Here is a 72,089-nt window from a genome sequence, read left to right as displayed (position 1 = left end):
CGAACTCCCATCGAATCCTTCGCGCTTGACTCTGGCACTTTGTTTCACTTTATGTCTTCATCGTTATCGTAGTTAATCCTGCACACATAAGCCAAAACTCTACTCCGATCTAGACAATTATTACAACATGAATTGACATTCTGTTGCCCGGCACATCATTGGTTGGCGCTTCGTCCGATTCTTCAGCGCATCGTCCTCTCTTGCGGCTTGTTGCCCAATCGGCGGTTGACCTTCGTAACCCCGATATCCTTAGCATAATTCCGCTCTCCTTGGCCCGATGCCCGACGTCCGAAGCCTTCTACCGTCCAATATCCTGACGTGATCTCCTCCGACGCAACGTCAATTCCTCTTGCGTCAACTGTCTAATCCTAATCGTGTAGACCTGCATCACTCAAAATGCAATTAAACATCTAAACACAATCAATTAGTTTCATCATCAAAATCCGAGATTCAACATTGATGACTATGGGGCCATGCTTGGCATAGAATGGCTGGCAATGCTAGGTGTTGTGGTTTGAAACTTCTCTAAATTAATTGTGAAATTCTACTGCAAAGGCAAACATATCATCCTATGCGGGAAGCGTGGAAGCAATATAACCACCGTTTTAACCCAACGAATGGAGAAAGTTTTGTACAAGGTAAATGGTGGCTTTTTGATGCATCTCCAGTAGCAACTAGAGGGGAAGAAAATAGAAATTGTAGTTCAAAATCTTTCCTAATTACTTGTTGAATTTGTTGACATTTTTGTTGAGCCACGTGTCTTCCTCCTACTCAGCAACATGACTATCGAATTACAATCCTTCCGAGTAAGCCACTAGCGAACACTTAGCCGTACTAATATCCTCATCTCCAGAAGGATAAAATTGAAAATATCATAAAGGAGATACTTGAAATAGGGGTGATTCGGCCAAGTTGCAGCCCCTATTCCTCACCGGTGCTACTTGTACGCAAGAAGGACGAAACTTAACGGATGTGCATCGACTTTCGAGCTTTAAATGACATCACTATCAAGGACAAGTACCCAATACCAGTAGTGGATGGACTTCTTGATGAGTTAAAAGGAGCTCAAGTCTCCACAAAGTTGGAGCTCCGATCCGGTTACCATCAAATTCGAGTATGTGAAGACGACATTCTAAAAACTACATTCTGCACATATAACGACCATTATGAATTCTTGGTAATGGCTTTTGGACTCACTAATGTTTCTTCAACCTTCCAAAGTTTCATGAACAATATTTTTTGGAGCTTTCTTCACAAATTTGTGCTGGTATTTTTCGATGATATTCTGATTTACATCCATTCTCTTAAGACTCACTTTCAGCATTTACGAGTTGTTTTGACGATCCTTCGGAACAATACTCTTTTTGTTAAGCAACTAAAGTATAGTTTTCTCTAGCAAAAAGTAAAGTACCTTGGGCACATAATATCAAAATAAGGAGTGGTAGTAGACCCAACAAAAATTGAAGCAATGCAAGGATGACTAAAACCTACAAACATGAAATTATTACGTCGGTTCCTTGGACTAACGGGCTACTACCAAAAATTTGTTAAGGACTATGGGAAGATCAGTGCACCCCTCACTTCTCTACTGAAAAAAGATGCATTCCAATGGTCAGACAAAGCCTCCATTGCTTTTAATAAACTTAAGGCAGCCATGATGACGATGCCAGTGCTAGTGCTACCAGATTTCAACCGACCCTTCATCATTGAGGCCGACGCATCTGGAGTCAGAATTGGAGTCATTCTCATGCAAGATGGTCGACCACTCTCATACACCAGTAAGACATTATCTCTCTCCTATCAAAATATGTCAATATATGATAAGGAGATGCTCGCTATTGTGCATGCAGTAACGAGGTGAAGACCCTACTTAATCGGTCGGCGATTTCAAATTAAAACTGACCATAGAAGCCTCAAGTACTTTTTGGAGCAAAATATATCATCCCCTGAGTAGCAAACATGGGTATCCAAACTTCTTGGATTTGATTATGAAATTATTTACAAAAAGAGAATGTTGTTGTAAATACGCTTTTACGACTACCCGAGAAAGCTAAATTTTTGGCCATTTCACTTTCGACCAACGACTTTCTTGAAGATATTAAGAGGGAATAGCAGGAAGATCTAGAGGCCAGTAAGATCATAAAAAAATTGGAGGAAGCACCAAGCTCCGTGGGTCATTACAATTGGGACTTAAAAGGATTGTGCTATAAGGGACGCATTATGCTTGTGCCAAATTCTACTTGCATCTTCACGAGTAGATTTTGGACAGAGTTATTCAAGATGTATGGCAATAAATTGAAAAAGGAGTATGATGTATCACCCACAAACCGACAGCTAGATAAAAGTGGTGAATAGGTGCTTGGAGACAGCCCAAAGCCATCCACCAAATATGATTACCCAAGGGGAACTCCAGACCCAACCGAGTGACATTATTGATCGATAGATCGTGACTCGACGATGACGACCCACTATTGAAGTGCTAATACAGTGGCCGAACTTGCTAGCAGAAGGTGCCACTTAGGAGAACTATGACGACTTGAATATCAAATTCCAAGAATTCATGAATCCTTAGCCTCGAGGACAAGGCTGATTTGAAGAGGACGGGTCTATTAGGACTCTAGCTAGGAGAGTCCTAATTGAGAGGGGCATTCATGTTAACCGACCTAGTCGACCCCTATTAAAGAGGTGAAGACCGACTAGGGTTCGGAGGTTATTTCTTAGAGAAGCATTAGGAAGTGTAAAAGAATATGAGTCTTGAGTAGGAGTTCTATTAGGAGTTAGGGTTTAGAAGCCCTATAAATAACCATATATTCATCCTCTTTTAACAAGCAATAGATGAATCTTTTCTGTAGCCTTTGAGTAGTAATATGGAGGAAGGAACCCCAATAGAGTTCCAATGAGGCTGATCCCCTAAAGAGATTAACCCTAAGCTTAGAATCTGCAAGGGTTCTATAATACCCTTGCGGGCAAGCTGCCCGCACATAGCTTGCCCTTGCGGGAAGGTCACCCTCGGGCAGTGCCGCCCTTGCGAGTGTTGTGCCCCCAGGCTACACCCGCGGGTGGGGCACTCGGGGGCTGCCAACCCCCACCAGCCGCAAGCCTATAGCAAGTAGGTCGTCGATCGGCTGTTGCAAGCACAGCGCCTGTGCGTGCACCGACGATGAGCTGCCTGCACATGACCACAGCCCTTGCGGCTACTGCTGAAGGTGGCTGCACGCACGCAAATGGCAGCAAACTGCCATATACGAGGGCAGCAAAGGCAGCAACAATTGCTACCCTTTCTTGCTTTTGCGTCAACAAGTTTGATATCAAAAGATTCTTCAAAGCACAACACATACAGTTCAAAACTAATCTTTTGTACGAACAACCTGGCTCCAATACCATTATAGAGAAATCGAGGGGTAACATCACATGCCCAACGAAGGAACATAAAACAAAAACCCCAAATTTCCCAATATGTGTTCATCGTCATACGTAGATTGGTGCGCAAAACTCGTGAAATAGAAAACTACATATGAGATAGTTGTGTTACCTAGGGAGATCGTATATCCTTGAATCCCTACAAATCTATAGGAGAGGATGAAGGAGGTCAAGCATCCTCTATTGAATCTCGTATTTTGATGATGAAACTCCTTGATATATGTTTATGATTTAATCTGCGTTTTGAGTGATGCAGGATGCTTCGATTAGGATGAGACAATTAAAGCAGGAACATCATGTTGTGCCGGAGGAACATGTCAGAAGATTGGACGTCGGGCCGGTGGATCGGTCGACGTATCGACAGAAGGCTTCGGGCTGTGGACTCGGGCATCGGGCCAAGAAGAGCGGTTATTGTGCCAAGGATATCGGAGTTGCGGAGTCAACTGGCCGATTGGGCAATAGGCCGCAGGAGAGGACGATGCGCCGAAGAATCAGACGAAGCGTCGAGGGACCAATGACATGCCAGACAACTTGGTTAATTGCTTAGGATTAATTATCTCGATCAAAGTTTTGTTTTAAGTGTGCAGGATTAACTACAATGAAAGTTAGACAAGCAGCAGGAGTTGCGCCGGAGTCAAGTTCATGATCACGTTGGGAGTTCGAGAGTTCGACGGAAGTTCGGACGGTCGTCGGAGGTTCTGCGAGAACAGATCCGAGAAGTCCAGAAGCTTGCCAAGCGAAGCTCGTCGGAACTTGCCAAGTGGATCGTCGCAAAGTCCAGGAGTTTGCCGGAAGTCCGCAGGAGCATCACCGAGGGTTCATCGGATGATCGACGAAAGTTCGCCGGAAACTCGTCGAAAGAAGCGATTGACGCACCGAAGCAAAGCTGCAGAAATTGTCTTAGATCTAATCGTAGTTAGCACGTTGATTAAGTTGGAAAATGGGAGGTGATCCCATTAGCTTAATCTTGGGGCAATTGGGCCCCTGAAAGACTGAAATTGGGCCGAATGGAGCTAACCATTCGGACCCTGATTGCACCAGGAGGTGCAACCGCCTGGGCTAAGCCTCCCAGCGAGACTGGGCGGTGCAACCTCCCCAGCCGGGAGGTGGCACCGCCTGAGCTCAGTCTTCGAGCAAGACTGGACGGTGCAACCTCCCTGACAGAGAGGTGGCACCGCTTGAGCTCAGTCTTCGAGCAAGACTGGGCGGTGCAACCTCCCTGATAGAGAGGTGGCACCGCCTAAGCTCAGTCTTCGAGCAAGACTGGGCGGTGCAACCTCCCTGACAGAGAGGTGGCACCGCCTGAGCTCGGTCTTCGAGCTCTGCCAGGTGGTGCAACCTCTCCAATCAAGAGGTGCAACCGCCTGATCCCGAAATTCCGGGATTTGATCGTTTTGAGCTCCAAATTTGAACTGGGTTGGGGCCTATAAATACCCCACCCATTCAGCACTGAAAGTATAGAACACACACTCGAAATCTTGCTATCTTTCTGTGTTTCTTAGAGCTCAAAACTGCTAGTTCTCCTCTTTCTATTCTTCAAGTTTGAGTTGTAAAGAGAGGAGAGAAAACTTCTGTAAGGGTTGTCTCCTAAGCCCGTCAAAAGGAGTGAATCTGTAAGAGGGTAGTTGGCCTTCGCCTATTGAAGGAAGGCTTCTAGTTGACGTCGGTGACCTCGTCGGTGGAGGAAGCCAAAAGTGGAGTAGGTCAAGACTGACCGAACCACTCTAAATCTCTGGTTTGCTTTCATTTTGAGCACTTTATCATTACTGCAAACCTTCTACATAGCTACTGCTCTCTACGCTTTTACGAACAAGTTTCTAAGTTCTGTTCTTTTCAAATCTGCATTCAGACGTAAATCGGTGTTTTCGTACGATCTCTACATTACGGTTTACACTTACGTTTTGATTCTATTTATAACTGTAAACTGTCTTCTGCGCTTTTACGAACGAGTTTCTTTGCAGTTTACGTTTACGTCTTGATTCTGTTTATAATTGCAAACTGATTTCTGCGAACGAGTTTCTTTGCAGTTTACGTTTACGTCTTGATTCTGTTTATAACTGCAAACTGATTTCTGCGAACAAGTTTCTTTGCAGTTTACGTTTACGTCTTGATTCTGCTTAGACGTAAAACTGTGTTTTAGACGTAAACTACTTTTAAACGTAAAACTATGTTTAGACGTAAAACTATGTTTAGACGTAAAACTACGTTTAGACGCAAACTGCGTTTAGACGTAAAACTACGTTTAGACGTAAAACTGCGTTTAGACGTAAACTGCGTTTAGACGTAAAACTATGTTTAGACGTAAAACTGTGTTTAGACGTAAAACTACGTTTAGACGCAAACTGCACTGCGCTCAGACGCAATCTGATCTTAGACGTAAATTGCGCTTAGACGCAAACTGCGCTTAAACGTAATCTGCTCTTAGACGCAAACTGCGCTTAGACGCAATCTGAGTTTAGACGTAAACTGCGCTTAGACGCAAACTGCGCTTAAACGCAATCTGAGCTTCGACGCAAACTGCGCTTAGATGCAAACTGCGCTTAGACGCAATCTGCATTTAGACGCAAACTACAAACTGCATAAATTACGCTTAGACGCAAACTGTGTTTAGACATAAACTGCACTTAATCATAAGTAATCTTAGAATTGGCTTTTGCATTAAAATAGTTTTATCGAACGAACGCAGCTTTCGTTTTTAATCGCTGAAAGATTTTCGCTGCACTAATTCACCCCCCCCCCCTCTTAGTGCTCTCGATCCTAACATCCTCCTCTCTAGTGGTGATCTACACAACAGGGCTACGATGACGCTCCTTAAATCTCTAGGTCGGCTATCTGAGGAAGAGAATGGGAGAGGAGAATAGGAGATGACAACTAGGAAGCCCCAGCCTATGGGCCTTTAGTTCCCTCCTATTTATAGAGGCACCCTGTTAACCCTAATGGATCCTGCCTTATTAGGTACTAGATCTCTATCCAATTACCCAAGCCTCTTAGATTAGTGGGTCTCTACCCAATAATCTCTTATCAGCTCTTATTGGATCTCATCCATGGGATCCAATAACTCGAGGGCTTATTGGATATCCAATAAAATAGGGGCTCTAGCGGATATCTCATATCCGAACCTCTACTCGTCGCAACACCTATTATATGTGTGTGACCCTCTAGGCCTAATATCAATTGGCCGTGAGTCATACCTGTCACCACTCCTTCTAGCTCAGTGAATTATTATCAATAATAATTCACTTGACTCATCGACGACGGACGTACTAGGCCATTATGCTGTAGTCCCCAAACGATACAAGAGAATCCAATCTTTTGGACCTATATATCCTTAGTTACCATGTATCTATAGTCTATCATCCATCTAAAATCCCAAAGACCATATACCAGGCATGGTGTTGTCAGGCCCATATGGTTTCTCCTCGAGTCTCGCTCTAATCAGATTCTCCTGGAGAACTCTGTCTCTCTCAATTTAAATGACCATGGCCAAGGATTTGTTTGAGCAAGAATATACAAGATATTCCTCTCATAATACCGAGAGTAGATGATCCTCTATCGACACTTAATAGCCCTCGTAAGGTTGGCTATCTCTCCTAGTAACCGATTGTACTAGATTTGGAACTTCCAAAACTATAAGCCTAGTATCAAAGAGTGGAGTACTCAAACAAGATATCCTCGGTGTCTCAAGTCTAAGGACCAAATATACTTATGGGACTATGGAATCATTGTCTCATAATAAGGCATCATCAACCATCTAGTATTCTATGAGCAGATCAATCAGTGAACTTATTCTCTAATGAGCACATGCATTTTATCCTTAGTGTCCCCACATGAGCAACTATGAGACCAGCTGCTTCCATCATATGGATGGGTATACAACACACTAGTCTATCTGATTATCTCAATGTCCCTTTCGAGTAACCTATGACCAGGATTATTTAAGGTCTATGTTTAAAGGTGATTCACATGATCTCATCACGATCTGATTCCCATTGCACGAATCCATGGATATCACAATATATATATGCATATATACAACAAGTAATATAAAGTGATAAAATACCAAAATATAATAAGCAAAAAGAATGTGTATTATGTCACATGTGCCATCACTCACGTGATTGGCTTGTAGGGCACCTATGACTAACAATCTCCCACTTGACCTAAAGTCAATCATATGTGTCTGATCCTCATTAGACCCTTGTGAAGCTTAAAGACAATTCACAACAATGGCTTTGTCAATGGATCCGCGATGTTATCTTCAGTTGGAACTCTTTCCACTACTATATCTCCTCGGGCCACGATCTCTCCAATAAGCTAAAACCTCCTTAGAACACTTTTGATGAGACTTAGGTTCCATCATTTGAGCAATCGCCCTATAGTTGTTGCAATATAAGGGAATCATCTCCTTGCTGTCCAACACGACTCCCAAAATTTGTGATGAACTTCTTCATCCATACTCTCTCCTTTGCTGCCTCTACTACAGTAATATACTCCACCTCTATGGTCTAGTCAGTAGTAGTATCTTGCTTGAAACTCTTCCAGCTTATTGCTCCTCCATTCATGGTGAACACATATCCTAAATTATGTTGAATCTCAGATTTTGATGATGAAATCAATTGGTAAATTTTTTGATCTAATCTATATGTTGAGATAAGTATGTAGAATTAACTATGATAGCGATAAGATATGAAGCAGTGTTAGGACTCTAGCTAGTAGAGTCTTAATTGAATTTTATTGAAAGAGGCATTCATGTAAAATCTACTTAGCCGACCCCTATTAAAGAGGTAAAGAGGTCAGCTAGGGTTAGGGTTAGTTAGGAGATTGCTTTTTAAAGTAGGAGTCCTATTAGGAGTTACGGTTTAGAAGCCCTATAAATTCTTTTGAGAAAGAATAGATGAATCTTTTTAGTAGTCTTTAAGCAACAACTTGGAGGAAGAAATGCCTATAGAGTTTCAAGGAGGCCGATCCTCTAAAGAGATAAACCCCAAGCATAGAATCCGCTAGGGCTCTGACACTTGGTATTAGAGCAGCATTCTTGGTATCTTGCTGCCCTTCCATAGCCTTCCATCAACCTTCCACAGTCACCCAAAGTAATTCTCACGATTGCCTAAAAGATCGTCGCCAAATTCCGTCATCATTTCCACCACCGAGGATCATCCTTTGATCTCCCCATAAATTGCTATAGGTTCTAGTTTCCTATCTTACTATAACTGCAATTTAGTTATTCTTATTTAAAAATACAAAAAAATTATTCCTATATTACTGCATAAACTTTTCGCCGTAAATTTTTATCTCTACGACGAAAGATGCACCGTAGAATTCCAACCGCATAGCACAGTTTATTTGATCTTGCTACTACATTTTTTCTATCCATCTCTACGAAATTTTTATTACAGCTTTGACACTTCCTAACAGCAGATTTGCCTTTGGTTTCATCAAAAAATTTCCTATATAAACCATTGATCTTTTATGTCCAATCTGCTAGATGCTCTACAGAATTCCAATCACATGGCATAGTTTGTTTGATCTTTCTACTGTGTTTTTTCTCTCCAAATCTCTACTACATTTTTATGATAGCTTTGATACTTCCTAACAACATATTTTCCTTTGGTTTCATCAAAAAATTCTTAATATAAACTACTGATCTTTTACGTCCAATCTGCTAGATGCATTGCAGAATTCCAACCGCATAGCACAGTTTGTTTGATCTTGCTACTGCATTTTTTCTTTCCAAATCTCTATAAAATTTTAGTGACAGCTTTACCATTTCCTACAGTAGATTTTCCTTTATTTTCGTCAAAAAATTCTTAATATAAACTATTGACCTTTTACGTCCATGCTACTACATTTTAGAGGTAAAAATCTACTGTAGTACCTTTCTGTAATCCTCAATCTTTCCAAACCTTCCACCACCCCATGCCATTAACTCATCAATAGAAAAAAGATAGGGACATCTTTCATCTATAGGTATATGCTATGGCTTCTCAAGATCTAATTGATGCCAAATTTGAAGCATGGGAATCTTGGATTAAATCACAGCTTGAATCGTACTTGGAGGACAAATTGCGCGCTTTGTTTGTAGAATTCAGAATTGGACAATAGTCGAGTCCAACCAAATTTCAGCAATGAGAGAGTTAAGAGAGGCCTCCAAAGAAGGAGGGACAGCCGTCGGACAACCTTTAGCCACGCATGAGGGTGGACTTCCCGTATTGGGAAGAAGGAGACCTAGTGGGATGGATTTTGTGCGTCGAACATTACTTTCGCTACTACCGAACATCGGATGATGCTATGGTGGAAATTTCTATCATCCACTTTGAAGAAGATTCTATTCAATGGTACAATTAACTGGAATACAAACATGGGCTCCAATGTGGAATCAATTTAAGAACGCACTGCTAAATCGTTTCGGACCTATGGAATATGAAAATATCGATGGCCAACTCGCAAAGATTCGACAAAGCTCTATGATTCAAGAGTACCAAACTAGGTTTGAGAAGCTATCCTACCTTGCTCATGATTGAACTGACCATCAATTGTTAGGAACATTCATCGAAGGACTCAAGCCATAGATAAAAGGGGAGGTTAAGGCGCGGCAGCCCCATACCGTGATAGTTGCAATTTCTTTCGCCCGAATACAACAAGAATGGCTCAACCAAGATGCTCAGAGGATGAGAACCTCTCCTAGGTCCATAGAACATAAACCTCCTTGTACACCCAGCCATCTTTTGCTGCCAAAAAAATTGACAAGAGAAGAACTACGTGACCAATCAGCAAAGGGTCTTTGTTGGCATTGCAATGAGCCATGGAACCGCGATCATCGCTGCAAAAGGGGCTGCCTCCTACTAATTGAACCTCTTGAAGACATAGAGGAGGAGCTCCAGGAGCATGAGGAAGAGGTCACGGATGAAGAACAATAGCCAGTCGATATTACGATGCATGCCCTTGCCGGTTACGCGAACCCGCAAACGATGTAAGTGGGAGGACTTTTCAAGCAACAATCTATCACCATTCTTATTGACACTGGGAGCACTAATAATTTTATGAACAGCAAGGTTGCTGTTCGGATGGCCTTACCTATTAAGAATTGCAGTAAGTTTGACGTTAAGGTTGCTGACGGATGAATTTTGAAGCATGATTATAGGTGCCCGCGGGTGAAACTATTGCTGCAGGATCAAGAGATAATTGCATATTTCTTCCTCCTCCGTCTTGATGACTATGAGGCTATACTTGGTATTGAATGGCTGAAGATATTAAGTGATGTTTGCTAGAATTTTATGAAACTAATTATGAAATTTTACAGTAAGGGGAAACAGGTGATACTGCACGGGAAACATGAGGGTGACGTAACAACAATTTACACACAATGAATGGAGAAGGTTTTACACAAAGAATGCAGTAGCTTTTTAGTACAACTTGAGCAGCAAACTAAGGGAGAGCCAATAGAATTTGAAGATCCAAACCTACTTCCTTTGCTTGCTAAATTTTCAGATATATTTGACGAACCGTGCAAGCTACCTCCTACCCGTCAGCATGATCATTGTATACCGATTCTTCCGGGCAAGCCTTCCAGCATATACTCAGTCATATCAGTATCCATATCTCTAAAAGGATGAAATAGAAAGGATTATAAAAGAGATGCTCAAAACAGGAGTTATTCAGCCAAGTTGCAGCCCATACTCTTCACCGGTGCTCCTCGTATGAAAGAATGACGGAACATGGCGAATGTGCGTTGATTACCGAGCTCTCAATGGTATAACTATCAAGGAAATACCCTATTCCTATAGTAGATGAATTTCTTGATGAATTAAAGGGAGCACGAGTCTTCACAAAGCTGGACCTTCAATCCAGGTATCATCAAATACGAGTGTGTGAAGAAGACATACCGAAAATTGCCTTTCGAACACACAATGGCCCTTTGGTCTCACCAATACTCCCTCCACCTTCCAGAGCCTTATGAATGATATTTTCTGAAATTATCTTTTTAAGTTTGTGCTAGTTTTCTTCGACGATATCTTTATTTACAGCCCTTCTCTTGAAAGTCATTTTTAGCACTTATGACTTGTTTTGACGATTTTGCAAGAACATGTTCTTTTTGTCAATAAATCAAAGTGTAAATTTCTTCAACAGAAGGTAGAATATCTTAGGCATATCGTCTCAGAGGAAGGTGTGGTGGTGGACCCCTCCAAAATTGAAGTAATGCAGAATTGGCTGACCCGGAGGAACATAAAATCGCTACGCAGCTTTCTCGATTTAATAGGCTACTACCACTAGTTCATGAAAAACTATGGAAAGATCAGTGCACCCCTTACTTCTTTGCTAAAAAAAGATTCTTTCCAATGGTCGGACAAAGCCACCACTGCCTTCGACTAACTTAAAGCCATAATGACGACAACGCCCGTACTAGCGCTACTTGACTTTGGCAAGACTTTTGTTATTGAAGCCAATGCCTTCGGAATCAAAATTGGTGCTGTACAAATGCAAGATGGCCGTCCCCTCCCTTATACCAGTAAGGCATTATCTCCTTCTTATCTCATGATGACTATTTATGACAAGAAGATGCTCGCGATTGTGCATGCAGTGACCAAATTGAGATCATAACTTGATCAGGCGACGGTTTCAAATCAAGATCGACCATAAAAGCCTAAAATATTTCTTGGAGTAGAAAATATCTTCCCCCGAGCAGCAAAAATGGGTAACAAAGCTTCTTGTATATGATTATGAAATAACTTACAAAAAGGGGAAAGAGAATGTTATTACAGATGTGCTTTCTCGACTACCCGAGAAAGTTAAATTTTTGACCGTTTCACTTCCGACCAATAACTTCCTTATGGATATTAAAAGGGAATGGTACGAAGATTTGGAGACCAATAAGATCATAAAAATATCGGAGGAAGCACCAAGCTCTGTGGCTCATTACATTTGGGACTCAAAAGAATTATGCTATAAGGGACGCATTGTGCTTGTGCCAAATTCTACTTTCATAAAGACTATCCTTCAAGAGATACAATCTACACTTGTGGCTAGGCACTCCGAGTTCCTTAGAAACTATAAGAGAATTAAGCAAAAATTTTATTGGGTAGGGATGAAAAATATTATTGCTAAATTTGTTGTTGAATCTCGGATTTTGATGATGAAATCAATTGTAAATTATTTGATATAATCTATATACTGATAAAAGTGTGCAGAATTAACAACGATAGTAGTAAGATATAAAGCAGGTGTTAAGCCAGAGTCAAGATCAAGATCTCATTGGGAGTTCAAGAGTTTATCGGAAGTTCTACCGGAACCAACCGAGAAGTCTAGAAGCTTGTAAAAGAAGCTCATCGGAACTCACCAAGAAGATCATCGTAAAGTCCAAGAGCTTACTGAGAGTCCACCGAAACATTATCGACAGTTCGTCGGAAGATCACCGGAAGATCGCCGGAAGCTCGCCGGAAGAGCAATTGACGTACCGAAATAAAAATGCTTTATCAATTATCTTAATTACTGTAGCTAGTCCGTAAATTGAGTTAGGATTGGGAGGTAATCCCACTAACTTAGTAAGGAGCCAATTGGGCCCTTAACAGGGCAGAATTGGGCTAGATTGAATAGCCCATCAAACACCTAAAATCTTGGCCGACAGTGGCACCACTTGGGAGACCCAATCTCCCGTGTGGTCTGAGCAGTGGTACCACCCAGACTAGGCGGTGGTACCGCCCTTGTCAAACAGTGGCACCGCCAGAGCTCGATCTCCATGCTCTGTCAAGCGGTAGTACCACCCAGTAATGGCGGTGGTACTGCCAGTACCCTGAAAAACCGAGATGAGACATTTTTTGCTCTAATTTTGAAGTCATTAGAGCCTATAAATACCCGACCCTTTTCTGCATGAAAGGGCATGAAAAGTATTAGCATAATCTTGAGTCTTTGAAGTGTTAAAGTGTTGTAAAAGAGCTAGAGTACTCCTCCCTTTCTAAGTGTTGAGATCATTCAAGAGAGGTGTGAGACTTATAAGAGTTAACTCTAAACCTATGAAAAGGAGAAAGTGCTGTAAAAGTGTTAGGACTCTAGCTAGGAGAGTCCTAATTGAGAGGGACATTCATGTAAAACCTACCTAAGCCGACCCCTATTAAAGAGGTGAAAAGGCCGGCTAGGGTTAGGAGGTTGTTTCTTTGAGAAGAATTAGGAGTTGTAAAGGAATAGGGGTCTTGAGTAGAAGTCCTATTAGGAGTTGGTTAGAAGTAGGATTCTTAAGTAGGAGTCCTATTAGGAGTTAGGGTTTAGAAACCTTATAAATAGCCATGTATTCCTCCTCTTTTGATAAGAAATAGATGAATCTTTTCTACAACCTTTGAGCAGCAACTTGGAGGGAGGAAGCCCTGTAGAGTTCCAAGGAGGCCGATCCCCTAAAGAGATCAACCCCAAGTTTAGAATCTGCAAGGGTTCTAACACCTGGTATCAGAGCAGCGTTCTTGGCATCTCGCTGCCCTTCCATAGCCATCCATCAACCCTCCACAACCGCCCAAAGCAATTCCCACAATTACTTAAAAAAATCGTTGCCAAATTCTGCCATCATCTCCACCACCACGGATCATCGTTTGATCTCCCCATGAATTGCAACAGGTTCTGATTTTCTACCTTACCGCAGCTACAATTTAGTTATCTTTATTTAAAAATCAAAAAAAAAAATATTCCTATATTGCTGCATAAACTTTTCATCATAAAGTTTTCATCTCTACGACGAAAGATACATTGCAGAATTCCAACCGTATAGCACTGTCTGTTTGATCTTGCTACTGTGTTTTTTCTATCCAAATCTCTATGAAATTTTTATGACATCTTTGACATTTCCTAACAGCAGATTTCCTTTGGTTTTGTCAAAAAAATTCTCAATATAAACCATTGATATTTTATGTCTAATCTGCTATACTTGAAAATCTGCACTATAAAATTTCAGCCGCATAGCACTGTTTGTTTGATCTTGATACTATGTTGTTTCTATCCAAATCTCTACAAAATTTTTATGATAGCTTTGACACTTCCTAATAGTAGATTTCCCTTTAGTTTCATAAAAAAATCTCAATATAAACCACTGATCGTTTACATCCAATCTGCTATACTTAAAAATCTGTGCTGCAGAAAATTTCAGCCGCATATTGTTGCCTTAACCCATCTATTTGTAATTTTTTTGAATGAAATTTCTTATATACTTCGTAGATCATCTTGGCTTTCATCTAAGATTGATCTATTAAGGAATTTTTTTTTTGGTAAGTAAAAGTAAATTGATTATGTGTAAAGTTTCTACAATTAGCTTTATCTATACAAGTCATAGACAAAGCAAAGTAACTCATAGAGTGCGAATGCGATAGTTATGACTACACATGCTGTAGACTATAACTCCCAATTATAGTCAACATAGAAAATATTTATCCAGTTATATCAAAACTACATGTGGGTACATTATCTGGAATCATTCCCAAGAATTTTAGCTAATTATAAAATTAAATTTGTTAAAAATATCTTTTTCTCTTCGGTTAAAGTGCTCGGTTTTGAGATCATGCTCCATACAGGATCTTGAGTCTCTAATAATCTCTTTCAAGAGCTGAGCATTATTTGTGTGTTGACATTCAAAGATTCTGTTACATCTCTCCTTCCACATTTACCAAATAGCGCATCTGAAAGTAACCTTTGCCAGTTGTGTGAGAGGCCCTTTTCTTGAGAAACATTGCATGAGGTCGCCTAGATCTTGGTGCAAGTTTGGTTGCGGCAGTCTATTGAGTTCAAATCGCAGGAGAATATCCTTCCATATCCATTTTGTATAGTCACAAGCAAAATAGAGGTGGTCAACAATTTCTTCTTGTTGCATACAAAGAGAGCATCGGTTAACATGATAAATACCTCTTCTTTTCATATTGTCTATTGTAGGTAGTTTATTGAGAAGGAATTCATCTCTAAAAATGATTTTTTGTTGCTGCAAATCTTCGTCGTAAGCCGCTGAAATTTTTTGACGAGAATTCTGCAATCGCAACTTGCACCGATTTCCTTGCTGTTATTGTTGAATCTCGGATTTTGATGATGAAGTCAATTGTTATTTGTTATCTAATCTATATGTTGAGATAAGTGTGCAGGATTAACTATGATGAAAGTAAGATATGCAGCAGGATTTGCGCCGGAGTCAAGACAATGATCACGTTGGGAGTTCGAGAGTTCGACGGAAGTTCGGACAATCGTCGGAGGTTCTACGGGAACAAATCCGAGATGTCCATGAGTTTGCAAAAGAAGCTCGTCAGAACTCGCCAACTGGATTGTCGCAAGTCTAGGAGTTTGCCGGAAGTCTGCAGGAGCATCACCGAGGGTTCATCGGATGATCGACGGAAGTTTACCGGAAGCTTGCCGGAAGAAGAGATTGACGCACCGGAGCGAGTTGCAGTAAATGTCTTAGGAAATATCGTAGTTAGCACAATGATTAAGTTGGAAATGGGAGGTGATCCCATTAACTTAATCTTGGGGCAATTGGGCTCCTGAAAAACCCAAATTGAGCCGAATGGATCAACCCATTCGGACCCTGATTTCTGCCAGGCGGTTGAACTGCCAAACCCAGGAGGTGGCACCGCCTGGGCTAAGTCTCCAAGCGAGATTGGGTGGTGCAACTGCCCCAGCCAGGAGGTGGCATCGCTTGGGCTCAGTCTCCGAGCGAGACTGGGCAGTGCAACCTCCCCTGACAAGAGGTGGCACCGCTTGAGCTCGGTCTTCGAGCTCTGGTAGAAGGTGCAACCGCCTCAGTTAGGAGGTGGCACCGCCAGAGCTCGGTCTTCGAGCTCTGGCAGGAGGTGCAAACGCCCCTGACAGAGGTGGCACCGCCCAGAGGCTCAGTCTTCGAGCTCGGCCAGGCAGTGCAATTGCTCCATTCAGGAGGTGCAATCGCCAGATCCCAAAATTTCGGGAATTGACAATTTTGAGCTCCAAATTTAAACTGGGTTTGGGGCCTATAAATACCCCACCTATTCAGCACTGAAAGGGCAAAAAACATACACCGAAATCCTGATCTTGTTCTGTGTTTTCAGAGCTTAAAATTGTTGTAAAGGCCAAAAGTTCTTCTCCCTCTTTTCTTCCAAGTTCTGAGCTTTAAAGAGAGGAGAGAAAATTCTGTAAGGGTTGTCTCCTAAGCTCGTCAAAAGGAGTAAAACTGTAAAAGGGTGGTTGGCCTTCGCCTATTGAAGGAAGGTCTCTAGATGACGTCGGTGACCTCGTCGGTGGAGAAAGCCAAAAGTGGAGTCGGTCAAGATTGTCCGAACCATTCTAAATCTCGGTTTGTATTTACTTTGAGCATATTATCCTTACTGCAAACCTCCTCTAAAGCTTACTGCTTTCTGTTCATATATGGTCGGGTTTCAAGCTTTGCACTTTCCGAATCGGCATTTAGACGATCATCATATTTCTGTTTACGTTTACATTTTGATTTCTATCATAACTGCAAACTGCCTTTATATCCTTGCTTAAACTGCATCTCGCTTAATCAAGTGATTTACGAATCAGGATTTAGACGTAAATCAGTTTTTTCATACGAATATCATATTTCAGTTTACGCCTACTATCTGATTAGAATCATAACTGCAAACTGCATTTATATCTTTGCTGCATCTTGCTTAAACAAAAGTTAAAGTGATTTACGAATCGACTTTCTTACCAAAATCACTTTTAATGAACGAACGCAGTTTTTATTTTTCGTAGAAAGTTTTCCGCTGCACTAATTCACCCCCCCCCCTCTTAGTGCTCTTGATCCTAACAATTGGTATCAGAGCGGGGTTAACTCTCAAATGGATTAAAACCCAAGAGAGATGGCATACGTCGGAAACCAAGAGGGCCATTCTATTACACGTCCACCCATGTTCAATGGGACGGACTACACCTATTGGAAGACCCAAATGAGGATCTTTCTTATTTCTATGGATTTTGAACTTTGGAATCCTGTCGAAAATGGATTTTCGAAGTCTTCTCTTCCAATGATCGATTGGAATGAATTGGAGAAGAAGGCTTTCGCTCTTAATGCAAAGGCTATGAAAACTTGGATAGAAATTTGGATAGAAAAAGCATAGTAGCAAGATCAAACAGATGGTACTATGCGGCTGGAATTCTGCAATGTATCTTTCGTCGTAGAGATGAAAACTTTGTGACGAAAGGTTTATGCAGCAATATAGGAACATTTTTTTTTTTTGGATTTTCAAATAAGGATAACTAAATTGCAGCAGCAGTAAGGTAGGAAACCAGAACCTGTTGCGATTCACGGGGAGTTCAAAGGATGATCCGCGGTGGTGGAGATGATGGCGGAATTCGGCGACGATCTTTTAAGCAATTGTGGGAATTGCTTTGGGCGGTTGTGGAGGGCTGATGGATGGCAGTGGAAGGGCAGCGAGATGCCAAGAATGCTGCTCTGATACTAGGTGATTGAACCCTTGCAGATTCTAAACTTGGGATTGATCTCTTTAGGGGATCGGCCTCCTTGGAACTCTATAGGGGTTCCTCCCTCCAAGTTGCTGCTCAAAGGCTGCAGAAAAGATTCATCTATTGCTTATGAAAATAGAAGGAATACATGGCTATTTATAGGGCTTCTAAACCCTAACTCCTAATATGACTCATACTTAAGACCCTTACTTCTAACCAACTCCTAGTAGGACTCCTAGTCAAGACTCCTATTCCCTTACAACTCCTAATTCTTCTCTAAGAAAATACCTCCTACATGAATGCCCCTCTCAATTAGGACTCTCCTAGCTAGAGTCCTAACAGAATGTCCCTCTCAATTAGGACTCTCCTAGCTAGAGTCCTAACAGTTTTACATGAATGTCCCTCTCAATTAGGACTCTCCAAGCTAGAGTCCTAACACAAACCAAGTTTGAAAGGTTATCTAATCAAACTCGTGATTATTCTAAAAAACAGCTATTGAGGACCTTCATTGAGGGCTTGAAACCAGAGATCCGGGGAGAAGTTAAAGCGCGACAATCGTACACGCTTATGGCAGCCATCTCTTTCGCACGATATCAAGAGGAGCGATTGAATCATGGTGCTTGGAGGACTAGAGTTGCACCTCAACCAGAAATACTGAAGCCCTCAGCCCCCCCTACTATCGATCGAGTCCCTGCACCAAAGAAGTTGACAAGAGAAGAGCTTCGGGAGCAATCTGCGAAGCGGTTTTGTTGGCATTGCGACGAGCCGTGGAGTTACAAGCATTGCTGTAGAAAAGGGAGACTTCTTTTGATTGAACCAGTAGAAGAAGAGGTCATTGAGCATTCAAAAGAGAGCCTTAAACATAACAAAGAAGATGCGGAAGAAGAGCCACAACCGATCGACGTTACAGTACACACACTAGCTGGCTACTCAAACCCGCAAACGATGAAAGGGAGACTTCTTATGATTGAACCAATAGAAGAAGAGGTCATTAAACATTCAGAAGAGAACCTTGAATATAAAGAAGATGCGGAAGAAGAGCCACAACCGACTGATGTTACAGTATACGCACTAGCCGGCTACTCAAACCCGCAAACGATGAAAGTTGGAGGCTTTCTCAAACAACACCGATCACTATTCTCATCGACACGGGCAGTACTACTAACTTCCTAAATAGTAAGCTTGCTGTTTGGATAGCATAACCTATCGAGAATCGCTGACGGTTTGATGTTAAGGAGAAACATGTGACATTGCACGGGAAACATGGGGGCGACATAACAACGATTTGCACACAACAAATGGAGAAGGTTTTGCATAAAGCATGTAGTAGCTTTTTGGTACAACTTGAGCAGTAAACTAAGGGAGAGCTAACAGAATTTGAAGATCCAAATCTACTTCCTTTGCTTGCTGAACTTTTAAATATATTTAACGAACCAGGTAACCTACCTCTTACCCGTCGGCATGATCATTGTATAACGATTCTTCCAAGCAAATCTTCAGCAAATGCTCAGCCATATCAGTATCCACATCTCTAGAAGGATGAAATAGAAAGGATTGTAAAAGAGATGCTCAAAACAGGAGTTATTCGGTCACGTTGCAACCTCTACTCTTCACCGGTGCTACTTGTACGCAAGAAGGACGGAACAAGGCGAATATGTGTTGATTACCGAGCTCTCAATGGCATAACCATCAAGGATAAATACCTTATTCCAATAGTAAATAAATTGCTAGATGAAAGGGAGCACAAATTTTCACAAAGCTGGACCAATTGATCCGGGTATCATCAAATACGAGCGTGCGAAGAAGATATACCGAAAACCACCTTTTGAACACACAACAATCCCTACAAATTTTTGCTTTCTTCAACAGAAGGTGGAATATCTTGGCCATATCATATCAGAGGAAGGTGTAGCAGTGGACCCCTTCAAAATTGGAGCAATGCAAAACTAGCCGACCCCGAGAAACATAAAATTGCTACATGGCTTTTTGGGTTTAACAGGTTACTACCGCAAGTTCATGAAAAACTATGGAAAGATCAATGCACCACTTACTTCCTTACTGGAAAAAGATATCTTCCAATGGTTGGATAGAGCCTCCGCTTCCTTCGACAAACTTAAGGCAGCCATGACGACGACGCCGGTGCTAACACTACCAGATTTCAACCGACCCTTTAGTATTGAGGCCGACGCATTTGGAGTCAGAATTGGAGCCATTCTCATGCAAGATGGTCGACCAATCGCATAGACTAGGAAGACATTATCTCCCTCCCATCAAAATAAGTCAATATATGATAAGGAGATACTCGCCATTGTGCGCGCAGCAATAATGTGGAGACCCTACTTGATTGGTCGACGATTTCAAATTAAAACCAACCATAAAAGCCTCAAGTACCTTTTGGAGTGAAAGATATCATGCCCTGAGTAGCAAAAATGGGTAACAAAACTTCTTGGATTTGATTATGAAATAACTTACAAAAAGGGGAAAGAGAATATTCTTGCAGATGCGCTTTCGCAGCTACCCGAGCAAGCTGAAGTTTCGATCGTTTCACTTCCGACCAGCAACTTCCTTGAGGATATTAAGATGGAATGGCAGGAAGATTCAGAGACTAGAAAGATTATAAAAAATTTGGAGGAAGCACCAAGCTCCGTGGCTCATTACAATTGGGACTCAAAAAAATTACACTATAAGGGATGCATTGTGCATATGATAAATTCTACTTGCATCTTCACAAGTATATTTTGGACAAAGTTATTCTATATGTAGGGTACTAAATTGAAAAGGAGTATGGCATATCACCCACAAATCGACGGCCAGACAGAAGTTGTAAATAGGTGCCTAGAGACAGCCCAAAGCTACCCGCCAAATATGACTATCCAATAAGAACTCCAGACCCAGCCAAGTACCATTATTAATCGACGGATCGTGACTCGACGACGATGACCCACTACTAAAGTGCTAATACAGTGGGTGAACCTACCAACAGAAGATGCCACTTGGGAGAACTATGACGACTTGAAGATCAAATTCCCAAAATTCATGAATCATCAGCCTCAAGGACAAGGCTGATTTGAAGATGCGGGTCTGTTAGGACTCTAGCTAGGAGAGTCCTAATTGAGAGGGACATTCATGTAAAACCTATCTAAGTCAACCCCTATTAAAGAGGTGAAGAGGCTGGCTAGGGTTAGGAGGTTGTTTCTTAGAGAAGAATTAGGAGTTATAAAGGAATAGGAGTCTTGAGTAGAAGTCATATTAGGAGTTGGTTAGAAGTAGGAGTCTTAAGTAGGAGTCCTATTAGGAGTTAGGGTTTATAAACCCTATAAATAGCTATGTATTCCTCCTCTTTTGATAAGCAATAGATGAATCTTTTCTGCAACCATTGAGCAGCAACTTGAAGGAAGGAACCCCTATAGAGTTCCAAGGAGGCCGATCCCCTAAAGAGATCAACCCCAAGTTTAGAATCTGCAAGGATTCTAACAAAAAGGTGGTTGGTCTTCGCCTATTGAAGGAAGGCCATTAGTGGACGCCGGTGACCTCGACGGAGGAGGAATCCGAAAGTGGATGTAGGTCACAACGACCAAACTACTCTAAATTCTAGTTTGCATTTTGTTTTGAGCAATTTACCTTTCTTGTAAGCTACTTTAACTTCTTACTAATTTCTCTATACTCCCAAATACTTTCAAGTTAAAATATTTGTGAAACAATTTTCATCGGAATCGAGTTTAATCGAAATGAAGACTTTTGAAACGGTTGATTTTTCTGCTGCACTAGTTATTCGTAAAGTCTTTGTACGATTATAGCCAATCTTGGAAGATATGTATGCGAAAGCATATGTAGACATAGTTAAATCACAGTAAGGAGGAGAGGCAGTTTTCTATAAACGAAAGTTGCTCAAAGTAAATGCAAACCAAGTTTTAGAGTGGTTCAGTCAACGTGACCTACATCCACTTTTAGCTTCCTCCTCTGACGAGGTCACCAGCGTCTACAAGAGGCCTTCCTTCAATAGGCTAAGGCCAACCACCTTTTACAGCTTTTTTCCTTTTGCTGGGTTTAGGAGATAACCCTTACAAGTTTCACTTCTGTTTCTTGGATGGTTACAAGGCTAAGATGAAGGAGGAGAACTCTAACTTTTACAACACTTTAAAGCTCAAGATTATGCCAATAGGTTTCGTGCCCTTTCATGTAGGAAAGGGTGGGTTTTTATAGGCCCCAATAGCTTAAAAAATCGAGCCGAAAAGTGTCTAATCCTGAATTTCTAGGGTCCTAGTGGTACCACTGCCATTACTGGGTGGTACTACCGCCTGACACTTGACACTGGATGGTACTACCGCTCAGTCTGGGAGGTACCACCACTTGACAGAGCTCGAAGACCGAGCTATGGCGATACCATTGCCTGATAGGGGCGGGACCACCGTTGGCAACAATAACTACCGGCGGTGCCACCGCCTAACAAGGGTGGTACCACCACCCAGAATTCCTGGGAGACCGAGTCTCCCAAGTGGTGCCACCACCGGTCGGGAATTCAGGGTCCTGGTTAGGCCTTAATCCGACCCAAACTAGCCCAACTTAGGGCCCAGTTGGCCCCTTATTAAGTTAGTGGGATTACCTCCCAATCCTAACTTAATTTACGCTCTAACTATGATAATTAAGACATGATTACGGCACTTCATGTTACGGTGCATCAATTGCTCTTCCGACGTACTTCCGACAAACATCCGACAAACTCTTGGCATTGCTCCGGCGGACCCCCGGCAAGCTCCTGGACTTTGCGATGATCTTCTTGGTGAGTTCTGATGAGCTTCTATTGCAAGCTCCTGGACTTCTCGGTTGGTTCCCGCGGAACTATCGACGAACATCTGGACTTCCGTCGAACTCTTGAACTCCCAACATGATCTCGATCTTGACTCCGGCACAACACCTGCTTTATGTCTTACTTCCATTGTAGTTAATCCTGTAGAATTGACTTCATCATCAAAATCCGAGATTCAACAATCTTCCCCTTTTTTATGTTGACAATCAATTGATGACGGAATTAACCTTAACTTCCCCTATCTATATGCCATACTTGAGAAAAGACATTCTTGAATTCATGGCCTTTGAATTCAAGAGATATATTGATAAGTTAAATTCATTTAAACTTATCAATACACACATCATGATTCCTATCATGATCTAACATTTTTAAAATGACAAGGCATGACATCCATTTTCAAGTCTGATATTTCAAATATGAAGGATGACAAACATAGCAATTCATCATTTTATGGCAAGATATCAATTTGTAAAATTACAAGTAAAGCTCTAGATATCTTATCATAATGAAGAAAAGTTAACATGCAAACATTTCAAGTGTAATATTTCAATACATTTATCATCAATTTATCAAATTTTGGTATTATTTTTCCCCCTTTGTCATTAACAAAAAGGAGAACAATTCAAAAATGCAAGTGTAGTTAAAATTCATGTTACATTTCAAATTTATAAAAATTCATACCAATCATATTTCTAGCATTCATGACATGTTATCATTCAAAAGTTCTCAACATTAAAATTTATAAACATTAAGGAGATAGCTTTCATTAACTTCTTCCCCTTTTTTTTTATCATCAAAACTTTGCATGAAGAAGGAAAGAAAGGTGAAAAATCCATTGAAAACCAACTTTGAATGAAATTACAAATGATAAAAGAGTTTCATTAAATCATGCTTCAATTTTCACAATGATCAAAATATTCATGTGAAATCAAATCCTCATTCTTGCAAGTGTTCATCTCATAACAAAATCATAAAATTTCTTCCTTCATTAAGAAAGAATTCATGTGAAAGAATCATCATATGAAGGATAAAAGAAATTTCGAGAATTAATCTTCATTATAAGAGGAGCATCACATCAAAACTATTTCTCAATAAAAACTCACAAGAGATAAATCCAAGAGATGCATTTGTCAATGACTTCCATGAATCAAACATATAAATACTTTATGCATTTATAAAATATTTTGTCATAGCTTTTCATCACTACTTGCATCATGATAACATGCTCATCATCATAGAAACTTTTAGCATCAAGGCATAGAATTTCCAACATCAAAGTAAACATGTTATTGAAGCACACAACCTTATCATCATGTAAGAATTGCATCATAAAATTATCATTATTAGCACATAATTTAAGTGAGTGATCAAAGAATCAAGAAAGTTCGAAACCGAAGTTTAATAGATTCATGCATTCGGGCACATTAACATTCCTAACTCTCTTCTAATAAAATTAAATTATTCTTCACTTAAATGCTTTGTAAAAATATCAGCTAATTGATGTTTTGTATTAATAAATTCTAGGATTACATCAAGATTAGTTACAAGATCTCGTATAAAGTGATGCCTAATGTCAATATGTTTTGTTCTAGAGTATTGAATAAGATTCTTTGTTAAATATATTGCACTTATGTTATCACATTTTATGAGGATATTTTTAAGATGAATCTTATAATCCTCTAAAGTGTTTTTCATCTACACAACTTGTGCACAGCATGCACTAGCTGCAATATACTCGACTTTAGTTATAGATAGTGCAACCGAATTTTATTTTTTGGAAGTCTAAGAAACAAGTGTGTGTCCTAAAAATTGACATGTTCCTAAAGTACTTTTTCTATCTAATCTACATCCAGCAAAATCCGTATCAGCATAAGCAATTAGCTCAAAGTTTTCGAATGTTGGATACCATAATCCTAGATTTGTTGTTCCTTTAAGATATCTAAGTATTCTCTTAACTACTTTAAGATGAGATGTCTTAGGATTAGATTGAAACCTAGCACAAAGTCCTACACTAAACATAATATCTTATCTAGTTGCGGTGAGATAAAGTAAACTTTCTATCATACCCCTATAAGCTTTTTGACAAAGCTTTCTCCACTTTCATCAATTTCTAACTTAGTGGAGGTGCTCATAGGAGTGTTGATAGCCTTTGAGCTATCCATATTAAACCTTTTTAGCAAATCTAAGGTATATTTTGTTTGACTAAGAAATATATCATTACTTAGTTGTTTGATTTGTAAGCCCAAAAAGAAAGTTAATTCCCCCATCAAACTCATTTCAAATTCAAGACTCATACTTTTAGCAAATGATTCATAAAGAGATTCATTCGTAGAACCAAAAATGATATCATCAACATAAATTTGATCAATAAGAAAATTATTTTCAAAATTTTTGATAAACAATGTAGTATCGACCTTGCCTTTAGAGAAATTATTTTCAATAAGAAATTAACTAAGTCTCTCATACCAAGCCCTTGGGGCTTGTTTTAAACCATAGAGAGCTTTAGTTAATTGAAACACGTGATTAAGGAGACTATCATTCTCAAATCCTGGAGGTTATTCAACATAAACTTCTTCGGAAATAAAACCATTAAGAAAAGCACTTTTAACATCCATTTGAAACAACTTGCATAGGCAAGAAGCATCCTTATGGCTTCTAATCCAGCCACATGAGTGAAGATTTCATCGTAATCGATATCTTCTTCTTGGTTGAAACATTTGGCCATTAATCTAGTATTGATTCTAAGCATGATACCATATTCATCTTGCTTGTTTCTAAAGACCCATTTAGTACCAATAACTAAATGATCATTTGGCCTAGGAACAAGCTTCCACACCTCATTTCTCTCAAATTGATTTAACTCATCTTGCATGGTGATAATCCATGAATCATCATTCATGGCTTCGTCAATACATTTAGATTTAATTTGGAAGAGAAAAGCGGCATTGGCACAAAAATTTTTAAGAGAAGAACATGTTTGAATACCTTTAGATGTGTCTCCTATAATTAGCTCCTTAGGATGAGCATCTACATACTTCCAATCCTTGAGTAAGGATATTTTGGAAGTAGATGCATCCAAGTTGCTGGAAGGAGAAAGGGTTTAATTTAAATTCAAAGCATCAAAATTAACATCTTCATCAAAATCATTTTTCTTAATTTCGAAAACCTCATTAAAAACAACATGAATGAATTCTTCTATAATCAAAGTTCTTTTATTAAAGATATAGAATACTTTAGAAATAGAAGAATAGCCAAGAAAAATTCATTCATCGGATTTAGCATCAAATTTTTCGAAGGCATCTTTTTTATTCAAGATAAAACACTTACACCCAAAAACTTTAAAATATGAAACATTTGGTTTTTTTTATTTCTATAACTCATAAGGAGTTTTGGTGAGTAAGGGTCTCACTAGAACTCTATTCATGATATAGCATGCCGTGTTTACTACTTTAGCCTAAAAATATTTAGGTAGACTATGTTCATTCAATATGGTTCTTGCCATTTCTTATAAATTTCTATTATTTCTTTCTACTACTCCATTTTGTTGAGGATTTCTTGGAGTAGAGAAGTTATGGTTGTATCCATTCGATTCATAAAATTCTTGAAAATCATGGTTTTGAAATTCACCACCTAATCACTTCGAATTAACGAAATCATAAAACCCTTTCCATTTTGAACAAGTTTACAAAACTTGGAGAAATATCTAAAGCATTCACTTTAATCATCTACTATAATCATCCATGATGACAAACGCGTATTTGTTACCTCCTAGGCTTAATGTAGAAATTGGTCCGAATAATTCCATATGGATTAATTGCAAAGGTCTAGAGGTGCTCATTTGGTTCTTAGGTTTGAAGCTACTTTTTATTTGTTTTCCTAGTTGACATGCATCACACACATTATCTTTGACGAACTTGATATGAGGAATTTCTCTTACAAGTTCTTTAGATAAAATTTGAGAGATTAGTTTCATGCTAGCATGACCTAATCTCCCATGCCAAAGCCAAGCATCGTCATTTAAAATCGGAAATCACATTTCATTGCAAAGATCATTGATGTCAATAATGTATATATTATTTTGTTTTAGTGCAATCATAGATGTATTTTTGTATAGTTTTTCAATAATGCAAGCATTAGATTCAAATCTAATAATATATCCTTTATCATATAATTGACTAATACTTAAAAGGTTATACTTTAAGCCATCAAGTAAATACACATCTTCAATAAAAAAGTTGGATGTGTTGCATATAGTTCCTTTGCCAATGATTTTACCCTTATTATTGTCTCTGAAGGTAACATATCCTTCGTCAAGGCTAGTGAGCTTAGAGAATTAAGATGGATCTCCGGTCATATGCCTTGAGCTTCCACTATCAAGGTACCATCTCTTGCTCCTAGCTTGTGATGGTATATTTTTCTACAAAAAGAGATTATTTTTATTTACCCATTTGACCTTGGGTGCCTCAAAAATCAATCTACATAGCTTATCATGTTGCATTGAGTCATTTGAGGTTCTTCTAGGAATCCAAATCAATTTATGTGGACTACATTTCTTGAATGGACAATGATAAGCTACATGCTCAAATTCGTAACAAAAGTTGCATTTGTTTCGGGATGAAACATGCAAAGTAGGGCCTTTAATAAAGTTGGTTGGATTTTGGGGAAAGCTACTTACAAATCCGATTCCACTTCTTTTATGAATGTGACCCTTATTGGCAAGGATCATGTTTAAAGACTTGCTACCAACTTCAAATTTTTTTAAGGTATCTTTGAGTAGCAAGTTTTCCTTTCTAAGTGTTTCTACTTCATGGCATTTCATATATGGAGTTAAACTATCATTATACTTCATTTTTAATTTATCGAAATCACTAATAAGAGAATCATGCTCTTTTTTATATTTTATATTTTTTACTAATTGATTTACATTAATCAAATAAATCATGAAAAGCATTTAATAGTTCAATAAATGATAGATTTGCGTCTAATGAACTTGTTACCTCATCTCCAATGGCCATTACCGCATAATGAGGAACTTGCTCAGTGTTGGTTGGCTCCTCTTCTTTGCTTTGAGAGCCTTCTTTTTTGGTGTCCTCTTCTTGGCTTGGGGATATTCATTCTTGTAGTGTCCCGGCTTCTTATATTCGTAGCATATTACTTGATCTTTCTTGGGTTCAAATTTATTTTTTGTATCATTTTTAAATTTGTTCCTTTTTATGAATTTTTTAAAATTCCTTGTTAAAAGTGCCAAGTCATCATCAAAGTCCTCATCACTTGAGTTTTCTTTCAAGTTATCTTCTTATGTTCTCAATGCTATATCCTTCCTGTTCTTTGGAAGAGTGTTCTTAAGCTGCTTATGAGCATTGCATGTCATTTCAAAGGTCATTAGTGGCTCAATTAGTTCTTCAAGAGGAAATTTATTTAAATATTTGGCCTCTTGAATGGCCATGACTTTAGGGTCTCAACTCTTTAGAAGGGATCTTGAAACTTTCTGGGTATTACCACCGCCTGACAGAGCTTGAAGACCGAGCTTTGGCGATACCATTGCCTGATAGAACTCGAAGACTGAGCTCTGGTGGTACCACCGCCTAATAGGAGCAGTACCACCATTGGCAGCAATAACTACTGGTGGTGCCATCGCTTGACAAGGGTGGTACCATCGTCCAGAATTCCTGGGAGATTCAGTCTCCCAAGCGATTCCAACCCCGGCCCTAGCGGTGCCACCGTCGGCCAGGAATTCAGGGTCCTGGTTGTTAGGATCAAGAGCACTAAGAGGGGGGGGGGGATGAATTAATGTAGCGGAAAACTTTCGATGATTTAAAACGATGTTCATACGATAAAAGCGATTTCGGTATTAAAGCTGATTCGGAAATTGTTTTAACTTAGATTAGGCGAAGTGCAGTTAAAGTAAAGCTATGGAGGTAGTTTGCAGTTAAGATAGAGAACATAAAGTAAATGCAAACTGAGATTTAGAGTGGTTTGGTCAATCTTGACCTACATCCACTTTTGGCTTCCTCCTCCGATGAGGTCACCGACGTCCACTAGAGGCCTTCCTTCAATAGGCGAAGGCCAACCACCCTTTTACAATTTCACTCCTTTTGATGGGCTTAGGATACAGCCCTTATAGAATTTCTCTCTTCTCTTGAAAGATCAAAACTTGGAAGAAAAGAGGGAGGAGAACTTCTTGCCTTTACAACACTTTTGAGCTATAAAAATCACAGAGTCAGATTGGATTTTCGGTACCCTTTCATGCAGGAAAGGGTGGGGTATATATAGGCCCCAAACTAGTTTGAATTTGGAGCTAAAAAATGTCACCTCCCACTAGACTGGGTGGTATGACCGCTTGACAGAGCTCGGAGACTAAGCTCTGGCGGTGCTACTGCCTGATAGGGGCGGTTGCACCGCCCAGTCTCGCTCGGAGACTGAGCCCAGGCAGTGCCACCGCCTGACCTGGGCGGTTGCACTGCCCCGCTTTCCTGGGAGACCATCTCCTAGGTGGTGCCACCGCTGACCCTAGCGGTGCCATCGCCTGGCAGGAATTATGGTCCGAATGGGTTGATCCATTCGGCCCAATTTGGGTCTACAAGGGCCCAATTGCCCCCATATTAAGTTAATGGGATCACCTCCCATTCCGAACTTAATCTACATGCTAACTACGATATTTCTTAAGACATTTACTGCAACTTGCTCCAGTGCGTCAATTGCTTCTTCCGACGAGCTTTCGGTGAACTTCCGGCGAACATCCGATGAACCTTCGGCGATGCTCCGGTGGACTTCCGGTAAACTTCTGGACTTGCAATGATCTACTTGGCGAGTTCCGACGAGCTTCTTTGGCAAGCTCCTAGACTTCTCGGATTTGTTCCGGCAGAACCTCCGACGACCGTCCGGACTTCCCTCGAGCTCTTGAACTCCCAACGTGATCATAGTCTTGACTCCGGTGCAACTCCTGCTGCATGTCTTACTTCAATCCTGCACATGTAAAACAAAACTTCGATCGAGACAATTACTCCTAAGCAATTAACCAAGTTGTCCGGTATGTCATTGGTCCCTCAATGCTTCGTCCGATTATTCGATACATCGTCCTCTCCTGCGGCCTATTGCCCAATCGGTCAGTTGACTTCGCAACTCTGATATCCTTGGCATAATACCCGCTCTTCTTGGCCCGATGCCCAAGTCCACGGCCCGAAGCCTTCTGTCGATACGTCGACCGATCCACCGGCCCGACGTCCAATCTTCTAACATGTTCCTCTAGCACAACATGATTTTTCCTGCTTTAATTGTCTCATCCTGATTGAAGCATCTTGCATCACTCAAAATATAGATTAAAACATAAACACAATTATCAATTGGTTTCATCATCAAAATATGAGATTCAACAATGGTTAGGCCTTGAATCCGGCCCAAACTAGCCCAACATAGGGCCTAGTTAGCTCCTAATTAAGATAGTGAGATTATCTCCCAATACTAACTTAATTTATGCTCTAACTATGATAATTAAGACATGATTACTGTACTTTATGTTCTGGTGCATCAATTGCTCTTCTGATGAGCTTCCGGCAAACATCCGACGAACTCTCGGCAATGCTCCGGCGGACTCCCGGCAAGCTCCTGGACTTTGCGATGATCTTCTTGGTGAGTTACGATGAGCTTCTATAGCAAGCTCCTGGACCTCTTGGTTGGTTCCTGCAGAACTTTCAATGAACATCCGAACTTCCGTCGAACTCTGGAACTCCCCACGTGATCTCGGTCTTGACTCCGGCACAACACCTACTTTATGTCTTACAACCATTGTAGTTAATCCTGCATACTTTTCTCAACATATAGATTATATTAAAAAAATTACAATTCACTTCATCATCAAAATCTTAGATTCAATAGGTAAAAGTTTTTCAGATTTTGAACTTGTTAGTAAAATCTTAAGATCCCTTCCGAAAAGTTGGGATCCTAAAGTAATGGCCATTTAAGAGGCCAAGGATTTAAGTAACTTTCCTCTCGAAGAACTAGTCGGGTCACTAATAACCTATAAGATGACTTGTAATTCTCATGAAAAGCTTGAGAGCAACCTTCGAAAGAACAGGAAGGATATGACACAAAGAACTCAAGAAGACCACTTGAAAGAAATTCAAGTGATGAGGACTTTGATGGTGACTTGACACTCTTGACAAGAAAATTCAAAAAATTCATAAAAAGGAACAAATTTAAAAATGACACTAAAAATAAATTTGAATACAAGAAAGAACAAGTAATATGCTACGAATGCAAGAAGCCAGGACATTTCAAGAGCAAATGTCCCCAAGCAAAGAAGAAACAATCAAAGAAGAAGAAAGCTCTTAAAGCAACGTGGGATGACTCAAGTCCATCCGAAGAAGAGGAGCAAACCAACACCGAGCGAGTTGCTCACTATGCACTAATAGCTATTGGAGATTAGGTAAGCAGTTCATTAGATGCTAGTTTATCTTTTGATGAATTATTATGAACTTTTTATGATTTATTTGATAAATATAAATTAGTTAGTAAAAAACTTAAATTATTAAAAAAGGAACATGCATCTCTTGTTAGTAATTTTGAAAGACTAAAAATTGAGCATGATGATAGTTTAGCTCCTTGCACAAAATGCGATCAACTTGAAACACTTAAAAAGTAAAACATGCTACTCAAAGAAACCTTAGAAAAATTTGAGGTTGGTAGCAAATCTTTAAACGTGATCCTTGCCAATAAGGGTCACGTTCATAAAAGAAGAGATGGAATCGGCTTTGTGAGTAACACATAAAAATCAACCATCTTTGTTAAAAGCCCAACCTTACATGTTTCACCCCAAAATAAATGTAACTTTTATTACAAATTTGGACATATTGCATACAAATGTTCATTTAAGAGATATAGTCCACATAAATTGATTTGGGTTCCTAAAAGAACCTAAAATGACTCAATATAATATAATAAGTTGTGTAGATCAATTTTTGAGGCGCCCAAGGTCAAATGGGTACCTAAAAATCACCCTTTTTTTATAGTAATATTTACCATCACAAGCTAGGAGTAAGAGATAGTACCTTGATAGTAGATGTTCAAGGCACATTACCGGAGATCTATCTTAATTGTCTAAGCTCACTAGACTAGACAAAGAATATGTCACCTTCAAAGACAATAACAAGGGTAAAATCATTGGCAAAGGAACCATAGGTAACAAATCTAACTTCTTTATTAAAGATGTGTTATTGGTTGATAGCTTAAAATGTAACCTTTTGAGCATTAGTCAATTGTGTGATAAAGAATACATCATTAGATTTGAATCTAATGCTTGCATTATTGAAAAACCACACAGAAACATATCTATGATTGTCCTAAAACAAAATAATGTATACACTATCGACATTGATGATCTTTGTAATGAAAAGTGTTTTTCAGTTTTGAATGACGATGTTTGACTTTGGCATAAGAGATTAGGTTATTCTAGCATGAAACTAATCTCTCAAATCTCATCTAAAAAACTTGTAAGAGGAATTCCTCATATTAAGTTTGTTAAAGACAATGTGTGAGATGCATGTCAACTAAGAAAACAAATAAAAGGTAGTTTCAAACCAAAGAACTAAATAAGCACCTCTAGACCATTGCAATTGATAAATATGGACTTGTTCGGACCAATTGCTACATCAAGTCTAGGAGGTAGCAAATATGCCTTTGTCATCGTGGATGATTATAGTAGATACACTTGGACTTAATTCTTGGCACACAAAAGTGATTGCTTTAGGCATTTTTCTAAGTTTTGTAAACTTGTTTAAAATGAAAAGGGTTTAATGATTTCATCAATTCGAAGTGATCACGGTGGTGAATTTCAAAACCGTGATTTCCAAGAATTTTATGAATATAATAGATAAAATCATAATTTCTCTACTCCGAGAAATCCTCAACAAAATAGAGTAGTAGAAAAGAAAATTAGAAACATATAAGAAATGGCTAGAACCATGTTAAACGAGCATAGTCTACCCAAATATTTTTGGGCTGAAGCCATAAATACGATATGCTATATCATGAATAGGGTTTTAGTAAGACCATTACTCTCCAAAACTCCTTATGAGTTGTAAAAGAATAAAAAACCCAATCTTTTATATTTGAAAGTTTTTGGGTGTAAATATTTTATCTTGAATGAAAAAGATGCTTTAGGAAAGTTTGATGTAAAATCCGATGAAGGAATTTTTCTTGGCTATTCTTTTATTTCTAAAGCATTTCGTATTTTTAACAAAAGAACTTTGGTTATAGAAGAATCTATTCATGTTATTTTTAATGAAGTTTCTAGAGTTAAGAAAAATGATTTTGATGATGATCTTAATTTTGATGCTTTGAATTTAAATGTAACCCTTTCTCCATCTAGCAACTAGGATGCATCTTCCTCCGAAACATCCTTACCCAAGGAATGGAATATGTGGATGCTCATCCTAAAGAGCTAATCATTGGAGACATATCAAAAGAAGTTCAAACTCGTTCTTCACTTAAGAATTTTTGTGCCAACACCGCTTTTCTCTCCCAAATTGAACCTAAATACATTGATGAGACCTTGTAAGATGATTCATAGGTTATCGCAATGCAAGAAGAGTTGAATCAATTTGAGAGAAACAAGGCATGGAAGCTTGTTCCTAGGCCAAATGACCATTTAGTTATTGGTACTAAATGGGTCTTTAGAAATAAGCAAAATGAATTTGGTATCGTGGTTAGAAACAAGGCTAGATTAGTGACCAAGGGTTTCAACCAAGAAAAATATATCAATTATGAAGAAACCTTCGCTCTTGTGGCACGATTAGAAGCTATAAAGATGCTCCTTGTCTATGCTAGTAGTAATAATTTTAAGTTATTTCAAATGGATATTAAAAGTATTTTTCTTAATGGCTTTCTTTCCGAAGAAGTTTATGTTGAACAACCTCCCAGATTTGATAATGATAATCTCCCTAATCATGTGTTTAAATTGACTAAAGCTCTTTATAAATTGAAACAATTCCCAATGGCTTGGTTTAAGAGACTTATCTCATTTCTTATCCAAAAATAATTTCTTTAAAGGCAAGGTCGATATCACATTATTTATTAAAAATTTTAAAAATAATATTTTTATTACTCAAATTTATGTTGATGATATTATTTTCGGTTCCACGAATGAATCTTTATGTGAATTGTTTGTAAAGAGTATGAGTCTTGAGTTTGAAATGAATTTGAAGAGAGAACTAATCTTCTTTTTAGGTTTACAAATCAAATAACTTAATGATGATATTTTTCTTAGTCAAATAAAATATGCGTTAGACTAATTAAAATGATTTAATATAGATAGGTCAAAGGCTATTAATACTCCTATGAGTACCTCCACTAAATTAGACATTGACGAAAGTAGAGAAAGCTTTAATCAAAAAGTTTATAGGGGCATGATAGGTAGTTTACTATATCTCATCGCAACTAGACCGGACATCATGTTTAGCATAGGACTTTATGCTAGGTTTCAATCTAATCATAAGATATCTCATCTTAAAGCAGTTAAAAGAATTTTTAGATATCTTAAAGGAACCACTAATATAGGATTATGGTATCCAAAATCTGAAAACTTCGAATTGGTTGCTTATGCTGATGCGGATTTTACTGGATGTAGATTAGATAAAAAAAGCACATTCGGAACATGTCAATTCTTAGGTCATGCACTTGTCTCTTGGTCTTCTAAGAAACAAAACTCGGTTGTACTATCTACATTTGAAGTCGAATATATAGCTGTGAGTGCATGTTGTGCACAGGTTATATGAATGAAAAACACTTTAGAGGATTATATGATTCCCCTTGAGAACATTCCCAAAAAATGTGATAACATAAGTTCTATATGTTTAACAAAAATCTCATTCAACACTCTAGAACTAAACATATTGACATTATGCATCATTTTATACGAGATCATATTAATAATCATGTTAATAATCATGATGTAATTTTAGAATTCATTAATACAAAACATCAATTGGCCGATATCTTTACAAAACCTTTAAATGAAAAACAATTTGATTTTATTATAAGGTAGTTAGGAATGTTAAGTTGTCCAAAGGCATGAATTTGATGTATATCTTTTCTGGACTTTCTCGATTCTTTAAAGCTTTCATGAAATTATTTCATAAATAAGGCTTTCAAGAAATTCGAAACATGAATCTACTAAGTATCAAATTTTTAATAAGAAATGGATTTGATTTATGAAGGTTTATTCATGGAATTTCTCTTTTATCCTTCATATGATGCTTCTTTCACATAAATTCTTCCTTACTCTTCTCATGAAAGAAGAATTTTTATGAATTTTTAAGTACGAGATGATCACTTGCAAGAATGAGGATTTTATTTCACATGAATTTTCTAATCCTTTTTCATGAATCCCTTCTTTTTGTCAAAATTAAAGCATGATTTAATGAAACTTATTTACTTTTTTTTTGACTTAGTTCAAATCATTTCACAAATTTGTTTCTTAATGGATTCCCTCCTTATTTTCCTTCCTCTTCTTCATGTAAAGTTTTGATGATAAAGGGGGAGAAGTTGATAGAATTTATCACTTTAATGTTTATAAATTTTGATGTTGAGAATTTTTTAATGTTACCATGCAATAATACAATATCAATTGGATAAATTAGTTTGATACTTGGATATTTTTAACCACACTTGCATTGTGAAATTGTTCTCCTTTTTGTTGATGACAAAGGAGGAGAAATAATATCAAAATGTGATAAATTGATGACAAATTGGCATTGTAGATGTATGCAATGTATCTTATCGTAAATGCTTATCATAAACACTTGTATGCTTTGCGAATGCTTGAAATATAATTGGAATCATCATATAGATTGCAACATATCGTAAATTCTTGAAATATATCAAAATGTACTTCATATGCATTGTAGATAAATGTCTTCATTATGATAAGATATCTTGAGCTTAGCTTGCTATTTTACAATTGATATCTTGCCATGGAATGATGGATTGCTATATTTGTCATCTTGCTATGTTTCATATTTAAAATTTGTATTATACTTGAAAATGATGATTATCTATCATTAGACTTGAAAATGGATGTCATGCCTTAATATCATTTTTATTGATAAATATGTGGCATCGTATTTTGAGAATGCTAAATCATGATAGGAATATGTTAGGATCAAGAGTGGCACTAAGAGGGGTGAATTTGTGCAGCGAAAAACTTTTGGGATTTCAGAAAAATGCTCATTTCGATTAAAACTGATTCGAATGAAAATGGTTTCGATTCAATTCATTTTGGAGAGATTATGAACTTGAAAGCTTTCATAAAAGTGCAAGAGACGATTAAGGATATTTGCAGTAATATAAATTGCTCAAATGAAAAGCAAACCAGGATTTAGAATAGTTTAGTCAACATGACCTGCATCCACTTTTGGATTCCTCCTTCAATGAGGTCTCCGGCGTCCACTAAAGACCTTTCTTCAATAGGTGAAGACCAACCACCTCTTTTACAGCGCTTTCTCCTTTTCATGGTTTAGGAGAGAACCCTTATAAGTCACACACCTCTCTTGAATGATTTCAAAACTTAGAAAAGGAGGAGGAGAAATCTCAATGCTTTCATGCCTTTTTTTGTAGAAATGGGTGAGATTTTTATAGGCCCCAATGGCTTCAAAAATGGATCCAAGAAGTGTTTAATCCCAGATTTCTAGGGTCCTGGCGGTACCACCATTATTACTGGGGGGTACCACTGCCTGACACCTGACATTGGACAGTACCACCGCTTGATAGAGCTCGGAGACCGAGCTTTGGTGGTACCACCGCTTGATAGGGGCGGTACCACCGCTGGCAACAATAACTACTAGCGGTACCACCACTGGCAGCAATAACTGTCGGTGGTACCATCGCCCAGTCTGGGTAGTACCACCACCCATATTTTCTAGGGCACTGCTTTCCAAGCGGTGCCACCGCCGGCCAAGAATTCAGGGACTGAATTGGGTGCTCAATTCAGCCAAATTCAGCCCTGTTAAGGGCCCAATTAGCTCCTAATTAAGTTAGTGAAATTACCTCCCAATCCTAACTTAATTTACGCTCTAACTACGATAATTAAGACATGTTTACTGCACTTCTTGTTCTGGTGCGTCAATTGCTCTTTCGGCGAGCTTCCGGTGTACTTCCAACGAACATCCAACAAACTCTTAGCAATGCTCCGGCGAACTCCCGACAAGCTATTTGGACTTTATGATGATCTTCTTGGCAAGTTCTAACAAGCTTCTTTAGCAAGCTCTTGGACTTCTCGGTTAGTTCCGGCAGAACTTCCGACGAACGTCCGAACTTCCGATGAACTCTCGAACTCCCAATGAGATCTCGATCTTGACTCTGTCACAACACCTGCTTTATATGTTATTGTTATCGTAGTTAATCCTGCACACTTTTCTCAACTGACTTTATGATCAATTTACAGTTTACAATTTATAATTTACAATTGATTTCATCATCAAAATTTGAGATTCAACAGAATCATGATGTGCATGTTGATAAGTTTAAATGAACTTAACTTATTATTTTGATACTTGAATTCAAAGACTTTGAATTCAAGAATGTCTTTTTTCAAAGTATGGCATATAGATAGGGGGAGTTAAGGTTAACTCTGTCATCAATTGATTGTCCTCGTAAAAAAGGGGGAGATTGTTGAATCTCGGATTTTGATGATGAAATCAATTATAAATTGTTTAATCTAATCTACATGTTGAGAAAAGTGTGCAGGATTAACTATGATAGCAGTAAGACACAAAGTAGGTGTTGAGCTGGAGTCAAGATCAAGATCTCGTTGGGAGTTCAAGAGTTCATCGGAAGTCCGGACGTTCGTTGGAAGTTCTACCGAAACCAACCGAGAAGTCCAGAAGCTTGCCAAAGAAGCTCATCGGAACTCACCAAGAAGATTATCAGAAAGTTCAGGAGCTTTGCTGAGAGTCCGCCGGAACATTGTCGACAGTTCGTCAGAAGTTCATCGGAAGATCGCCGAAAGCTCATCGGAAGAGCAATTGACATACCGGAACAAGAATGCTTTTTCAATTATCTTAATTATTATAATTAGTCTGTAAATTGAGTTAGGATTGGGAGGTAATCCTACTAACTTAGTTAGCGTCCAACTGGGCCCTTAATAGGGCTAAATTGGGTCAGATTGAATAACTTATTCAAAACCTAAAATCATGGCCAGCGGTGGCACCACTTTGGAGACCTAGTCTCCCAGGTGGTCTGGGCGATGGTACTGCCCAGACTGGTCGGTGGTACCACTAGCAGTTAATGCTACCAGCGATGGTAATGCCCTTGTCAAGCGGTGGTATGGCCAAAGCTCAGTCTCTGAGCTCTGTTAGGCGATAGTACCGCCCAGTAATGGTGGTGGTACCGCTAGTACCCTAGAAAATCAGGATGAGACACTTTTTGGCTCCAATTTTGAAGCCATTGGGGCCTATAAATACCCCACCCTTTTCTTCATGAAAGGGCACAAAAAGTATTAGCATAATCTTGAGTCTATGAAGTATTAAATTATTATAAAAGAGCTAGAGTACTCCTCCCTTTCTAAGTGTTGAGATCATTCAAGAGAGGTGCGAGACTTGAAGGGTTAACTTCTAAACCCATAAAAAGGAGAAAGCACTATAAAAGATGGTTGGTCTTCACCTATTAAAGGAAGGCTATTAGTGGACGCCGATGACCTCAACGGAGGAGGAAACCGAAACTGGATGTAGGTCACAACGACTGAACCACTCTAAATTCCGGTTTGCATTTCGTTTTGAGTAATTTACCTTTCTTGCAAGCTACTTTACCTTCTTACTACTTTCGTTATGCTCCTAAATGCTTTCAAGTTAAAATCTTTCTGAAATGATTTTCGTTGGAATCGAGTTTAATCAAAATGAAGACTTTTGAAACAGGTGATTTTTTCATTGCACTAATTCACCCCCCCCCCCCCTCTTCTTAGTGCCGCTCTTGATCCTAACATTTGTGGCACAATGTGATGTATGTCAACGACATAAAGGTGAGATAGTGGCAAGCCCCAGAAAGCTGCAATCTCTACCCATCTCAAACTCAATATGAACTGATATATCAATGAACTTCATCGAAGGACTTCCCTCATCATAAGGAAAAAGTACAATTCTTGTCGTGGTTGATCACCTTACAAAGTATGCTCACTTTTGCGTTATTCGTAATCCCTACATTGCTTCTAGTATTACCCAAATCTTTATGGAGAATATTGTAAAATCCAGACCAGAGCATCTTTGAAGCTTTCACCTTGGTTCTATGGACCCTACCAAATTTTGGAGTGCATCGAAGCGGTAGCATACATATTGGACCTACCCGCCAGCTCCAGAATCCATCCAGTCTTCTATGTATCATATTTAAAGCTCAAGTTGCGATAAAACAAGATAGCCCAAAGCCATCTACTAAATATGACAACCCAAGGAGAACTTCAGACCTAGCCGAGTGCCATTATTGATCGACGGATCGTGACTCGACGACGATGACCCACTATTGGAGTGCTAATATAGTAGGCGCAATTACCAATAGAAGATGCCACTTGGAAGAACTATGATAACTTGAAGATCAAATTCTCAGAATTCATGAATCGTCAGCCTCGAGGACAAGGTTGATTTGAAGAGGGCGGGTATGTTAGGACTCTAGCTAAGGGAGCCCTAATTGAATTATATTAAAAGGGGCATTCATATAAAACCTGCTTAGCCGACCCCTATTAAAGAGGTGAAGAGGCCAGTTAGGATTAGGGTTAGTTGGGAGGTTGCTTCTTAAAGTAGGAGTCTTATTAGGAGTTGGTTAGAAGTAGGAGTCTTGAATAAGAATCCTATTAGGAGTTAGGGTGTAGAAGCCCTATAAATAGTCATGTATTCATCCTCTTTTGAGAAGGAATAGATGAATCTTTTTAGCAGCCTTTGAGCAGCAACTTGGAGGAAGGAATCACTATAGAGTTCTAAGGAGGTCGATCCCCTAAAGAGATTAACCCCAAGCTTAGAATCTGCTAGAGTTTTGACAAGCATATGTTGCACCAGAGTCAAGATCGAGACTTCGATGGGAGTTCGAGAGTTCGTTGGAAGTCTGGATGTTCATCGAAAGTTCTGCTAGAATTGACCGAGAAGTCTAGGAGCTTGCCAAAGAAGCTCGTCGAAACTCGCTAAGAAGGTCATCGTAAAGTCTAAGAGCTTGCTAGGAGTTCATTGGAACATTGCCGAAAGATTGTCGGAAGTTCACCGGAAGATCACCAGAAGCTAGCCGGAAGAACAATTGACATATCAAACCAAGATTGATTAAGTTACTATCTTAAATTGTTGTAGTTAGACCTTAAGTTGAGTTAGGATTGGGAGGTAATCCCACTAACTTAGTTAGGGGCCAATTGAGCCTTCAATAGGGCTACATTGGGCTGGTTGAATAGCCCATTTAATACTTGAAGTCATCGTCGACAATGGCACTACTTGGTGACTCAGTCTCCCAGGTGGTCTAGGCGGTGGTACCGTCGGCAATAAATGTTGTCAAGCAGTGGTACCGCTAGAGCTCAGTCTCTGAGCCCTGTCAAGCGGTCATACCACCTAGACTGGGTGGTGGTACGGCCTAGTGTCCATCTACAGGTGGTAGTACCACCCAATAATGTTGGTGGTACCACTAGTATGCTGAAATTCGGGGATGTGACACTTTTTTGCTCCAATTTTGAAGCTATTGGGGCCTATAGATACCCCACCCTTTTCTGCATGAAATAGTAATAAAAGTGTAATCAAAGTGTTGAAAAATTCTAAGTGTTGGGGTGTTAAAAGTGTTGTAAAAGTGACAATAGTCCTCCTCCTCTCTCTCTTTAGCTTTATAATCATTCAAGAGAGGTGTGAGGCTTGTAAGGGTTATCTCGTAAACCCGTGAAAAGGAGAAAGCACTGTAAAGAGGTGTTTGGTCTTCGCCTATTAAAGGAAGATCATTAGTAGACGCCGATGACCTCGACGGAGGAGGAATCATAAGTGAATGTAGGTCAAAACGATCGAACCACTATAAATTCTAGTTTGCATTTGTATTATTATCATTTACTTACTTTGCAATTGCCTTACTTCCTCCTTACTTGCCTTTCACTACCCTTATAAACAAACACGCTTTCAAGCTATCTTCGGAGATCATTCTTTTAACGTACGAAGTTTTTTAAACCGACACTTTTATTTGCTGCACTAATTCACCCCCCTCTTAGTGCCGACTCGATCCTAACAATTGGTATCATAGCTCGGTTACTCTCGATTTGGTTTAAAACCAAAGAGAGATGGCTTTTGTCGACAATCAAGAGGATCATTCAATTACACGTCCATCCATATTCAATGGGATGGATTACATATATTGGAAGACTAGAATGAGGATCTTTTAATTTCAATGGATTTTGAGGTATGGAACTTTGTGGAAAATGACTTTCAAAAGTCCTCTCTTCCAATGAACGATTAGAATGAGTTGGAGAAGAAGACTTTTGTTTTAAATGCTCAGGCTATGAATGCCTTGTTTTGTTCTTTAGATTAAAACAAGTTCAATCGAGTGTCTATTTGTAAAATGACTTTTGATATTTATCACACACTTGAAATCACTAATGAAGGCACTAGTAGAGTAAAGGAGTTGAAGATAAATATTTTAGTCCATATTTATGAATTATTTTGAATGAAATCAAGTAAAACTATTATTGACATGTACACCCATTTTATGGATGTTGTCAATAGTTTAAAAGCTCTTGGCAAATATTTTTCGAACTTTGAACTTGTTAATAAAATATTGAGATCTCTTCCAAAGAGTTGGAACCCTAAAGTAATAGTCATTCAAGAGGCCAAGAATTTAAATAATTTTTCTCTCGAAGAACTTATCGGATCATTAATGACCTATAAGATAACTTGCAATGCTTATGAAGAGCTTGAGAACAACTTTCCAAAGAACAGAAAGGATATGACACTAAGAACTTATGAAGACCACTTGAAAGAAAATTCAAGTGATGAGGACTATGATGATGACTTGGCACTCTTGACAAGAAAGTTTAAAAAATTTATAAAAATAAATAAATTTAAAAATGACACTAAAAATAAAATTGAACACAAGAAAAAACAAGTTATATGCTACAAATGCAAGAAGTCAGGACATTTCAAAAGCGAATGTCCCCAAGCAAAGAAGAAGCAACCAAAGAAGAATAAGGCCCTTCAAGCAACTTGGGACGACTCAAGTGCATCCGAAAAAGAGGAGCCAACCAACACAGAGCAAGTTGCTTACTATGCGTTAATGGCTATCGGAGACGAGGTAAGCAGTTCATTAGATACAAATTTATCTTTTGAAGATGTATTGTTGGTTCATGGCTTAAAATATAATCTTTTGAGCATTAGTCAATTTTGTGATAAAGTATATATTATTAGATTTGAATCCAATGCTTACATTATTGAAAAATCATACAAAAATACATCTATGATTGCCTTAAAATAAAATAATGTATACACTATTGACATTGATAATCTTTGTAATGAAATGTATTTTCAGTTTTGAATGATGATGCTTGGCTTTGGCATAGGAGATTAGGTTATGCTATCATAAGACTAATCTCTAAATTGCATCCAAAGAACTTGTAAGAGGAATTCCTAACAATAAGTTTGTTAAAGATAATGTGTGTGATGCTTGTCAACTAAGAAAACAAATAAAAAGTACTTTCAAACCAAAGAATCAAATAAGCACATCTAGACTATTGCAATTGATCCATATGGATTTTTTTGGACTAATTGATATATCAAGCCTAGGAGATATCAAATATACCTTTGTCATTGTGAACAATTATAGTAGATACACTTGGACATACTTCTTGGCACACAAAATGATTGCTTTAGGTATTTTTCTAAGTTTTTTAAACTTGTTTAAAATTAAAAAGGTTTTATGATTTCATCAATTCGGAGTGATCATAGTGGCAAATTTCAAAATCATGATTTCCAAAATTTCTGTGAATCTAATGGATACAATTATAATTTCTCTAATCCAAGAAATCCTTAACAAAATGGAGTAGTAGAAAGAAAAAATAAAAATTTACAAAAAATGACAAGAACCATGTTGAATGAATATAGCCTACCCAAATATTTTTGGGCCGAAGCCATTAATACGACATGCTATGTCATAAATAAGGTTCTAGTAAGACCATTACTTTTCAAAACTCCTTATAAATTATGGAATAACAAAAAACCCAACGTTTCATACTTTAAAGTTTTTTGTTGTAAATGTTTTATCTTGAATGAAAATGATGCCTTAGGAATGTTTGATGCAAAATCTGATGAAAGGATTTTTTCTTGGCTATTCTTCTATTTCTAAAGTCTTTCATACCTTTAACAAAAGAACTTTGGTTATAGAAAAGTCGATTCATGTTGTTTTTAATGAAGTTTCCGAATTGAAGAAAAATAAGTTTGATGATGATCTTAATTTTGATGCTTTGAATTTAAATGAACCCTCTCCTCCAACTAGAAACTTGGATGCATCTTCTTCTGAAACATCCTTACCCAAAGAATGAAAATATGTAGATGCTCATCCTAAGGAGCTAATCATAGGAGACACATCGAAAGGGGTTCAAACTCATTCTTCCCTTAAATTTTTTTGTGCCAACACTAAAATTTTTTGTGCCAACGCCCCTATTCTTTCTCAAATTGAACCTAAATGCATTAACGAGGCCTTGAAAGATGATTCATGGGTTATCGTAATGCAATAAGAGTTAAACTAATTTGAGAGAAATGAGGTGTGGGAGCTTGTTTCGAGACCTAGTGACCATTTAGTTATCGGTACTAAATAGGTCTTTAGAAACAAACAAGATGAATTTGGTATCATGGTTAGAAACAAGGCTAGATTAGTGGCCAAGGGTTTCAACCAAAAAGAAGGTATCGATTATAAAGAAACCATCGCTCCTGTGACACGATTAGAAGCCATAAAAATATACTCCTTGCCTATGCTAGTAGTAATAATTTTAAGTTATTTCAAATGGATGTCAAAAGTGCTTTTCTTAATGGCTTTATTTCCGAAGAAGTTTATGTTGAACAACCTCCCGGATTTGAGAATGTTAATTTTTCATATCATGTGTTTAAATTGACTAAAGCTCTCTATGGATTAAAACAAGCCCCAAGGGCTTGGTATCAGAGACTTAGCTCCTTTCTTATCCAAAATAATTTCTCTAAAGGCAAGGCCGATGCTACATTATTTATTAAAAAGTTTGAAAATAATTTTCTTATTGTTCAAATTTATGTTGATGATATTATTTTTGGTTCTGCAAATGAATCCTTATGTGAATCATTTGCTAAGAGTATGAGACAAGAGTTTGAAATGAGTCTAATGGGTGAACTAACTTTCTTTTTAGGCTTACAAATCAAACAACTTAGTGATGGTATTTTTCTTGTTGAATCTCAGATTTTGATGATGAAGTCAATTGGAAATTGTTTGATCTAATCTATATGTTGAGAAAAATGTGTAGGACTAACTACAATTGTAGTAAGACATAAAGCAGGTGTTTCGCCGGAGTCAAGATCAAGATCTCGTTGGGAGTTCAAGAGTTCGTCAAAAGTTCAGACGTTCATCGGAAGTTCTATTGGAACCAACCAAGAAGTCCAGGAGCTTGCCGAAGAAGCTCATCAGAACTCACCAAGAAGATCGTCGTAATCCAGGAGCTTGCTGGGATTCCGTCAAAACATTGCCAAGAGTTCGTCGGATATTCGCTGGAAGAGCAATTGACGCACTTGAACAAAAAGTGCTATGATTATGTCTTAATTATCATTGTTAGATAGTAAATTAAGTTAGGATTGGGAGATAATCCCACCAACTTAATTAGGGGCCAATTGGGCCCTTAATAGGGCTGAATTGGGCCGAATTGAGCAACCCATTAAGCACCTGAAATCTTGGCCGGTGGTGGCACCGCTTGGAAGACAATGTCCAGGGTTGTTTGGGCGGTGGTATCACCGGCAACAAATGCTGTCAGCGGTGGTACCGACCCTATCAGGCAGTGGTACCTCCTAGTGTCAGACCAATAATGGTAGTACCATCTAATAATGATGGTGGTACCTCTAGTACCCCGAAATCTAAGGATGTGACACTTTTTTACTCCAATTTTGAAGCCATTGGGGCGTATAAAAATCTCACCCTTTTATGCATGAAAAGGTACACAAGTGTTTAACATATTCTTGAATCTCTGGGGTGTTAAGTATTATAAAAGTTAGAAAGAGTCCTCCCCTCCCTCTCTTAGCTTTGTAAACATCCAAGAAAGATGAGTGAGGCTTGTAAGGGTTATCTCCTAAACCCAAGAAAAGAGAAAGCGCTGTAAAGAGGTGTTTGGTCTTCATTTATTAAAGGAAAGCCTTTAGTGGACGCCGGTGATCTTGACGGACAAGGAATCTGAAAGTGGATATAGGTCACATCGACCGAACCACTCTAAATTCTGGTGTGCTTTTTTATTCGTGTAATTTACATTACTATAAACCTCTTTAATCTTCTTCTTGCACATTTACGAAAGCTTTCAAATTTAATTTCTCTCCGAAACGGATTGTATCGAAATAATTTTCATCGGAATCGGTTTTAATCGAAACAAAGACTTCTGAAATCGAAAAAGTTTTTTGCTACACTAATTCACCCCCCCCCCCCCTTCCCTTAGTGCCACTCTTAATCCTAACAATTGGTATCAGAGCACGGTTCACTCTCATTTGGTTTTAAACCCAAGAGAGATGGCATTTGCCGGCAACCTAGAGGGTCATTCAATTAGACGTCCACCCATGTTCAATGGGACGAATTATACATATTAGAAGACTAAAATGAGGATCTTCCTAATTTCAATGGATTTCGAATTATAGAATATTATACAAAATGGGTTTCAAAAGTCTTCTCTTCCAATGAACGATTGAAATGAGTTGGAGAAGAAGACTTTCGCTTTAAATGCCAAGGCTATGAATACCTTGTTCTGTGCCTTAGATAAAAACGAGTTTAATTATGTGTCTATTTGTGAAACAGCTTTTGATATTTGGCACACACTCAAAGTGACTCATGAAGGCACTAGTAGAGTGAATGAGTCAAAAATTAATCTTTTAGTGTATACTTATGAGTTGTTGCGAATGAAACCGAGTGAGACTATTGGAGACATGTACACCTGATTTACGGATGTCATCAATAGTCTAAAAGGACTTGGTAAAGGTTTCTCAGATTTTGAACTTGTTAATAAAATGTTAAGATCACTTTCAAAGAGTTGGGACCCTAAAGTCACGGTCATTCAAGAGGCCAAAGACCTAAATAACTTTCCTCTTGAAGAACTAATCGATTCACTAATGACCTATGAGATAACTTGTAATGTTTATAAAGAGATTGAGAACAATATTCCAGAGAATATATATATATTTTTTTTGGTAAGTAAAAGTAAATTGATTATGTGTAAAGTTTCTACAAATAGCTTTATCTATAGAAGTCATAGACAAAGCCAAGTAACTCATAGAGTGCGAATGCGATAGTTATGACTACACATGCTGTAGACTATAACTACCTGTGGGTACATTATTTGGCATCATTCCCAAGATCTTTAGCTAATAGCAAAATTAAATTTGATAAAAATATATTTTTCTCTTCGGATGAAGTGCTCGGTTTTGAGATCATGCTCCATACAGGATCTTGAGTCTCTAATAATCTCTTTCAAGAGCTGAGCATTGTTTGTGTGTTGACATTCAAAGATTCTATTACATCTCTCCTTCCACATCCACCAAATAGCGCATCTGAAAGCAACATTTGCCAGTTGTGTAAGAGGCCCTTTTCTTGAGAAACATTGCATAAGGTCGCCTAGTTCTTAGTGCAAGTTTGGTTGCGGCAGTCTATTGAGTTCGAATCGCTGGAGAATCTCCTTCCATATCCATTTTGTATAATCACAAGCAAAATAGAGGTGGTCAACAGTTTCTTCTTGTTGCAAACAAAGGGAGTATCGGTTAACATGATAGATACCTCTTCTTTCCATATTGTCTATTGTAGGTAGTTTATTGAGAAGGGCCTGCCATGTACATAAGGAGTGTCTTTGTGATCCCGGTCGATCCCATGTCCAACTGCTTGGGACCCACTTGTTATTTCTTTGCCTAATTTGATTCCATGCGGAGGTGGCACTAAATTTGCCATTGTCATGAGGCCAAATAAGTATATCTGAAGAGTTGTTCCTGATTGGAATAGCTATGATAGTCGGCCAAAGTGATAACATTTCGGGAGAAATAGGATTAGGGAGACACCAGGTACCATTAGCAATGAACTCGGAAACCTTCCAATCTTTGGGAGCCCCAAGATCTTTTCGTATTCTGGCGCCATATAATTGAAATATACTCTTCCCATTCACCCAAGGATCGTACCACATATTAGTACTAGTTCCAGAAGAGATTGCATAGGAAATGTGTTTGATTAGTCAATTCCTTGCCTTTAAAATTCCTTTCCAAGCTGCAGAGTCGTATGTTTTTGTTGAAATTTCTCAAATTGATTCTTTTGAAAGATACCTAGCAGAAACCCATTGTGACCATAAGGAACATTTGTTTTGCAAAAGATCCCACAATTGTTGTACCAGGCATGCTTGATTCCAATCTCTAGTATTTCTCAAGTTTAGCCCCCCTTCATCTTTCAGTTTGCAAATGCTATCCCAATCTTCCAGAGAATAGGAAGGATATGACACTAAAAACCCAAGAAGACCACTTGAAAGAAAGTTCAAGTGATGAAGACCTTGAAGATGACTTTGCACTCTTAACAAGAAAGTTTAAAAAATTCATAAAAATAAATAAATTTAAAAATAATACTAAAAATAAATTTGAACCTAAGAAAGATCAAGTAATATGCTATGAATGCAAGAAGCCTGGACATTACAAGAATGAATGTTCCTGAGCAAAGAAGAGACAACCAAAGAAGAAGAAGGCTCTTAAAGCAATATAGGACGACTCAAGTTTATACGAAGAAGAGGAGCCAACCAACACCGAGCAAGTTGCTCACTATGCACTAATGGCTATTGGAGATGAGGTAACAAGTTCATTAAACGTAAATTTATCTTTCGATGAGCTTTTAAGTGCATTTCATGAATTATTTGATGAATGTAGAACCTTGAGTAAAAAGTATAACTCTTTAAAAAAGGAACATGCTTCTCTTATTGGCGATTTTGATAGACTAAAAATTAAGCATGATGATAGTTTAGCTCCCTACACAAAATGCCATGAAGTAGAAACACTTAGAAAGGAAAACTTGCTACTCAATGAAACCTTTCAAAAGTTTGAGGTTGGTAGTAAGTCCTTGAACATGATCCTTGCCAATAAGGGTCACGCTCATAGAAAAGGTGGAATCGGATTTGTGAGTAGCTCTCACCAAAATTCAACCACCTTTGTTAAAGGCCCTACTTTTCATGTTTCACCCTAAAATAAATACAACTTTTGTTATAAATTTGGGCATGTAGCTTATCATTGTCCATTTAAGAAATATAGTCCACACAAATTGATTTGGGTTCCTAAAGGAACCATAATGAACTCCATGCAAAAAGTCAAGTTAAGCCGATCGATTTTTGAGGCACCCAAGGTCAAATGGGTACTCAAAAATCATCCTTTTTATAGAAATGTTTACCATCACAAGCTAGGAGCAAGAGATGGTACCTTAATAATGGATGTTCAAGGCATATAACTGGGATCCATTTCAATTCTCTAAGCTCACTAGCTTAGATGAAGGATATGTCACCTTCGGAGATAACAACAAGGATAAATTCATTGGCAAAGGAACCATAGGTATCAAATCCACATTTTCTATTGAAGATGTGTTGTTAGTTGATGACTTAAAGCATAACCTTTTGAGCATTAGTCAATTATGTGATAAAGGATATATCATTATATTTGAATCCAATGCTTGTATTATTGAAAAATCATACAAAAACACATCTATGATTGCTCTAAAATAAAATAATATATACAATATCGACATTAATGATCTTTGTAATGAAATGTATTTTTCGATTTTGAATGACGATGCTTGGCTTTGGGGCATAGGAGGTATGTAATTGCAAGCATGAAACTAATCTCTCAAATTTCATCTAAAGAACTTGTAAGAGGAATTCCTCACAATAAGTTCGTCAAAGACAATGTATGTGATGCATGTCAACTAGGAAAGCAAATAAAAATTAGTTTCAAGCCAAAGAAACCAATAAGAATTAGTTTCAAGCCAAAGAACCCAATAAGCACCTCTAGCCCATTGCAATTAATCCATATGAACTTATTCGGACCAATTGTTACATCAAGCCTTGGAGATAGTAAATACGCATTTATCATCATAGATGATTATAGTAGATACACATGGATTTACTTTTTGGCACACAAAAGTGATTACTTTAGGTATTTCTCTAAGTTTTGTAAACTTGTTCAAAATAAAAAGGGTTTTATGATTTCATCAATTCAAAGTGATCACAGTGGTGAATTTTAAAACCGTGATTTTCAAGAATTTTATGAATCTAATATATATAACCATAATTTCTCTACTCTAAAAAATCCTCAACAAAATGAAGTAGTAGAAATAAAAGAATAGAAATTTATAAGAAATGGCTAGAACCATGTTAAACGAACATAGCCTACCTAAATATTTTTGGGCCGAAGCCATAAATATGACATGCTATGTCATGAATAGAGTTCTAGTAAAACCATTACTCGCTAAAACTCCTTGTGAGTTATGGAATAACAAAAAACCCAATATTTCATATTTTAAAGTTTTTGGGTGTAAGTGTTTTATCTTAAATGAAAAAGATGCCTTAGGAAAATTTGATGTAAAATCAGATGAAAGGATTTTTCTTGGCTATTCTTCTATTTCTAAAGTATTTCATATCATTAACAAAAGAACTTTATTTATTTAAGAGTCTAATCATGTTATTTTCAATGAAGTTTCCGAAGTTAAGAAAAATGATTTTGATGATGATGTTAATTTTGATGCTTTGAATTTAAATGAAACTCCTTCTCCATCTAGCAATTAGGATGCATCTTTTTCTGAAATATCCTTACCCAGGGAATGGAAGTATATAGACGCTCATCCTAAGGAGTTAATCATAGGAGAGACATCAAAAGGGGTTCAAACTCATTCTTCTCTTAAGAATTTTTGTGCCAACGCCACTTTTCTCTCCCAAATTGAACCTAAATGCAATAATGAGGCCGTAAAAGATGATTTATAGGTTATCACAATGCAAGAAGAGTTGAATCAATTTGTGAGAAGTGAGGTGTGGAAGCTTATTCTTAGGCCAAATGAACACTTAGTTATTGGTACTAAATCGATCTTTAGAAATTGTTAGGATTGGAGCGGCACTAAGAGAGGGGGGGGGGGGGGGGTGAATTAGTGCAGCGGATTAAAACTCATAAATTTGAAAACGATTTCGTAAATAAGTAGAGATTTCGTTTTGATAGTAACTTGAGTAAAATGAGAAAATGAGATCCGAAAGCTAGTAGTAGTGTAAATGACAATTTTAGGAAGGTAAATACTCACACATTCAAGGAACGCACCAATTTTAAGTGGTTCGGTCAAAATGACCTACATCCACTTGTGAAGCCTTCTTCAATGAGGCTCCCAACTTCCACTAGCGAATCACTTTGAAGGGGAAGGACAAGTACCCCTCTTACAACCTTTTGCAAGTGGTTCACACTCTTACAAATTTTTGAAGTGAAAGAGGGAGGTGAACTCTCAAGCTATTAAAAATAAAAACTTGCTAAAGACTTTGCTAAGACTTCTATCTCAATCTCTTGCTTCTCAAAGGTCATTATCTCTGTTGAGAATTGAGGAGTATTTATAGGCCCCAAGAGGATTCAAATTTGGGCTCCAAATTTTGAATTCTCTTGGGTTCCCGAGGTTGGCGGTGCCACCGCCTGTCAGTGGCGGTGCCACCGCCCGACCTCTCGAGTTCTGGGCGATACCACTGCCTGATAGGGGCGGGACCACCGTTGGCAACAATAACTTCCGCTGGTGCCACCGCCTAACAGGGGTGGTACCATCGCCCAGAATTCTTGGGAGACCTAGTCTCCCAAGTGGTGCCACCACCGGTCGGGAATTCAGGGTCTTGGTTGGGCCTTGAATCCGACCCAAACCAACCCAACGTAGGGCCCAGTTGGCCACTTATTAAGTTAATGGGATTACCTCCGAATCCTAACTTAATTTACGCTCTAACTATGATAATTAAGACATGATTACTGCACTTTATGTTACGGTGCATCAATTGCTCTTCCGACCTACTTCCGGCGAACATCCGACAAACTCTTGGCATTGCTCCGGCGGACCCCCGGCAAGCTCCTGGACTTTGCGATGATCTTCTTGGCGAGTTCTGATGAGCTTCTATTGTAAGCTCCTGGACTTCTTGGTTGGTTCCCGCGGAACTTTCGACGAACATCTGGACTTCCGTCGAACTATTGAACTCCCCACATGATCTCGATCTTGACTTCGGCACAACACCTGCTTTATGTCTTACTACCATCGTAGTTAATCCTGTACACTTTTCTCAATATATAGATTAGATCTAACAAATTACAATTGACTTCATCATCAAAATCCGAGATTCAACAATCTTCCCCTTTTTTATGTTGACAATCAATTGATGACGGAATTAACCTTAACTTCCCCTATCTATATGCCATACTTGAGAAAAGACATTCTTGAATTCATGGCCTTTGAATTCAAGAGACATATTGATAAGTTAAGTTCATTTAAACTTATCAATACACACATCATGATTCCTATCATGATCTAACATTTTTAAAATGATGTCAAGGCATGACATCCATTTTCAAGTCTGATATTTCAAATATGAAGGATGACAAACATAGCAATTCATCATTCTATGGCAAGATATCAATTTATAAAATTACAAGTAAAACTCTAGATATCTTATCATAATGAAGAAAAGTTAACATGCAAACATTTCAAGTGTAAAATTCCATACATTTATCATCCTTTTATCACATTTTGGTATTATTTCTCCCCCTTTGTCATTAACAAAAAGGAGAAAAATTCAAAAATACAAGTGTAGTTAAAATTCATGTTACATTTCAAATTTATAAAAATTCATACCAATCATATTTCAAGCATTCATGACATGTTATCATTCAAAAGTTCTCAACATTAAAATTTATAACCATTAAGGAGATAGCTTTCATTAACTTCTTCTCCTTTTTTTTATCATCAAAACTTTGCATGAAGAAGGAAAGAAAGGCGAAAAATCCATTGAAAACCAACTTTGAATGAAATTAAAAATGATAAAAGAGTTTCATTAAATCATGCTTCAATTTTAACAATGATCAAAATATTCATGTGAAATCAAATCCTCATTCTTGCAAGTGTTCATCTCATAACAAAATCATAAAATTTCTTCCTTCATTAAGAAAGAATTCATGTGAAAGAATCATCATATGAAGGATAAAAGAAATTCCGAGAATTAATCTTCATTATGAGAGGAGCATCACATCAAAACTATTTCTCAATAAAAACTCACAAGAGATAAATCCAAGAGATGCATTTGTCAATGACTTCCATGAATCAAACATATAAATACTTTATGCATTTATAAAATATTTTGTCATAGCTTTTCATCACTACTTGCATCATGATAACATGCTCATCATCATAGAAACTTTTAGCATCAAGGCATAGAATTTCCAACATCAAAGTAAACATGTTATTGAAGCACACAACCTTATCATCATGTAAGAATTGCATCATAAAATTATCATTATTAGCACATAATTTAAGTGAGTGATCAAAGAATCAAGAAAGTCCGAAACCGAAGTTTAATAGATTCATGCATTTGGGCACATTAACATTCCTAACTCTCTTCTAATAAAATTAAATTATTCTTCACTGAAAGGCTTTGTAAAAATATCATATAATTGATGTTTTGTATCAATAAATTCTAGGATTACATCAAGATTAGTTACAAGATCTCGTATAAAGTGATGCCTAATGTCAATATGTTTTGTTCTAGAGTATTGAATAAGATTCTTTGTTAAATATATTACACTTATGTTATCACATTTTATGAGGATATTTTTAAGATGAATCTTATAATCCTCTAAAGTGTTTTTCATCTACACAACTTGTGCACAGCATGCACTAGCTGCAATATACTCGACTTTAGTTATAGATAGTGCAACCGAATTTTATTTTTTGGAAGTCTAAGAAACAAGTGTGTGTCCTAAAAATTGACATGTTCCTAAAGTACTTTTTCTATCTAACCTACATCCAGCAAAATCCGTATCAGCATAAACAATTAGCTCAAAGTTTTCGAATGTTGGATACCATAATCCTAGATTTGTTGTTCCTTTAAGATATCTAAGTATTCTCTTAACTACTTTAAGATGAGATGTCTTAGGATTAGATTGAAACCTAGCACAAAGTCCTACACTAAACATAATATCTTATCTAGTTGCGGTGAGATAAAGTAAACTTTCTATCATACCCCTATAAGCTTTTTGATTAAAGCTTTCTCCACTTTCATCAATTTCTAACTTAGTGGAGGTGCTCATAGGAGTGTTGTTAGCCTTTGAGCTATCCATATTAAACCTTTTTAGCAAATCTAAGGTATATTTTGTTTGACTAAGAAATATATCATTACTTAGTTGTTTGATTTGTAAGCCCAAAAAGAAAGTTAATTCCCCCATCAAACTCATTTCAAATTCAAGACTCATACTTTTAGCAAATGATTCATAAAGAGATTCATTCGTAGAACCAAAAATGATATCATCAACATAAATTTGAACAATAAGAAAATTATTTTCAAAATTTTTGATAAACAATGTAGTATCGACCTTGCCTTTAGAGAAATTATTTTCAATAAGAAATTAACTAAGTCTCTCATACCAAGCCCTTGGGGCTTGTTTTAAACCATAGAGAGCTTTAGTTCATTTAAACACGTGATTAAGGAGACTATCATTCTCAAATCCGGGAGGTTATTCAACATAAACTTCTTCGGAAATAAAACCATTAACAAAAGCACTTTTAACATCCATTTGAAACAACTTGCATAGGCAAGAAGCATCCTTATGGCTTCTAATCCAGCGACATGAGTGAAGATTTCTTCGTAATCGATATCTTCTTCTTGGTTGAAACCTTTGGCCATTAATCTAGTCTTGTTTCTAACCATGATACCATATTCATCTTGCTTGTTTCTAAAGACCCATTTAGTACCAATAACTAAATGATCATTTGGCCTAGGAACAAGCTTCCACACCTCATTTCTCTCAAATTGATTTAACTCATCTTGCATGGTGATAATCCATGAATCATCATTCATGGCTTCGTCAATACATTTAGGTTTAATTTGGAAGAGAAAAGCGGCATTGGCACAAAAATTTTTAAGAGAAGAACATGTTTGAATACCTTTAGATGTGTCTCCTATAATTAGCTCCTTAGGATGAGCATCTACATACTTCCAATCCTTGAGTAAGGATATTTTGGAAGTAGATGCATCCAAGTTGCTGGAAGGAGAAAGGGTTTAATTTAAATTCAAAGCATCAAAATTAACATCTTCATCAAAATCATTTTTCTTAATTTCGAAAACCTCATTAAAAACAACATGAATGAATTCTTCTATAATCAAAGTTCTTTTATTAAAGATATAGAATACTTTAGAAATAGAAGAATAGCCAAGAAAAATTCATTCATCGGAGTTAGCATCAAATTTTTCGAAGGCATCTTTTTTATTCAAGATAAAACACTTACACCCAAAAACTTTAAAATATGAAACATTATGTTTTTTTTATTTCTATAACTCATAAGGAGTTTTGGTGAGTAAGGGTCTCACTAGAACTCTATTCATGATATAGCATGCCGTGTTTACTACTTTAGCCCAAAAATATTTAGGTAGACTATGTTCATTCAATATGGTTCTTGCCATTTCTTATAAATTTCTATTATTTCTTTCTACTACTCTATTTTGTTGAGGATTTCTTGGAGTAGAGAAGTTATGGTTGTATCCATTCGATTCATAAAATTCTTGAAAATCATGGTTTTGAAATTCACCACCTAATCACTTCGAATTGACGAAATCAGAAAACGCTTTCCATTTTGAACAAGTTTACAAAACTTGGAGAAATATCTAAAGCATTCACTTTTATGTGTCAAAAAATAAGTCCATGTGTATCTACTATAATCATCCACGATGACAAACGCGTATTTGTTACCTCCTAGGCTTAATATAGAAATTGGTCCGAATAATTCCATATGGATTAATTCCAAAGGTCTAGAGGTGCTCATTTGGTTCTTAGGTTTGAAGCTACATTTTATTTGTTTTACTAGTTAACATGCATCACACACATTATCTTTGACGAACTTGATATGAGGAATTCCTCTTACAAGTTCTTTAGATAAAATTTGAGAGATTAGTTTCATGCTAGCATGACCTAATCTCCCATGCCAAAACCAAGCATCGTCATTTAAAATCGGAAAACACATTTCATTGCAAAGATCATTGATGTCAATAGTATATATATTATTTTGTTTTAGTGCAATCATAGATGTGTTTTTGTATAGTTTTTCAATAATGCAAGCATTAGATTCAAATCTAATAGTATATCCTTTATCATATAATTGACTAATACTTAAAAGGTTATACTTTAAGCCATCAAGTAAATACACATCTTCAATAAAAAAGTTGGATGTGTTGCATATAGTTCCTTTACCAATGATTTTACCCTTATTGTTGTCTCTGAAGGTAATATATCCTTCGTCAAGGCTAGTGAGCTTAGAGAATTAAGATGGATCTCCGGTCATATGCCTTGAGCTTCCACTATCAAGGTACCATCTCTTGCTCCTAGCTTGTGATGGTATATTTTTCTACAAAAAAAGATTATTTTTAGGTACCCATTTGACCTTGGGTGCCTCAAAAATCAATCTACATAGCTTATCATGTTGCATTGAGTCATTTGAGGTTCTTCTAGAAATCCAAATCAATTTATGTGGACTACATTTCTTGAATGGACAATGATAAGCTACATACTCAAATTCGTAACAAAAGTTGCATTTGTTTCGGGATGAAACATGCAAAGTAGGGCCTTTAACAAAGTTTGTTGGACTTTGGTGAAAGCTACTTACAAATCCGATTCTACTTCTTTTATGAATGTGACCCTTATTGGCAAGGATCATGTTTAACGACTTGCTACCAACCTCAAATTTTTTTAAGGTATCTTTGAGTAGCAAGTTTTCCTTTCTAAGTGTTTCTACTTCATGGCATTTCATATATGGAGTTAAACTATCATCATACTTCATTTTTAATTTATTGAAATCACTAATAAGAGAATCATGCTCTTTTTTATAATTTATATTTTTTACTAATTGATTTACATTCATCAAATAAATCATGAAAAGCATTTAATAGTTCATCAAATGATAAATTTGCGTCTAATGAACTTGTTACCTCATCTCCAATGGCCATTACCGCATACTGAGGAACTTGCTCAGTGTTGGTTGGCTCCTCTTCTTTGCTTTGAGAGCCTTCTTCTTTGGTGTCCTCTTTTTGGCTTGGGGATATTCACTCTTGTAGTGTCCCGGCTTCTTATATTCGTAGCATATTACTTGATCTTTCTTGGGTTCAAATTTATTTTTTGTATCATTTTTAAATTTGTTCCTTTTTATGAATTTTTTAAAATTTCTTGTTAAAAGTGTTAGGATCGAGAGAACTAAGAGGGGGGGTGAATTAGTGCAGCGGAAATCTTTTAGCGATTAAAAACAAAAGCTGCGTTCGTTCGATAAAAATCAGTTTTGAAGCAAAAGCCGACTCAAAGATAACTTATGACTAAGTGCAGATTACGTCTAAAACGCAGTTTTATGTTTAAACGTAGTTTACGTCTAAACGCAGTTTTACGTCTAAAGGCAGATTTACGTCTAAACGCAGATTTACGTCTAAACGCAGATTTACGTCTAAACGCAGATTTACGTCTAAACTCAGTTTACGATTAAAACGTCTAAATACAGTTTGAGCAGTTTTACGTCTAAATGCAATTTTACGTCTAGACGCAGTTTCAAAAGGATCTGAACTTTAGAAACTCGTTCGTAAAAGCGCAGAAGACAGTTTTGCAGAATCAAGGCGTAAACGTAAACTGTAATGTAAATATCGTACGAAAACACTAGTTTACGTCTGAAAGCAGATTCGGACAGATCAGCACTTAGAAACTTGTTCGTGAAGGCGTAGAAGACAGTTTTGCAGAATCAAAACGTAAACGTAAACTGTAATGTACGAAAACACCGATTTACGTCTGAATGCAGATTCTGAAGGAACATCACTTAGAACTTGTTCGTAAAAGCGCAGAAAGCAGTTGTTATGAAGGAGGTTTGCAGTAATGATAAAGTGCTCAAAATAAACGCAAACTAGAGATTTAGAGTGGTTCGGTCAGTCTTGACCTACTCCACTTTTGGCTTCCTCCACCGACGAGGTCACTGACGTCAACTAGAGGCCCTCCTTCAATAGGCGAAGGCCAACTGCCCTTTTACAGTTTCTCTCCTTTTGACAGGCTCAGGAGACAACCTTTACAGACCTTTCTCTCCTCACTTTACAACTCAAAAACTTGAAGAACAGAAGGAGGAGACTTAAAGGCTTTACAACACTTTTGAGCTCTTAGAATCACAGAAAAGATCAAGATTTCGGTGTAGGTCTGTATCTTTTCAGTGCTGAATGGGTGGGGTATTTATAGGCCCCAATCCAATTCAAATTTGGAGCTCAAAACGATCAAATCCCGGAATTCCGGGATCAGGCGGTTGCACCTCTTGACTGGAGAGGTTGCACCGCCTGGCAGAGCTCAAAGACTGAGCCCAGGCGGTGCCACCTCTTGACTGAGGCGGTTGCACCTCTCTGCCAGAGCTCGAAGACCGAGCTCAGGCGGTGCCACCTCTCTGTCAGGGAGGTTGCACCGCCCAGTCTTGCTCGAAGACTAAGCTCAGGCGGTGCCACCTCCTGGCTGGGGAGGTTGCACCGCCCAGTCTCACTGGGAGGCTTAGCCCAGGCGGTGCCACCTCCTGGCTGGGGCGGTGCCACCTCTTTCACTATTTCAGCTCACTTGGTTTGGCTCCAAACTTGGCCCAAACCAGTCCGAACTTGGGCCTAATTGGCCCCTACTTGGGTTATAGGATTGACACCTAATCCTAACCCTAATTAATGTGCTAACTATGATTTTAAAGACATTTTCTAAGCTATTACAAAGTTCGCAAGTCAAGACTTCTTCTGGCGAGCTTCCGGCAAACTTCCGGCGGTCTTCCGATGAACTCTCGGAAACCATTCTGCGGACTCCCGGCAAGCTCCTAGACTTCACGATTTGTTCTTAACGAGTTCCAACGAGCTTCTTCGGCAAGCTCCGATCTTTCTTGGCGAGCTCCGCGAACTCCCAACGAACCTTCCGGCGAGCTTCCGAAAAACCCTTCGGCAAGCTCCCAACTCATTCTTGGCTAGTTCCGGTAGCATTCCCGACGAACCTTCGGACTTCCGTCGAACTCTCGAACTCGCAACAAATCCTTCGCGCTTGACTCCGACACTTTGTTTCGCTTTATGTCTTCATCGTTATCATAGTTAATCCAGCATAATTAAAACAAAACTTCGATCGAGACAATTAATCATAAGCAATTAACCAAGTTGTCCGGCATGTCATTGGTCCCTCGACACTTCGTCTGATTCTTCGGCGCATCGTCCTCTCCTGCGGCCTATTGCCCAATCGACCAGTTGACTCCGCAACTCCGATATCCTTGGCACAATAACCGCTCTTCTTGGCCTGATGCCCGAGTCCACTGCCCGAAGCCTTCTGTCGATACGTCGACCGATCTACCGGCCCGACGTCCAATCTTCTGATATGTTCCTCCGGCACAACATGATTTTCCTGCTTTAATTGTCTCATCCTGATCAAAGCATCCTGCGTCGCATATTAAATCATAAACATATATCAAGTAGTTTCATCATCAAAATACGAGATTCAACAATCTCCCCCTTTTTGATGATGACAACCACTTGATGACGGAGTTAAACTTAACTCCCGGAGTTTAAACAAACTCCCCCTATCAATATGCCATATTGATAGAACCTTGAATTCAAACTGAATTCAAGTCATTGCAATATTCATCATGAATACTTGCAACACGTCAACATGAACATATGCATAAACTTATGTATAACATGTCATGTCATCAACATACTTTCTTCAACATACTTCTCCCCCTTTGTCATCAATAAAAAGGAGAAGTATCACAATCAAGTGTTTGTGATATTGGTTTAACTTATTGCATGAAAACCATATTATCAAGTTTTATCATCATGCAGTTTTGAAGCCCAAAAATTTAGCAAATGTTACATCATGCTTAGAATATTCAGGCTATCAAGTTTCAGATATGCAAGTTCTACAGTATACAAGATAGCACTTTTAGAACATGCAAGCTAGCAATTTAGAGATGTTCAAGAAAGCAACTCTTGCTTCTTGAGATATGCAAATTTGTCAAGTTTTGCTAGATGTGCAAGTTAGCATTTTTGCCTCTTGAGATAGGCAAGATAACACATTTGCTTCTTTTGAGATAGCAACTTTTCGCTTCTCTTTAGACTACAAGCTAGCAATTTTTTTACGATATACAAGTTAGCAAAAACTTCGAAAGCAAATGCAAGATAACTTTCTTGTGTAGGCTCATGATTATTGCTTCCTATTGTAATGTGCAGGTTGCAAGTCTTGCTTCTTGAGATATTCAAGATGGTGATGTTCAAGAAGACAACTTTTGCTTCTTGAAATAAGCAAGTTAGCAATCTTTGCTACTTAAGATAGGCAAGCTAGCAATCAAGTTTTTGCATCTTCTTGACTTGTGCAAGCTAGCTATCTCCCCCTTTGTCATTGTCAAAAAGAAAGAAAGAATACAGTTTTGTAGTTCTTTTTCCTTTTACAACGATTTCAAAATTATGACAAAGGATGAATAATCAAGTTATGAATGTCAAGACAATTTTTCATCATGAATAATTTATCATTGCATTATCATAAGTTGAAGTATTACATGCATAATATCATATCATCATTCATAATTACATTAATATTTCAATATAGCAATTTCTTCTCAAAATTTGTAACTTAGCACTCATCATGATTTACATCATATGCAATACATCACATCATAATTAGAAAGCACAAGTATTGCATGCATAATTGCAAATCATAAATGTTTCATATCATGATGGTATCAATTTTGTCAAATTATATCCTACCATGCATGATCAATAACTCCTCATTTGTATTTCATGCATTATTTCATTTCATCTCATAAGGAATATCAAGAAAAGTTATTGGATGAGGAGATAAATATTTTATGAATACACGGAATTGTATAAAAATCATATCATAAGTGTTTCGTGTATTCATATTATCACATGAAGCATATTATCATTTTTAAGATTCATAACATGAATAACGTTATTACTATTTCATCAAAATCAATTTCGAGATTCACACAATATCATGAAATCATTAATCTCGATAAGATGGGAAAAGCATTTTCTTTTTAAGTGATTCTTTTAACGCATCATAAAAAACTCATTCATAATTCAAGTGATTTACAAGATATCATAAATGAATTTATCACTTGTATTTCATCAAAATCGAGAACTCTAGAGATAGAAAATGATTGAAGCATTTAACATGATTGATGCATGATTCATATTTAAAGTGTATCTTATGTCGTAAATACGAATCAAGCATTTGTCAAATCTGAAATCATCCTCAAAATTACATTCAATAAATTCATGTATGACAAGCATAGATTTATTGAAAAATCAATAAGATAGAGGATTACATTTCAAGTGTTCATCAATTGTAGCATTTCATCATATGGTAAGATATCAATGCGTAAAACTGTGAAGCAAGATTTTGTTTGATATCTTGATACAGGGCATGATGTACACATTTCGAATTTTTTGGCAAGTGTAGCATTGCATCACATGGTAAGATATCAGCAAATTTTTGTTTGATATCTTGATACAGGGCATATAGCAATGATAGCAATCATATATTTCTTGGTGATGCAAGCATGGGATAATCATAGCATAGTGTTTATAGCATCAATTCATATATTTCTCCCCTTTTTTAAGTGTTTCATCTTAAGTGACCGATTTCATGTTAGCATGCCTTTTCATTTATGTCAAATGAAAACATGCATCAACGTTTAGGATCGTAAAATGAATTTCATCATAAAACCATCAATCACAAAAATCATCATGTATATCTCATGCATGAAATTGTCAATCGAAATATTTAATTTCATCATTATGCATTTCTTCAAATCAAACATGATCTTTAATCAAAATCGAGAAATAACAATAGAAATCAACGTAATGCACATTATTACTTCTTAACCATGATTTCATATTTTCAATCAAGATCATTTTATTTGTTTATCATAAAATATGCAATATTATCATTTTCGAAATTACTTAGTATGATCATAATAATTTTTTTAACATGTAATTTTTAAGAAAATTAATTCTAAACTAAAAGAGAAAAATACATCATGAAAGCATCAAGTAATTTCAAAATAAATTAGGGGGATTTCGATTACCTCATCATTGTGGGCTGTTAAGGCGTAGTTTGCCGCCTTGCTTTTGTTGACTTTCTCTTCTTCGGAGGAGCTCGATTCATCCCAATTTTTGTTCTTCTTCTTGCGTTTAAAGCAAGTAGTTTGATTCTTTTTGCTTTTTAATTTTTGTTTCATTTGTAGTTTAAGTTCACCATCACTTGAGCTTATGCTCGAGTGGTCTTCAAATATTCTATGTCCCAAATCCTTCTTGTTCTTTGGAAGGTTGTTTTGTTCATCATTGTCCTCATCACTTGAGTCATCGCTCAAGTGGCATTCATTTGTCCAGAGTTTCAAATCCTTCCTGTTCTTTGGAAGGTAATTGTGTTCAACATGTTCATCATGTGCATTGTGCACCATTTCATATGTCATCAATGAACCAATTAGTTCTTCAAGTGGTAAGTTGTTTAGGTTTTTAGCTTCTTGTATTGCAGTTACTTTTGAATCCCACTTCTTAGAAAGAGAACGCAAAATCTTGTTTACGAGTTCAAAGTCCGAAAAACATTTTCCAAGAGCTATAAAACTATTGACGACATCCGTGAAACGGGTGTACATGTCGCCTATAGTCTCGCTTGGTTGCATTCGAAAAAGCTCAAATCATGCAATAAAAAGTTAACTTTCGAGTCTTTGACACTACTAGTTCCCTCGTGCGTGATTTCAAGTGTTCGCCAAATGTCAAAAGCTGTTTCGCACGTAGAAATCCGATTGAACTCATTTTTGTCCAAAGCGCAAAATAAGGCATTCATAGCCTTTGCGTTTAAAGAGAAATACTTCTTCTCCAAATCCGACCATTCGTTCGTCGGTTTAAAGGGAAGTTGAAAACCATTTTCAATGATATTCCATAAATCCAGATTTAGAGAAATCAAGAAAACTCTCATTCGAGTTTTCCAATAAGTGTAGTCCAATCCGTTAAAGAACGGTGGACGAAAGACCGAAAAGCCCTCTTGAAGAGCCATTTCTCTCGGGTGTAAATCCGAAATGAGAAATACCCCGCTCTGATACCAATTGTTAGGATCGAGAGCACTAAGAGGGGGGGGGTGAATTAGTGCAGCGGAAATCTTTTAGCGATTAAAAACAAAAGCTGCGTTCGTTCGATAAAAATCAGTTTTGAAGCAAAAGCCGACTCAAAGATAACTTATGACTAAGTGCAGTTTACGTCTAAACGTAGTTTACGTCTAAACACAATTTGCGTTTAAATACAGTTTGCGTCTAAACACAATTTACGTTTACATGCAGTTTGCGTCTAAACGCAGTTTTACGTCTAAACGCAGATGTACGTCTAAACGCAGATTTACGTCTAAACGCAGATTTACGTCCAAACTCAGTTTACGTCTAAAACGCAATTTTACGTTTAAACGTAGTTTACGTCTAAACGTAGTTTTACGTCTAAAGGCAGATTTACGTCTAAACGCAGATTTACGTCTAAACGCAGATTTACATCTAAACGCAGATTTACGTCTAAACGCAGATTTACGTCTAAACTCAGTTTACGTTTAAAACGTCTAAATACAGTTTGAGCAGTTTTATGTCTAACCGTAATTTTACGTCTAGACGCAGTTTCAAAAGGATCTGAACTTTAGAAACTCGTTCGTAAAAGCGCAGAAGACAGTTTTGCAGAATCAAGGCATAAACGTAAACTGCAATGTAAATATCGTACGAAAACACTAGTTTACGTCTGAAAGCAGATTCGGACAGATCAGCACTTAGAAACTTGTTCGTGAAGGCGTAGAAGACAGTTTTGCAGAATCAAAACGTAAACGTAAAATGTAATGTACGAAAACACCGATTTACGTCTGAATGCAGATTCTGAAGGAACAGCACTTAGAACTTGTTCGTAAAAGCGCAAAAAGTAGTAGTTATGAAGGAGGTTTGCAGTAATGATAAAGTGCTCAAAATAAACGCAAACCAGAGATTTAGAGTGGTTCGGTCAGTCTTGACCTACTCCACTTTTGGCTTCCTCCACCGACGAGGTCACCGATGTCAACTAGAGGCCTTCCTTCAATAGGCGAAGGCCAACTACCCTTTTACAGTTTCTCTCCTTTTGACAGGCTCAGGAGACAACCTTTACAGACCTTTCTCTTCTCACTTTACAACTCAAAAACTTGAAGAACAGAAGGAGGAGACTTAAAGGCTTTACAACACTTTTGAGCTCTTAGAATCACAGAAAAGATCAAGATTTCGGTGTAGGTCTGTATCTTTTCAGTGCTGAATGGGTGGGGTATTTATAGGCCCCAATCCAATTCAAATTTGGAGCTCAAAACGATCAAATCCCGGAATTCCGGGATCAGGCGGTTGCACCTCTTGACTGGAAAGGTTGCACCGCCTGGCAGAGCTCGAAGACTGAGCCCAGGCGGTGCCACCTCTTGACTAAGGCGGTTGCACCTCTCTGCCAGAGCTCGAAGACCGAGCTCAGGCGGTGCCACCTCTCTGTCAGGGAGGTTGCACCGCCCAGTCTTGCTCGAAGACTGAGCTCAGGCGGTGCCACCTCCTGGCTGGGGAGGTTGCACCGCCCAATCTCGCTGGGAGGCTTAGCCCAGGCGGTGCCACCTCTTTCATTATTTCAGCTCACTTGGTTTGGCTCCAAACTTGGCTCAAACCAGTCCGAACTTGGGCCTAATTGGCCCCTACTTGGGTTATAGGATTAACACCTAATCCTAACCCTAATTATTGTGCTAACTATGATTTTAAAGACATTTTCTAAGCTATTACAAAGTTTGCAAGTCAAGACTTCTTCTGGCGAGCTTCCGGCAAACTTCCGGTGGTCTTCCGATGAACTCTCGGAAACCATTCTGCGGACTCCCGGCAAGCTCCTAGACTTCACGATTTGTTCTTAACGAGTTCCAACGAGCTTCTTCGGCATGCTCCGATCTTTCTCGGCGAGCTCCGCGAACTCCCAACGAACCTTCCGGCGAGCTTCCGAAAAACCCTTCGGCAAGCTCCCAACTCATTCTCGGCTAGTTCCGGTAGCATTCCCGACGAACCTTCGGACTTCCGTCGAACTCTCGAACTCGCAACAAATCCTTCGCGCTTGACTCCGACACTTTGTTTCGCTTTATGTCTTCATCATTATCATAGTTAATCCTGCACAATTAAAACAAAACTTCGATCGAGACAATTAATCATAAGCAATTAACCAAGTTGTCCGGCATGTCATTGGTCCCTCGACGCTTCGTCTGATTCTTCGACGCATCGTCCTCTCCTGCGGCCTATTGCCCAATCGGCCAGTTGACTCCGCAACTCCGATATCCTTGGCACAATAACCGCTCTTCTTGGCCCGATGCCCGAGTCCACTGCCCGAAGCCTTCTGTCGATACGTCAACCGATCTACCGGCCCGACGTCCAATCTTCTGATATGTTCCTCCGGCACAACATGATTTTCCTGCTTTAATTGTCTCATCCTGATCAAAGCATCCTGCGTCGCATATTAAATCATAAACATATATCAAGTAGTTTCATCATCAAAATACGAGATTCAACAAAAAGTGTCAAGTCATCATCAAAGTCGTCATCACTTGAGTTTTCTTTCAAGTTATCTTCTTATGTTCTCAATGCTATATCCTTCCTATTCTTTGGAAGGGTGTTCTCAAGCTCTTCATGAGCATTGCATGTCATTTCAAAGGTCATTAGTGGCCCAATTAGTTCTTCAAGAGGAAAATTATTTAAATATTTGGCCTCTTGAATGACCATGACTTTAGGGTCTCAACTCTTTAGAAGGGATCTTAAAACTTTATTAACGAGTTCAAAATCTGAGAAACTTTTACTAAGTCCATTTAGACCATTGACGACATCCATAAATCGGGTGTATATGTCTCCAATGGTCTCACTCGGTTTCATTCGAAATAACTCATAAGAATGACTAAACGATTAATTTTTATCTTCTTTACTCTACTAGTGCCTTCATGAGTCACTTCGAGTGTGTGCCAAATATCAAAAGCCGTTTCGTAAATCAACATTCGATTAAACTCGTTTTTATCTAATGCACAAAATAAGGCATTCATAGCCTTAGCATTTAAAGTGAAAGTCTTCTTCTTCAACTCATTCCAATCATTCATTGGAAGAGAAGACTTTTGAAAACCATTTTCAACAACGTTCCAAAGCTTAAAATCCATTGAAATTAGGAAGATCCTCATTCTAGTCTTCCAATATGCGTAATTCGTTGCACTGAACATGGGCGGACATGTAATTGAATGACCCTCTAGGTTGCCGGCAAATTCCATCTCTCTTGGGTTTAGAACCAAATGAGAGTGAACCTTGCTCTGATACCAATTGTTAGGATCAAGAGCGGCACTAAGAGGGGGGGGAGTGAATTAGTACAACGGAAAACTTTCGCTATTTCCAAAAGCTTATTTTGATTAAAACCGATTCCAATGAGAATGGTTTCAATTCAATCAGTTTCGGAAGGAATTTGAATTTGAAACCTTTCGTGAAAGTGCAAGAGAAGACTAAGGTGATTTACAGTAATGTAAATTGCACAAATGAAAAGCATCGATTTCGTAAAGTCTTCGTACGATTATAACCAATCTCGGAAGATGTTTATGTGAAAGCGTATGTAGGCGTAGTTAAAGCATAGTAAGGAGGAGAGACAGTTTGCTATAAAAGAAATTTGCTCAAAGTAAATGCAAACCAAGTTTTAGAGTGGTTCGGTCAACGTGACCTACATCCACTTTCGGCTTCCTCCTCCGATGAGGTCACCGGCGTCCACTAGAAGCTTTCCTTCAATAGGCTAAGGCCAACCACTTTTTACAACTTTTCTCCTTTTGTCTGGTTTAGGAGACAACTCTTACAAGTTTCACTCCTCTTTCTTGGATGGTTATAAGGCTAAGAGATGAAGGAGGAGAACTCTAACTTTTACAATACTTTAAGGCTCAAGAACTCAAGATTATGCCAATAGGTTCGTGCCCTTTCATGCAGGAAAGGGTGGGGTTTTTATAGGCCCCAATGGCTTCAAAAATGGAGCCAAAAAGTGTCTAATCCCGGATTTTCGAGGTCCTAGCGATACCACTACCATTATTGGGTGGCACTACCACCTGACACCCGACACTAGATAGTACTACCGCTCAGTCTGGGTGATACCACCGCCTGACAGAGCTAGAAGACCGAGCTCTAGCGATACCATTGCTTGACAGAGCTCGAAGACCGAGCTCTGGTGGTACCACCGCCTAATAGGAGCAGTACCACCATTGGCAGCAATAACTACCGATGGTGCCATCGCTTGACAGGGGTGGTACCATCGTCCAGAATTCCTGGGAGACTGAGTCTCCCAAGCGATGCCAACCCCAGCCCTAGCAGTGCCACCGTCGGCCAGGAATTCAGGGTCCTGGTTTTCACGCCCCTCAAAATATCGACAATATTAAAATTTTCATCACAACTAATCCAGGATCCAAACACACATTTGAGGTCACTAAGAAAACATTCAGATCAAAATTTCACTTCTATAGTCTACAAATTTATAACCCTGTGCAGTTCATAAACATACCACACATCACTCGATAATTCATACAATTTGAACTCAACTCATCAAAATAATAACCACAACATAAAATCACAAGTGGAGAAGTCTATGCAGTCACCAAACCAACGATTACCATAAGTCCATATCATTACATGAATTTAACTTAACATTCCAAAATCCTAAACATGAGGGATCCTTTAACTTACACAAAATCAACAGGTTTAGATTCATCGTCAACATTTCATTAGATGCAGAGTGGCTTATACAACAAATACATATATGCTAATAAAGATCTGCCCAAAATCTTCTAACTTTCCACTGCCTCAGCCCAAACTTAACATTTAAGCAAGCGATACGCTATCCTGAAAAATTTATCAACAAACGGGGTGAGCATATAGAGCTCAGCAAGTGACTAACATATCCATATCAAAAGAGGACAATTTCCAAAGAGATAAAGTTTCACAATACAAGGCAGGATATAAGAACTCATAGACATAATATCATTAGGTGCAGAATCACAAGGTCATTTCAATCAAACATACTTGGTTCATAACAGATGGGGCATAGAGTAATTGGAGCATGTCAGTAATAAATGAAACATTTCAGAGCATATCAATAACAAATACTGTACAAAAGCTCAAACGTCGTCTTTGACGTTGCAATCATATCATTCTTATCCAAAGCATGTACAGAAACACATAACCAAAGCTCTGGATATCATATCAAACATACAGAAGGTGTAGTGGGACCTTAGACAGAACGTGATTCATCCATTTCTGAATGACCACCAGACAGAAGTCTCCCACGTCTGGGAGCTCCATCCACCCACGTTTAGGTGAAGCTAGAGGGGGCCGGCAGAGCATCGTAGGCTCTAAACACATACCCTTTACCATTTCTGGCAAAGGTCCAGACAATCCCACAAACAACAGAGTACAAGAGGGCAGTTTTAACAATAAGTAGCATATAACGGAAGCACACGCGGAACAACAAAACGTACATGTGCCTTTTCGAGACAATACGATGCAAGGAACAAATCTCTCACAAATGTATTCAAATTTGGAATGAAATGAAAGCAAGATTATACAGGAATTCCAAGCAATCATATTTAGCTCAATTCAAATAAGAAGGTTGGATGAATTCAATATCCAAAGGAATGGAATAGAATACGCGAAATCGACCAAAGCTGGATTTCTGACAGAATTCAAGTGGCACATCGAACAAATACTTCATAATATTAATTATGCTCCAATACCTGTAAGAAATCTATGGTCGAACAATATATCAATCTATATTCTGATGGAACAAATTTCATATGAAACAGGGTTTCCAACACGGAGTTACCATGGATTTAGTAATCAAAGGTCCAAACAAAATCATTGTTCTGCAGAATTCATAGGGTCAGGTTCAACAGATAACAAGATAGGCATATGAATTCCAAATTTATCACTCTATGTGTTAAAAGAAAGGTTTACAAGTCTAGTTTCGAATGAAGTTAGTTTTATACAGATCATAATTTCCAGTAGGAACTTATAGGTATTTTAGTACCGAAATGTCAGAAATTTTTTATCCCTGTTTTGTAGCCTCTATTGGCTCAATTGAAACAGACGTTTGGGTAGGTATTCGGTGTTCAAAATCTTCAAAGTTTGTGTCAAAAGAAAGATATAAGAGTCTAATTTCAAACTAACTAGGTCCTGCTCAAATCCACATTTCATACTAAAAATTATAGCTGGAACCGTGTGTAGGGGTCAGTTTACCAAAAAATTTCAGAATCCATGGTTCTATGTCCAAGGAGAGACATATCAGTTTCTAAATAGAAATCCTACAGATTATTTTGAATCAACATAAGAACAGAGACTAATATTTCTGTAGGATGGAGTTAGAACACTTGCCTTTGAGAATTTTGACCCTAAGTGAAAAAATTTGAGCAAGAAACCTTAAAGCCCCAATTTTTTTTTCTTCTTCTTTTCTTCTTCTTCTTCTTCTTCTTTTCTTTCTTTCCCTGATCATCCACGCAGCTGCCTTCTCTGTTTCCTTAAGAACGAAGGCAGAGAGGCTTAAACGGTGGGATTTGTCATTTTGTACATTTTGTAATTTAGTCCTTGTATTTATTATATTTTCAATTAGGTCCTCAGGGTTTACATATAGGTCCTCAGATTTTTCTTTAACAAATCCTCCAACTCTTATGAATAAGTTCTCAGATTCATACTTTGAAATTTTATCAAACTTAAAATAGATACTTACATTACAATTAGAAACTTATACGCAAATTCAGAAATGAGGGATGTTACACTGGTTGTTAGGATCAAGAGCACTAAGAAGGGGGGGGGGGGATGAATTAGTGCAGCGGAAAACTTTCGATGATTTAAAACGATGTTCATACGATAAAAGCGATTTCGGTATGAAAGCCGATTCGGAAATTGCTTTAACTTAGATTAGGCGAAGTGCAGTTAAAGTAAAGCTATGGAGGTAATTTGCAGTTAAGATAGAGAACATAAAGTAAATGCAAACTGAGATTTAGAGTGGTTTGGTCAATCTTGACCTACATCCACTTTTGGCTTCCTCCTCCGATGAGGTCACCAACGTCCACTAGAGGCCTTCCTTCAATAGGCGAAGGCCAACCACCCTTTTACAATTTCACTCCTTTTGATGGGCTTAGGAGACAACCCTTATAGAATTTCTCTCCTCTCTTGAAAGATCAAAACTTGGAAGAAAAGAGGGAGGAGAACTTCTAGCCTTTACAACACTTTTGAGCTATAAAAATCACAGAGTCGGATTGGATTTTCGGTACCCTTTCATGCAGGAAAGGGTGGGGTATATATAGGCCCCAAACTAGTTTGAATTTGGAGCTAAAAAATGTCACCTCCTGGATTTCTGGAGTCCTCGCGATACTATCGCTAGACTGGGCGGTATGACCGCTTGACAGAGCTTAGAGACCGAGCTCTGGCGGTGCTACCGCTTGATAGGGGCGGTTGCACCGCCTAGTCTCGCTCGGAGACTGAGCCCAGGCAGTGCCGCCGCCTGACCTAAGCGGTTGCACTGCCCAGCTTTCCTAGGAGACCATCTCCTAGGTGGTGCCACCACTGACCCTAGCGGTGCCACCGCCTAGCAGGAATTATGGTCCGAATGGGTTGATCCATTCGGCCTAATTTGGGTCTATCAAGCGCCCAATTGCTCCCAGATTAAGTTAATGGGATCACCTCACATTCCGAACTTAATCTACATGCTAACTATGATATTTCTTAAGACATTTACTGCAACTTGCTCCAGTGCGTCAATCGCTTCTTCCGACGAGCTTCCGGCGAACTTCCGGCGAACATCCGATGAACCTTCGGCGATGCTCCGGTGGACTTCCGGTAAACTCCTGGACTTGCGATGATCTACTTGGCGAGTTCCGACAAGCTTCTTTGGCAAACTCCTAGACTTCTCGGATTTGTTCCCGCAGAACCTCCGACGACCGTCCGGACTTCCCTCGAACTCTTGAACTCCCAACATGATCATAGTCTTGACTCCGGTGCAACTCCTACTGCATGTCTTACTTTCATCATAGTTAATCTTGCACATGTAAAACAAAACTTCAATCGAGACAATTAATCCTAAGCAATTAACCAAGTTGTCCGGTATGTCATTGGTCCCTCAATGCTTCGTCCGATTATTCGATGCATCGTTCTCTCCTGCGGCCTATTGCCCAATCGGCCAGTTGACTTCGCAACTTTGATATCCTTGGCATAATACCCGCTCTTCTTGGCCCGATGCCCGAGTCCACGGCCCGAAGCCTTCTGTCGATACGTCGACCGATCCACCGGCCCGACGTCCAATCTTCTAACATGTTCCTCTAGCACAACATGATTTTTCCTGCTTTAATTGTCTCATCCTGATTGAAGCATCCTACATCACTCAAAATGCAGATTAAAACATAAACATAATTATCAATTGGTTTCATCATCAAAATATGAGATTCAACAATGGTTAGGCCTTGAATCCGGCCCAAACTAGCCCAACATAGGGCCTAGTTGGCCCCTAATTAAGATAGTGAGATTATCTCCCAATCCTAACTTAATTTATGCTCTAACTATGATAATTAAGACATGATTAATACACTTTATGTTCTGGTGCATCAATTGCTCTTCCGACGAGCTTCCGGCAAACATCCGACGAACTCTCGGCAATGCTCTGGCGGACTCCCGGCAAGCTCCTGGACTTTGCGATGATCTTCTTGGTGAGTTCCGATGAGCTTCTATAGCAAGCTCCTGGACCTCTTGGTTGGTTCCTGCAGAACTTTCAATGAACATCCGAACTTCCGTCGAACTCTGGAACTCCCCACGTGATCTCGGTCTTGACTCTGGCACAACACCTACTTTATGTCTTACAACCATTATAGTTAATCCTGCATACTTTTCTCAACATATAGATTATATTAAAAAAATTACAATTCACTTCATCATCAAAATCTTAGATTCAATAGGTAAAAGTTTTTCAGATTTTGAACTTGTTAGTAAAATCTTAAGATCCCTTCTGAAAAGTTAGGATCCTAAAGTAATGGCCATTTAAGAGGCCAAGGATTTAAGTAACTTTCCTCTCGAAGAACTAGTCGGGTCACTAATAACCTATAAGATGACTTGTAATTATAATGAAAAGCTTGAGAGCAACCTTCGAAAGAACAGGAAGAATATGACACAAAGAACTCAAGAAAACCACTTGAAAGAAATTCAAGTGATGAGGACTTTGATGGTGACTTGACACTCCTGACAAGAAAATTTAAAAAATTCATAAAAAGGAACAAATTTAAAAATGACACTAAAAAGAAATTTGAACACAAGAAAGAACAAGTAATATGCTACGAATGCAAGAAGCCAGGACATTTCAAGAGCAAATGTCCCCAAGCAAAGAAGAAACAATCAAAGAAGAAGAAAGCTCTTAAAGCAACATGGGATGACTCAAGTCCATCCGAAGAAGAAGAGCAAACCAACACCGAGCAAGTTGCTCACTATGCGCTAATAGCTATTGGAGATTAGGTAAGCAGTTCATTAGATGCTAGTTTATCTTTTGATGAATTATTATGAGCTTTTTATGATTTATTTGATAAATATAAATTAGTTAGTAAAAAACTTAAATTATTAAAAAAGGAACATGCATCTCTTGTTAGTAATTTTGAAAGACTAAAACTTGAACATGATGATAGTTTAGCTCCTTGCACAAAATGCGATCAACTTGAAACGCTTAGAAAGTAAAACTTGCTACTCAAAGAAACCTTAGAAAAATTTGAGGTTGGTAGCAAATCCTTGAACGTGATCCTTACCAATAAGGGTCACGTTCATAAAAGAAGAGATGGATTCGGCTTTGTGACTAACACTTATAAAAATTAACCATCTTTGTTAAAAGCCCTACCTTACATGTTTCACCCCAAAACAAATGTAACTTTTA

The sequence above is a fragment of the Musa acuminata genome, chromosome BXJ2-1, assembly GCF_036884655.1.
Source record: "Musa acuminata AAA Group cultivar baxijiao chromosome BXJ2-1, Cavendish_Baxijiao_AAA, whole genome shotgun sequence".
Lineage (NCBI taxonomy): Eukaryota > Viridiplantae > Streptophyta > Magnoliopsida > Zingiberales > Musaceae > Musa > Musa acuminata.
This window is presented reverse-complemented; position numbering follows the sequence as displayed.